General features: G+C 41.2%; 1 pseudogene; it reads left to right on the top strand.

Annotated features, from left to right (window-relative positions):
* The first annotated feature begins 29,545 nt into the window (after nucleotides 1–29,545).
* Nucleotides 29,546–57,674, top strand: LOC100440965 (bifunctional phosphoribosylaminoimidazole carboxylase/phosphoribosylaminoimidazole succinocarboxamide synthetase-like; annotated as a pseudogene).
* Nucleotides 57,675–72,089: the final 14,415 nt, after the last annotated feature.

Below are 72,089 nucleotides of genomic sequence, written 5' to 3'. Positions count from 1 at the left end.
GCAGTGGCTAATGCCTGCAAGCCCAGCACTTTGGGAGGCCGAGGCAGGAGATCACTTGAGCTTAGGTGTTCAAGACCAGCCTGGCCAAGATGGAGAAACCTGGTCTCTACTAAAAATACAAAAATTAGCTGAGTGTGGTGGCGCATGCTTGTAGTCCCAGCTACTCAGGAGGCTGAAGTGAGAGGATCACTTGAGCCCGGGAATCAGAGGTTGCAGTGACCTGAGTTGAGGAGTGTCACTGCACTCCAGCATGGGCAACAGAGCGAGATCCTGTCCAAAGAAAAAGAAAAAGACATATAAATGGCAATGAGTACATAAAAAGATACTCAACATCATGTGTCATCAGAGAATTGCAAATTTAAGCAACAATAATAAGCTACACACTTATTTAATAAGCTATGCACTTATTAAAGTAGCTGAAATCCAGATCAAATGCTGGTGAGGTTTGGAGCAACAGGAACTCTCATTGTTCGTGTTAGTGTAAAATGACTCAGCCACTTTGGAAGAAAATTTGGCAGTTTCTTACAAAACAAAACATACTCATACCACACAATCCAGCAGTCGTGTTCCTTGATATTTACCCAAATGAGTTGAAAACTTATTTATACACAAAAACTTGCACATGAGTGTTTATAGATGCTTTATTCATAATTGCCCAAACTGAGAAGCAACCAAGATGTCCTTTAATATGTCCTATTAAAGGTGGTACATCCATACAATGGTCTATTATCCAAAAATAGAAAGAAATGAGCTGTCAAGTCACAAAAAGCACGGAGGGACATGAAATGCATATTGTTAAGTGAAAAAATTTAATTTGAAGAGGGTACACACTGTGTGATTCCAACTGCGTGATAGTCTGGTAAAAGCAAGACCATGGAGGCAGTAAAAATTCTGATGGGAAAAGGAGGGAGAGATGAATGAGTGAAGCACAGAGGACTTTCAGGGCAATGAAACTCCTCTGAATGATACTATCATGGTAGACACATGTCATTATACATTTGTCAAAATCCAGACCAAGAATGAAAGTTAATGCCAACTATGGACTTTAGTTAATAATAATATATCAAGGTCGGTTCATCAATAGCAAAAAACATACCACACTAATGCAAGATGTTTATAATAAGAAAAATTATGCTGGGGGTTTAGAGGAACTCTCTGTACTTTCTGCTCAATTTTTCTTTAAACCTAAAACTGCTCTATAAAATAAAGCCTATTAATTTAGCATTTTTTGTGTGTGTCAGTTTTAAGGTCTGCTGTCAGTGCTGAGACAATGCCTGTGACCAGCTGCAGATGGTTCATGCTGATGGCATCCTTGCGTCTTGGAGCTTTCTCCAGCTGCCAGAAAATGCTCAAACTGTGGGCAGGGCAGGCTGAAAATACCATACAGTTAACACTCACAGGAGTGTCTCCACTGATAAGAAAAGAAAATCAGGAATCAATATCCCAGTTTCCTCATCCCCGGTGTCACTCTGCTGAAGTGTTTTCTGCACAGTTGCTCAAAGGGTCCCAGTGGGATTGAGCCCTATGACCCACAACAGTAACCCACTGAACAATGAGTCCTTCGATAACTTTCCTGTGTCCCCATCTCACTTTCCTATGTCCCCGCTGGGCTTCCTGCCATTACCACCCAAATTCATCTCAGGGTTGGCTGTGGGGGAAACCCAAACCAAGACAGGATCAGAACCAAGAAAAAAAGGCTCGCAGCTTCGCCTCAGGCTATCCACATTTCCAAATGCCCTTTCATTTTCTTTCTTGCTTGCTTGCTTGCTTGCTTTCTTGCTTTCCTTTTTCTTTTTTTTTTTTTGACAGAGTCTTGCTCTGTCACCCAGGCTGGAGTGCAGTGGTGTGATCTCAGCTCACTGCAGCCTCTGCTTCCTGGGTTTCAGTGATCCTCCTGCCTCAGCCTCATGGGTAGCTGGAATACAGACACTCACCACCGTGCTTGGCTAATTTTTGTATTTTTAATAAAGATGGGGTTTCACCATGTTGGCCAGGCTGGTCTGGAACTCCTGACCTCAGGTGACCCATCCACCTTGGCCTCCCAAAGTGCTGGGAATACAGGCATGAGCCGCCGTGCCTGGCCTCATTTCTTTTCTAATTGCATGTGATTTTCACAAGAACCAACCTCAGAAATAAGATAATTTTTTAAATTTTTTTTACTGTTTTCCTATTTGAATGATTGATATTGTTGCAGTTTTGTTTTCCACACTTTTCGTTGCAGATGCAGACTGTTTTAATTATACTATGTATTGAAAAGTTTCTCATGGACTGGCCTGAGACACAACCAACTTTAACATTGTTTCTATAGGAAAGTGAATTCCAAATGAAAATGAACAAACTTGGAAACCAAGTTTCAGAATGTGTAAATTGAGTGCCAAAAAGTTTAGGTGGAAGATATGAAGCAAACTGGCCCACCACTACATGTGACCATGTCTACCAACTTTATCTTAAGGTTTTGTTTAGTTTTTTTGTTTTTGTTTTTTGGTTTTTACTTCTTTTAAATTTTTTTGATTGCTTGATAATAGCCACATTTAGAAGCTTCTATCAGTTTCCCTACATCTGCCAGCAACTGGCATCATTCCATTTTGCTTGGATAATTCAGTAGCATAGCCTCCTGTGGAAATAGCTGCTTCTGGCAAAACTGTTTAGTTTATCATTTAATCAAAACATTTGCATAGTTCCACTCAGTTAGAACGCAAAAATGAGGCTGATCGTTTTTGCATAAAGACAAGTCATAAAGTCATAAAGCAAAGGAATGCTTTAAACCATGAAATGAAATTTAATTAAATATTGGAAAGACAAACACTTCACCATGAGCAGACATTCTTAAATAATGGTTAAATAATACACAAAAGAAATTACAGTTTTACATAAAAAGGGTATTTAGTGGTGACTTTATAAATGTTTCCAAAAAACCATTTATAAATGCTGGGCTGATGTGTCTTGCTGCACACAAGGCATTGCTCTCCTACCTTTCAGCACACAGTTGGCTGTACCTCATATGTGTTTGGCCCAGACGTGTTCTCATATGACAGTAGCAGTGTCCCCTGAAAAACACCTTGCAAACATTCATACGCTGCCTAGTCTGTGCGATCAGCAACTCATAGGGTCACCTAAAAACATACTGCCCCTCTCCAGGTTGAGGAGAAAGGCTTGGAGAAAATTGGAGAATCCAAGTGTCACCCAACACAGAGGGACTCAGAGGCACTGAAAGTCACTTGAGATGCGGAGGGCACTTGGAAGGCTGACTGGGTCCTGTGGACCAACAAGTTTAAGAAAGGATCTATCCTAAGGGAAAGGGCAATGTTTCTAAAGTCAGCATCCATCCCATCCTTTTCAAGTGGGAAAGAGCTGCATAGGAGGCCCTTTGGGATTCAGGAAACATCCAGCAAGGAAGCCAAACCGCTTTAGACAAAATCCACAAACTTGAGAATCTGATCAGGACTCTGGGACCTCTATAGTTTTCTTCTCAGCAGCCTCATTAAGATATAATTCAATATTATGTAGTTCATTCAATTAAAGCACACAACTTCATAATTTTTAATATGTTGTCAAGGTTGTGCAACCATCATCACAATCTAATCTAATTAGAATATTTTCAGTTTCCACCCTCAAAGACCAGGCACCCATTAGCACTCACTCCTCATAACCCTCCTAACCAGCCCTGCCATAATCAACGCCTAAACTACTTTCTGTCTCTATAAACTTGCTTATCCTGGACATCTCATATATACAGAATCACAAAATATGCAGGCTTGTGTGACTGGCTTCTTTCACTTAGCATAATGTTTCAAGTTCATCATATTGTAGCATGCGTAAGTACTTCATTTCTTTTCATGCCAATAACGTTCCCTTATAAGAATATACTACATGTTATTTATCCATTCGTCAGTTGATGGAGAATTGGATTGTTTCCACTTTTTCACTGTTATAAATAATGCTGCTGTGAACATTCATGTCAAGTTCTTGTATATGTGTATGTTTTTTTAATTCCCTTGGGTATAAATACCTGAAAGTAGAATTACTGGAACATGTAGTTTAACATTTTGAGTACCTACTAAACTGTTTTCTACAGCGTTCCCATCAGAAATAGAGGAGGATTCCAATTCACCGATCTTGTTAACACTGTTATTGTCTGTCTTTTTTATTGTAGCCGTCTAGTGGGTAAGAAATGGTATCTCATTGTTATTTTGATTTGCGTTTCCCTGAGGACTAAAAATGTTGAGCAATTTTTCATGTGTTTATCGGTCATTTGTGTATTTCTTTGGAGAAATATCTGCTGAAGTCATTTGTACTTTTGAACATCGGGTTGTCTTTTTATTATTGAGTTGTAAGAGTTCTTCATATATTCTGGATACAAGTCCCTTATAAGATGTATGGTTTGCAAATGTCTTTTCCCGTTCTGTGGGTTCTATTTTTGCTTTCTCAATAGCATCATTTGCAGTGCAAAAGTTTTTAGTTTTGATATAGAGCAATACTCTTTTATTTTCTTTCATTGCTTGTGCTTTTGGTGTCATATGTAAGATGTCCTTGCTTAATCTAAAGTCATGAAGATTTATTCCTATATTTTCTGCTAGGAGTTTTATAGTTTTAACATTTCCATTTGGGTCTGTGATCCATTTTTAGTTAATGTGTGTGTATGATGTAACATAGGGGTCCTTGTCATTCTTTTGTGTGTGGCGATCCAGTTGTTCCTGCATCTTTTGTTGAAAAGAATTTTCTTTCTTTATTGAATTATCTTGGCACCCTTGTTGAAAAACAGTTGACTATAAATCTAAGAGTTTATTACTGGACGCTCAATTCTGTTCCCTTGACCTGTATGTTTATCCTTATGCCAGTACAACACTATCTGTTGTAGTGTGTGCAACTACAAACACTACCTTTATAGTAAGTTTTGCAGTCAAGAGCAATGACTCCTCCAACTTTTTTTTTCAAGATTATTTTTACTATTCTAGGTCCTTTGCATTTCCATATAAATTTTAAGACTAGTTTGTCAATGTCTGAAAAAAGCTACCTGGGATTTTGCTAGGAATTATGTTGACTCTATAGATCAATCTGGAGAGTATCGCCATTTTAACAGCAACAAATCCAAAACAATGGGATGTCTTTCCATTTATTTAGATTGTCTTTAATTTCTTTTAACAATATTTTTTAGTTTTCATTATACAAATCTTTGTACTTCTTTTGATAAATTTATATCTAAATATTTTATTCTTTTTGATGCTCTTTTAAATGGAACTGTTTTCTTAATTTTATTTTTAGAATGTTCATTGCAAAAGAATAAAAATAGAATTGACTTTTGTACATTGATCTTTCATCCTGCAATATTACTCAACTCATCTCTTATTTCTAGTTGTTTTTAGTAGATTTTATTAGGATTTTGTGTCTATAAAGTCATACCATCTGATAATTTACTTCTTCCTTTTTAATCTGGATTTTTTTCTCTCTACTTCTTTCTTTTGTTCTTTTTTCCGTAGAAGTGGTGAGAGCAGACATCCTTATCTTGTTTCTGATCTTAGAAGGAAAGCATTCCTTCTTTCACCCTTAAATATGATGTTAGCTGCAGGCTTTTTGTAGCATTCCTGTCTAGAACATTGAGTAAGTTTTCCCCTATTGCTCACCAGCATTCTTCTGTTTTCTGAAGCTGAGCGTGCTCGTAGTGTGTTAGTAAATGTATAACAACTGGTTCTTCAAAACATTTTTTGTTGCATTTGGGGATTTCTGTGGTGTAAACACGCCCACCGTGGTTTAATCAAGCTACAAACCTGACATCACTGAGTACAGAGTTGGGAAGAGATACTCAGTATCACATCAGTATATAGTATTTCCACTACGCAGATACAATAAACATACATAATTTTAAGAACATAAATGGACTGGGTTCCCCTCTATTTCTAGTTTGTTGAAAAGTTTTTATCATGAAAGGGTATTGGATTTCTGTGAAAACCTTTTTATATCTATTATGCTTTATTCTACCAATATAGTTCATTGTATTAATTGAGCCCTCACAATGGCTTTGTGCTCCTACCTTTGCTACTACATGAGTGTGCTTATTTGTAGAAACCCCTGTATAATAGTATATTTTGCTAAGGAATCGAAGAGGGAAGTTAGAGGCTGAACTTTAGTTGTAAAGTGTGTCCCAGCCGGGTGCCGTGGCTCATGCCTGTAATCCTAGCACTTTGGGAAGCTGTGGTGGGCAGATCATCTGATGTCAGGAGTTCGAGACCATCCTGGCCAACATGGTGAAACCCTGTCTCTACTAAAAATACAAAAATTAGCCAGGCGTGGTGATACACGTCTGTAGTCCCAGCTACTCGGGAGGCTGAGGCAGAAGAATGGCTTGAACCTGGGAGATGGAGGTTGCAGTGAGCCAAGATTGTGCCACTGCACTCCAGCCTGGGCAACAGAGTGAGGCCATGCCTCAAAAAATAAAATAAAATAAAATAAATGTGTTTTGGGGGGGAAAGAGAGAAAGCAGAAACAGGAAACTGATGATGGCCACTTCAACGATGAAGGGAAAGTAATTGGAATCTGTACAGAAAAGAGCCAGAGGCATGGTCAAGGGGGTACATAGGCTTTAATTAAGAGGCATTTTTCACAAAGTCATCATTGTTAAAGTCATTAAAAATAAACTCTGAAATTACAATCAACTAAGTATTTTATCAATAATGATAATAAGTACTCAAAACTCATCACTGCCTAATTAGTTTGCTACATTTTACTGCTACTTATGCTCTTAAAATTATTTATGCTCATTGTATCTGTGTAGTGGAAATACTGTATACTGATGTGATATTTAATATTTCTTCCCAACTCTGTACTCAGTGATGTCAGGTTTGTATTTTGATTAAGTTATGGTGGGAGTATTTACATCATAGAAATCAGCAAATGCAACAAAAAAATTTTCTGAAGAGCCAACTGTTACATGTTTACTAGTGCACCACCACTAGCACACTCAGATTAAGAAAACAGAAGTGGGATGGGTGCTGTGGCTCACCCTGTAATCCCATCACTTTGGTAGGCTGAGGTAGGTGGATCACTTGAGGTCAGGAGTTCCAGACCAGCCTGGCCAACAGGGTGAAACCCCGTCTCTACAAAAAATACAAAAATTAGTAAATCGTGGTGGTATGCACCTGTAATCCCAGCTACTTGGGAGGCTGAGGCAGGAGAATTTCTTGAACCCGGGAGATGGAGGTTGCAGTGAGCCAAGATTGCATCATTGCACTCCAGCCTGGGCAATAGAGGGAGACTCAGTCTCGAAAGAAAGAAAAGAAAGAAAGAAGGAAAGAAAGAAGGAAAGAAAGAAAGAAAGAAAGAAAGAAAGAAAGAAAGAAAGAAAGAAAGAAAGAAAGAAAGAAAGAAAGAAAGAAAGAAAAGAAAGAAAGAAAGAAAGAAAAAGAAAGAAAGAAAGAAAGAAAGAAAGAAAGAAAGAAAGAAAGAAAGAAAGAGAGAAAGAAAGAAAGAAAGAAAGAAAGAAAGAAAGAAAGAGAGAAAGAAAGGGGAAAATAGAAGAGGGATGCAGGTGAGCAATAGGAAAACATTTATATAATTTTCTAGACAGGAATGTTAAAGAGAAGTATATAGCTCTTTCCTACTGTTTTTCCCTGGGAAGGATTAAGAATAAGATAAATTCAATTCACAAAAGGTTTACTGAAGGCAACTTCCTGTGTGTTCAGCACTGTGGTAGAAATCCAGCATAAATGCTTAGAATGATTTATGCAAAGGGTGCCTCTTTGTGGAGACGGAATTAAATGATCCACAGAAGTTTCTTTTATTTCAAAGAATCTATTCATCAATAAAGTAATGCATAATACAAGGCCTAGTAGCCAAGATAATTGTTTTTCTCCAGACTGTTGAATTGCAACATCATTTTCTTCTATTTACATTTAAAGCATTCAGGTCATTCAACGTTTGAGCTCCTTCTAAGATTTATATAAACAGATTTTTGAAATGTAGATAATTGTTATTTGATGTAGCTCTTCCTTATTGCTTTAAAAATGACTTAGAGAACTCAAATAAATTAATCTGGAGTAATCTTCTTCTTGGTGATCCAAAGCAATTGTCTTTCAATAAACCCTGTGCTTATAAGAGCTGCATAATCCAGTCAGTGTTCCTGTCTCCTCTTGCTTTTGCCTGAGCTACTGATGTGTATAGCAGGACACAGGAAGAGAATCACAGTCATCCTAAAAAAAATTATTCCCTTCATTTTAATCTGTCATCTTTGCTGAACAATATCATTTTAAGAGCTTAATCTTGAAAACAGAGCCGCATTTAATTTTTATTTTATTAGAAAAATTCTTTCTGTCTACACAACCACAAATAGTGTTTAGAGATCCCAAATTAAATCTGCTGTTGATGTGAAGTGGCCAAGCACGTGGTGGTGTTGATAGGCACTCAATAGCACTGGGGCATCCATAAAAATATTCATGGGGCTTCCTCTTCCATCCATATGAAGCCAGAATGGACATGAAACTTCTTCCCATTTCAAATGTGGGAATGCTGAATCTAGTAGACAAAAAAATAAATTTTAAAAAATAAGCATGGATGGGTGCAGTCATTCACATCTGTAATCCTAGCACTTTGGGAGACCTAGGCAGGTGGATTGCTTGAGGCTAGGAGTTCAAGACCAGCCTGAGCAACATAGCAAGACTCTGTCTCTACAAAAAATTTTAAAATGTGCCTGTAGTTCCAAGTACCCGGGAGGCTGAGATGGGAGAAATTCTGGAGCCCAGGAATTTGAGGCTGCAGCGAGCTATAATTGCACTAGTGCACTTCCAGCTGGGTAACAGAGTGAGAGAAGAAAGAAAAGAAAGGAAAGAAAGAAAGAAAGAAAGAAAGAAAGAAAGAAAGAAAGAAAGAAAGAAAGAAAGAAAGAAAGAAAGAAAGAAAGAAAGAAAGAAAGAAAAAGAAAGAAAGAGAAAGGAGGGAGGGAGGGAGGGAGGGAGGGAGGGAAGGAGGGAGGAAGGAAGGAAGGAAGGATGGAAGGAAGGAAGGGAGAGAAGGAAGGAAGGAAGGAAGGGATAGAGGGAGGGAGGGAGGAAGGAAGGAAAAGAAAGAAGAAGAGAAAGAAAGGAAGGGAGAAAAGTTTGACTGTGCAGTTTATCTCACAAGAAAGAAAATGCCAGACACAAGGAACAAACGGAGAGTGGGAGTGTCAACCATGCACAATCTTGCTATAGCATCCTGGGGAATGAGAATGGTATTAGATGAAGTTACAGGTCAAACAGCCAGACTTGCATGTTAACACCCACAGAAAGACAAGATATGAGGCTGTGGGTCCAAGTGTTAAGACCTTCGTATAAATTGGGGGTTCCTAAAGGTTATAATGTCAGTTAAGAGGTGATAAAAAGTTCCTCCCACCAGCCAGGGTAACGGCAAAGATGCTTCTTCCATCAAAGCATCTGGAAAGAAAACAAAATATCTTTCATTAGGAATAAAAATGCCAAGCCAGAGCCACATGTAAGTCTGGAATTTATACTGTCCTCATGCTGTAAGATGTTCAAGGCAAGAAATTCACAAAACTGTAATAGATTAAGAACTACCCCAGAAGAAATAAGCACGCAGCTCCTTTGGAGAAACAGCTTCACAATGCATGAAATGTGGAGTTGCCACAGAAAAAACAATCTCCAACAAAGAAAGGATTTTTTTTAAGCAAAAAAAAAAAAAAAAAAAAAAAAAAAAAGCACAGACCATGAATTGAAATACTTTTTAAAATCCACTACGTAAAAATTAACACTGTGAAAGACATTATGGAGTAAAAGGAAAAGGGAGATCTTTCACTGAGAGAAGATATTTTCATGTGCTTAGCTTGTAGTGTATTAAAATCTGAATATGTAAAGAAACACCACAGATAAAGAAGAAAAATACAAAAACCCAATTAGAAAAACAGACAAAGGTTATTGTAGGGGCCATGGTAAGTTGCATACCTAATGTCCTTTCTCTCGTCTTCCCTGCAACTTTGAATCAGATTTGATTATGGTAACAGTGAATCTACTCCTGGATAAGAGTCTTGCTTTTCCAGTCTTTCTTAGGTCCGAGGGTAGCCATGTGGCATGGCATAGGTCTGGCTAATGAGACACAAAGAAAGAATCTGCTGAGGGGGCTTATAGGAAAATCATTTCTCTCTGGATAGAAAGGGGGGGTGGATCTTACTAGAGCCATGCCTCCTTCTGCCTTGAATGCTAATGTGATATCTAAAATGATCATGTAGACACAGGCAAGAGAGAAAGGCCCAGAGATGGCCAGAGGCAGAGGGTCTGCCATCAATGAGCTATTGACACAGAAGTGCTAAATGGATTTAACATTTGAAAATCAATCAGCGTAATCCACCATATTAACATATTGAAAAAGAAAAACAATACAAACATGTCAACAAATGCAGAAAAACCATTTGATGATAAAAAAAGAATTAATAAACAGGTTTATTAACTGGTCAGTCAGACTCATGGAAGGTGGAAAAACTCAAACTGTTTTTCCTCTGCTCACACCACAACAATCAACCAGAAGACTTCCGTGACTGAAGGGCCATGGAGTTTCCCACACACACAAAGCAAGCAATCAGTTCTGCAGCAGACACCAACTGGCTGTCCTCCAATTCAATTCTGACTCTATCTACTTGCAGATAGCATCAGATCCTGCAGGCTGAGGGCTCAGTCTGCCACACTACCCCGTCTTCAGACACCACTCACAAGTCTGGGCCTCCAGAACTTCTAACTGGTCAGCTTCAAGTTGGGCTTCCTACAACCCCTTCTTCAGGTTTGATAATTTACCAGAGTGGCTCACAGAACTCAGGGAAACACTTATGTTTACTGGTTTATTATAAACGATATTAAGGCCGGTCACATGCCTGTAATCCCAGCACTTTGGGAGGCCAAGGCGGGCAGATCACCTGAGGTCAGGAGTTCAAGACCAGCCTGGACAATGTGGTGAAACCCCATCTCTACTAAAAATACAAAATTAACCGGATGTGGTGGCGCACGCCTGTTATCCCAGCTACTCGGGAGGCTGAGACAGGAGAATTGCTTGAACCTGGGAGGCAGAGGTTGCAGTGAGCCGAGATCACGCAATTGCACTCCAGCCTGGGGCACAAGAGTGAAACTCCATCTCTAAATAAATAATATTACAAGGTAACAGATAAAGAGATACATACGGTGAGGTATGTGGGATAGGTGCAGAGCTCCCATCCCCTCCCCAAGCATGGCACCCTCCAGGAACCTCCATGTGTTCAGCTATCCAGAAGTTCTTCAAATCCTATTCTCTTGGGTTTTTATGGATGCTTCATTTTGTAGGCATGATTGATTAAATCATTGGCCATGCTTCTCTGCCTTACCCGGAGTTTGAGGAGTAGGGCTGGAAGTCCCAACCCTGTAATCCTGCCTTAGAGGTCATAGGCCCAATTGTTTCTCATATATATGTCTTTGCAGTGACCAGGCCCCATTTTGAAGCTGCCTAAGGGCTGCCAACCATCAGTCAACTCATTGGGATACAAACAGACATCACCTTAGCGAGTCTAAGGATTTTAGGAGTTCTATGCCAGGAAACGGGGATTGAAGACTAAATATATATTTTATCTGGCCTGTTGCTCAGGCTGGTCTCAAACTCCTGGCCTCGAGCGGTCCTCCTGTCTCAGCCCCCCAAAGTGCTGGGACTACAGGTGTGAGCCACCACTCCCACTCACCCTTTATCTTTTAATATGGTATTTTACATTAACTGATTTTCAGATGTTAAACAACGTTGCATTGCTGGTAGATACTCCCACTTGATCATAGTGTATAATGCTTATTATTTGTTGCTGGATTAAGTGCGTTAATATTTTTAAAGACTTTTTATGTGTATGTTCATAAGTGATATTGATCTGTGGCTTTCTATACTTGCAATATTTTTCTTTTGGCTTTGTTATTACGGTAATACTGGCCTCATGAAATGAGTTGGGATGTGTTCCTTGCTCCTTGACTGTGGCAGAAGAACAGGCAAGTTTCTAAACTGTTTGGATGCAGAGCCTTTGACTCTGAAGGTAGGAGGTAGGATTTTATCACAATGCACGCGCTACTTTCCCAACTGAGCCTGGCCTCAGGACTTGGACCTTAGGTTAGGGGTTCTATGCTTGACACATACTAGTAGTGATTGATAAGGACAGGATGTTTATGTTCTGAAGTTTTTGTATAATCCTTTTTTTTTTCCCTCCTTAAATATTTGAAGATCCTCACTAGTAAATCCATCTGAGCCTGGGTTTTTCTTTTCTTTTCTTTTCTTTTCTTTTTTATTTTTTATTTTTTTTGAGGTTGAGTTTTGCTCTTGTTTCCCAGGCTAGAGTGCAATGACACAATCTCAGCTCACTGCAACCTCCGCCTCCTGGGTTCAAGCAATTCTCCTGTCTCAGCCTCCTGGGTAGATGGGATTACAGGTGCTTGCCACCAGGCCCAGCTAATTTTTGTATTTTTAGTAGAGATGGAGTTTCACCATTTTGGCCAGGCTGGTCTCGAACTCCTGACCTTAGGTGATCCTCCCACCTTGGCCTCCCAAAGTGCTGGAATTACAGGCGTGAGCCACTGTGCTCGGCCAGGTTTTTATTTATGGGGCAATTTAATCACCAATTAAATCTCCTTACCTGATTTTCTATTTCTTCTTGAAACAGTTTCAGTTATGTCTTTCTAGGAATTTGTCCATTCCATTCTGGTTCTTGGGTTTGTTTGCATGCATTTGTTTATAATATCTTTCTAATCCATTCAATTTCTTTAGTCTGAGTGATGTTCCCTATTCTGTTTCTAATTTCGGAATTGGTGTCTTCTCTTTTCTTCTTAATCAGTCTACCTAGTGGTTTATCAATTCTTTTGATCTTTCCAAAGAATGAATTTTTTATTTCATTGACGTTTCTGTATTGGTCTTTTTAAAAATTGACCTTTTTCTGTTCTGATTTTCATTATTGCCTTTTTTCTTTTTCTACTTACTCTTGCTTTAATTCACTCCTTTTTCTAGGGTTTTGGTTTTTTATGTTTTGTTTTGGTCTGGACACTACAATGAAGCAGGATATTTCCCTGACCTCTTTGTGGGTGGGAACTGGAGTGCACGGGCACTGGAACTAGCCAGCTACTTCAGCGCTGGCAGGGCAAACTCCACTTGCTTGAACCTGCTGCGTTCCACCCCTCGTGGGAGGGGGAGTTCAGGTGAGCAGGTGCAAGAGCCAGGACAAGAACTTTTGGGCTCTGGCAGGAGAAAAACTCTATGCGGGCCCACCTCAACATCTGCAAGGGGTACCCATGACCCCTGAAGCCCCAGAGGGAGTGTTAACAGTATTCTTTTAGCTCTGCTGTCCACAGGCAGCCTAAGTGTTAACAGCTCAGTCAACCTTCTGCCTTTTCACGTGAGGCAGCTGCCTCCTGCCAGCAAGGGCAAAGGGTCAGTGTGACAGCCTTTTACATCCACGCTCGTGACACCCAAGCTCTTGTCCAGTGTCCAGGAAAAATAAGGTCGCATGAACAAATTGAAGGATGGTAAATGTCACGGATTTATTGCCAATGGAAGTGGCTCTCAGCAGGAAGGGGATCTGAAAAAGGGACAGAGTGGGAAGGTAATCTTCGCCTGATGTCCAGCCTTCTCCAGCCAGATTCTTCCCCAAAGTTACACTATCAAGCTGTCCCTCTGAAGCCAACCTGCTTCTCTCTGATGTTCGGCCATAGTCTCTGATATCCAGTGGCTTCTCCTCTCTCTGCTGGCTGAGCCTGGGGTTTTTATAGACACAGGATGGGATGGGGTGGGGGTATGTGTGGTTTCGGAAAAGGGAACATTTGATGGGGAAAACAGGGATGTAAGTTCTCACTTTGGGCAGTGGTTTCAGGCTTTTTGGCTTGAGGGTGGGACCCTTGCTGAGCACTCACCCTCTTCTGCCCAGAATTTCCCTGCATCCTGTCCCTATCAATCACTACTAGTATGTGTCAAGCATAGAACCCCTAACTTATGGTCCAAGTCCTGAGGCCAGGCTCAGTTGGGAAGGTAGCATGTGCATTGTGATAAAATCCTACCTCCTGCCTTCAGAGTCAAAGGCTCTGCATCCAAACAGTTTAGAACCTTGCCTGTTCTTCTGCCACAGTCAAAAGAGGATCCACAGCCCTGTGTGGCCCTCTCCCTTCTGTGCTCACAACCCTTCAAGGCACCCTGCTGCGGAGTTAAGCACAACTTTTCTTTCTGACCTTGGGGAGCTGGCAGCTCCCCACCCCATGCCCTCACAGAAGCCTAGGGGCTCCCTCTCCAGGATCAGGCATTCCTTCCATCCCCCACCCTCCTAAATTTAGGACAGGGATGCTTTAGTGCCACTGTCTCTCTTCCAGGACTGACCACACTTCATTCCAAATAGGAAAAGATAGAGGGGAAAAGATGGAGGGGCGGGAGACCTGGATGCTGGAGAGTTACCCCCCACAAGCTGCCCTCAGGGACCAGGTGCCCAATGCCCCACGGACTGCAGTGAACCCAGAGGGAGCCTTCAGCCCCCAGAGGGAGCCCTCAGACCCCCGCTTTGCTTGCCCCCTGGGCTCCATGCCCTTGATTCTCAGGCTAGAGAGGAAAGGGTCCCTTCCCTCTCACTCTGGCAGCTGGTGGAGGGTAGGATGCAGCGCTGAGCCCTTTTTCTAGCTTCTTGATGAGGAAGCTTGTTATTCTTTTTTAAAACTTTCTTTTTTCAAATATAGGAGTTTAAACCTATAAATTTATCCCTAAGCACTGATGGCATCCTATAAATTTTGAAATGTGGTACTTTCATTTTCATTCAATTTGAGATATTTTTAATTTTGTTTGTGATTCCTTCTTTGATCCATGAATACTTGGAAACTGGTAGTTTAGTTTCCAAATGTGTAACCGTTTTCCATATTTATTTCTCTTGTTGATTGCTAATTTAATTTTTAGTCACAGAACATTTGCATTATTGTAAGCCCTTTAAATTTTTTGAAACTTGCGTGATAAGCTTAAAAAAAAGATCCCCCCAAAGGTATTCATTTCCTAATCCCTGAAACCTGTGAATGTGACACTATATGGAAATAGGGTCTTTGTAGGTGTGATTAAATTAAGGATCTCAAGATGCACAAGCCAAGGAATGCTGCCAGCCTCCAGAAGCCAGAATTTGCCAGGAATGGATCATCCTCTAGAGCCTCTGCAGGAAGTGCAGCCCTGCTGACTTCTGGATTTCAGCCCACTAATACTGATTTCAGACTGGAAGTTTGGAATTCTGGAGTCCAGACTTGGAAGAGGATACATTTCTGTTGTTTTAGGCCACCACATCTGTGTCGACTTGTTACAACAGCCACAGGAAACTAATGCAACTCGTTTCATGGCTTAGAATAGGGTCTAGGGTCTATTCTGTAGCACAGCGGCCCCCAACTTTTTTGGCACCAGGGACCAGTTTCATGGAAGACAATTTTCCCACAAACGGGTGGAGTGGGTGTTGTGGGGTAGAGGTGGTGGATGGTTTCAGGATGAAACTATTCCACCTCAGATCATCAGATGTTAGGTTCTCATAAGGAACACACAACCTAGATCCCTCACATATGCAGTTCACAATAGGGTTCATGCTCCCACGAGAATCTAATGCCACCACTGATCTGACAGGAGGTGGAGCTCAGGCAGTAATGCGCACTCGCCGCTTACCTCCTGCGGTGCAGCCTGGTTCCTAACAGGCCACAGACCAGGACTGGTTCCTGCCAGGGGTTGGAAACCACTGCTGTAGGATGTTCCTTGAAGTCCAGGAAAGAATGTGCATTCTATTTTGGGGTAGCGTGTTCCATATATGTCCCTTAGGTCAAGTTGGTTGATAGTGTTGTTCAAGTCTTCTATACCCTTCTTGACTTTATGAATTGTTGTTCTATCAATATTTGAGAGACTATAATTAAAATCTCCGACTTTAAGTGTTGTTTATTTCTCCTCTCAATTCTATCAGTCCTTGCTTCATGTATTTTGAGACCCAGTGTTAGGTGCACTTACATTTATAATTGCTATATCTTTCTGATATGTTTACCCTCTTATAATTGTGAAATGCCTTCTCTTCTCTTGTGATTTTTCTCCTTTCAAAATCAGTTTCATCTGATATTAGTATAGATAATCCAGCTCTCTTTGCCTACTGTCTGCCTAGTGTATATTGTGTCATCCTTTTATTATCTACCTACTTGTTTCTATGAATCTAAAATGTGTCTCTTATAGATAGCCTATAGTTGGATGGTTTCAGGGTGAAACTATTCCACCTCAGATGGAAGTCTGTGACATCTGCAAAAGATGTCCTAGGAAAGAAAGTGGGAGAGAGAGAGAGGGCACAGACTCAATTGTTTCTCATACAGACATTTCTGTAATTTCCACAATTACTGCCCTACCCTGCAATTCAGTTGGTTTCCCGACATCCAGCAGTTCTCCTGCTTAGCTTCTCCAGTGAATAATACTCATCTCATCTGTAGGGGCAGTGGTTGGAGGACCTGGAGGAGTGACTTTCCTGAGTGTGGAGGGTGAAGCTGATCTAGAGTCTGACTGTTCCACAGTCTCCAACCAGCCCTCATTAATCCAGCTGACCACTGTATGTACTGCCTCAAATTCCTGAGCATTTCACAAGTTCTGCAAGGCAGAACACTCTCTTCCCATTAGCCTCAATCTCTACAGGCACCATGGATTGTAAATTTCTTCCCCCTTCTAAACCAGTTGTATCATCTGATTTTTCTCTCCCAAAAATCTGTTGAAATTCCTTTTTTTCCCCATCATCTTCTGCACATTGCTTCCACCTCATGATCAAAACGACTGCTCAAATTCTGGCTACTACATCTGCATTTCATTCAGCAGGAAAGAGAAGGAAATAAGAAGGACATTCCCTCCTCTTAAAGACTCTTCCTGGAAGTTACTCGCAACATTCTGCTCCCTTCTCCTTGACCAAGTCCTACCCACATGGCCACACTAAACGCAGTGGAGGCTGAGAAATGTGGTCTTCATTCAAGACAGCATGTATCTAACTAAAAGTTGCGAGTCTATAGCCAAAGGAAAAGAGAAGACAGAGATTGGTGGACGTTTCTGTCACACTCAAGACAATACAATGTTTCAAAAAAAAATTAAACAAGCTCATAAAAAGAATGGCTGTTCATTGAAATTACCCACATTAGGCCATCTCAGGTGAGTAGCAACTAAATAGTGCCTATTAAGTGTCTAATAAATATTTGTCAGGTATTTATTTGTCAGAATGGATGAACCTGAATAAACCATCAGCCTGAGAGAGGGGTGGCTTTCTGTTTACTATGACCCACAACAGGTGACAACATCCACTTTTTTCTTTTACTGTGTTTATCAACAAACAGAAAACCTCAACCTGCTTCTGACATCATATGCCAGCTTTGCATCTTGCTACTATATTATACCTGGTCTTAAACCTCCAGGCACACTAACTGGTGCCAAGTAGAAAGACTGGAGAGAACAAAGAGAAAAATCAGGAAACAGCAAGAAGTCTTTGACTCACATGTACCAACAAAGGCTCTCCCAACACAGAGAAATGGTGATAACGTAATCACAGGCATACTAGCCATTGTTCCGGTGGACTTGAAGCCAAAGCCGGGATTAAATAAATGGCTGGCATTTTTCAAAGAACCAGAGGCAGCACTGTTTAAAAGAGCTGACAGCTGTGAGATAGAGTATTCTTATTACAGAGGCTTAGCGGGGAGACTTAAAGTAAACCTTTCCACCAGCACAGCACTCTCAAATGGGAGAAAAAGTAGAAAAGCTCCTTCTATGAGAGCAGAAAAATGCACGAGGGTATAGGCATGGTTCTGGGGCTGTCATAAAGATGTGAGAAGACCTTAGTAAAATATGTTCAATGTTATTAAAGCCTTACTCTTTAGAGGTAAGAGGAAATATAGGGGGCAAAAATAAAGACAGAACAAAAAGGAACAGTGTTTTGTTTAACCCATGGAGATGCAAGTTAAAATTTGGATGAGTCTATGTAGCTTTTCTTTATACTTCCCATAAAGATCAAAATAAAGGTTCTTTGTTCATCCTAAAAATATGCACTGAACAGGAATATTGATAGGACCCTACATTCTAGTGGTGGCAAGAAAGGTAACTAGGAAGTGAGCACACAGACTGTTTCAGTAGTAATGGCAGCTAGAAAAAGACACCAATTGGGCAGTAGGAGACAGAGGGGTGATTAGTGGGGTGAGCTGCTTTAGACAGTGGGGCCAAGACAAGAACATCTGGGGAAATGCCTTTCAGGCAGACACTTGAAGTCTGAGAAGAAGCTAGTCTCATGGCCAGGAAGTATGAATGGGGTGGAGTGAGGACAGAGTGAATTTCAGGCCGCAGGGTGAGCGAGGCACAGGGGGTGGGGCTGGGAGAGCTTGCTGCTGTTTGTTGATGAGCTGAGGCCCCAGTGCTGTGGCATGTGTGTGGCCCATGTGAGACAGGAGAAGGAGGAAGAAGGCACATCCAGGACAGATGTGCTGGCCATGGGAAGGAATCCCATGCTGGGAGCGTTGGAAGCCATCGGAGGGAATGAGGTCAGGTAGAGTCATTAACATTTACATTGCACACAGGTCACTGTGGCTACTGGGTGGAGGATGAGCAGAGGAGGCAGATCAGGGAGATGAGCTCAAGGGCTGTTGCAGTAGCTGAGGTCAGAGGGAGTATGGCTTTGCTGAGTAGTTGTAAAATGGAAAGATGGAGAAAGAAATGAGAGACATTAGTGGAAGTACAAAAGGACTTAGAGATTGATATGGTTTGGCTCTGCGTCCCCACCAAAATCTCATCTTGTAGCTCCCATAATTCCCACATGTTGTGGGACGGACCCAGTGGGAGATAACTGAACCATGGGGGCAGGTCTTTCCTGTGCTGTTCTCGTGATAGTGAATAAGTATCATGAGATCTGATGGTTTTAAAAATGGGAGTTTCCCTACACAAGCTCTCTCTCTTTGCCTGCCACCATCTACGTAAGATGTGACTTGCTCCTCCTTGCCTTCTGCCATTGTGAGGCCTCCCCAGCCATGCGGAACTGTGAGTCCATTAAACCTCTTTCTTTTATAAATTGCCCAGTCTCCGGTATGTCTTTATCAGCAGGATGAAAACAGACTAATGTAATGGTGGAGATGAAAACTTTGCTATACAGCTACCATTTAAAATATTAGATTTAAGGTCAGGCACGGTGGCTCATGCCTGTAATCCCAGCACTTTGGGAAGCCAAGACACATGGATTGCTTGAGCTCAGGAGTTTGAGACCAGCCTGGGCAACACAGTGAAATCCCATCTTCACTTTAAAAAAATACAAAAATTAGCCAACATGGTGGTGCATGACTGTAGTCCCAGTTACTCAGTGGGGCTGAGGCAGGAGGATCACCTGAGCCTTGGGAGGTCAAGGCTGCAGTGAGCCATGATTGTGCCACTGTACTCCAGCCTGGGCAACAGAGTGAGATCCTGTCTCAAAAAACAAAACAAAACAAATAAAACCTAGATTTATTATCCTGTTTGAGACCTGAAAACTCCTGTGTGAAACCACAATAAAAAAAAAAAAAAGTCCCACAGTCAATAACCTCCTATGTTAGTAGGGAACTGGCATCAGCATTTTAGAGTCAGGTCCCATACTTAACCAAATGAGGAAAAATTAAAATTTAATAAGTATGATTTATCATGATTTGGTAGACCTGTTACAGAAAATAACAACCATAAGTGAGAAGTGTTATTACCAGGCACAGGAGCCCAGGTGTTCGTGTGTGTGTGTGTGTGTGTGTCTGTGTCTGTCTGAGTGTATGTCTGAGAGACTTAGGATTCTCTAGAATATGAGGCCTACAACAGGGGTCCTTCCTGTCTGGATCTAAAGGCAATACTATTTATAGATGCCCCCTAAAAGAGATGGGAGGCAGATAGAGCCTCCTGGTTTTCTGATGTTTTTGCCCCTCAAGTGGCAAAAAGAAAAGTATAACAAAGATTATCTTCCTTGACCAAATTTGTCAGTTTCGTCAAGCCTGACCAGGCCCTGTTCTTGGCCATGTATGCCCAATTTTAGCAAGAATCCTTCTAAATTAGTTTAACCAGAACCTCCAAACTTCAAGAACTGATGGCCATCTGTTCTCATCCTCTACCACCCCAGGTGATGTCTGGTCGTCCTGAGTTGCCTTTAGCAAGAATCATGTTTGGTTGGTTTAGCCAGAATCCCCGTCACCCCTGATGTTTCTTCTTAGGAACTTTTCACTCACTGACCCCCATCTTTTTTCTTGGCTATAAATTCTCACTTTTCCTTATTTATGTTCTGAATTAAGGTCTCTTTTCCCCTATTGCAATAGTTCCTGATTAAAATCTGTTTTCACTCTTTTAACTACTGTCAGGCTCTGGGTTTTGGGTTTGTTCGTTTTCTGGTTTTGGGGTTTGTTTGTTTGTTTGTTTTGACACAGGGTCTCACTATATTGCCCAGGCTGGCCTCGAATTCCTGGGCTTAAGTGATCCTACCAGCTTGGCCTTCCAAGCAACTGAGAGTACAGACACGTACCACCACACTGAACAGGCTCTGGGTGATTTTTTGTTTTTTTGGACAAATGTGTACAATGGGTCCTGCAAAAAAAATGAGAACAACAAATCACAAACATGCATTGAACACCTACTATTTATTTACCACTGTCCTTGGATGAGGGGAACATAATACAAGCAATTTTGTGATGTAACTGGAGACAAAGGATGAGTCTTTTTTTTTTTTTTTTTTTGAGACCGAGTTTCACTCTTGTTGCCCAGGCTGGAGTACAATGGTGTGCAATCTCGGCTTACCGTAAGCTCCGCCTCCCGGGTTCAAGCGATTCTCCTGCCTCAGCCTCCCGCGTAGCTGGGATTACAGGCATGTGCCAACACACCCGGCTAATTTTGTATTTTTAGTAGAGACGGGGTTTCTCCATGTTGGTCAGGCTGGTCTCGAACTCCTGACCTCAGGTGATCCATCTGCCTCGGCCTCCCAAACTGCTGGGATTACAGGCGTGAGCCACAGTGCCTGGCGAGGATGAGTCTTAAAGTGAGGGACTACTTCCTAGCTCCATGTCACCATCAGACTCTATGCAATAATTGCACCTACTCTGTACCCAAAAGAAAACTGGCAACCAAGAAAGTGCTAAGTTGTGCGGAATAGAGAAAAAGCCAATTATGTGATTCAAACACTGCATGCAAAGGCTTAAAGAAAGGAAGAATTCCACAGGCTGTAGGAGTTCCTTGGCTGCCTTCAAGGAAAAAGATGTAGAAAAGGATGCTGAGTTGGATGAGATGCGGCTAACCATGAAAGGACATGGGAAGGGGTCATTTTTTCAAAGAAAAAATGTTATTAATAGAAATGAAATGTATGAAAATAAACACTAAGGAGACTGCTTAGCCATGTTATCCTTACAATCATAAATTTCCACCCGGGTACTTCCCATTTAAATCCACATCTCCCCACAGAAGGTGGAATTCTGATTCTTTTGTTATTCCAAAAGCTGTGTTTATCAAGCGTGGACTGCAGGGATTCTCATCCTGCAGACTGACTTTGCATCCCATAAGGTAACTGCTATGTGTACCCCTCAAATTAATATGCTGTGGCCCCCTACAAATTTATATGTTGAAGTCCTACCCTCCAGTACCTAAGAATGAGACCTTACTTGGAAAGAGGTCTTTACAAAGTTATTTATAAGCTTAACTGGAGTTACTAGGTTGGCCCTAATCCAGTGTGACTGGTGTCCTTGTAAGAGGAGGAAATCAGGACACACACATGCAGAAGGACAATCGTGTGAGGATGAAGAAGGCGGCTGTTTACAAGGCAAGGAAAGAGGCCTGGAACAGATTCTCCCTCAAGGCCTCAGCAGGAACCAACTGGGATGACAGCTTGACCCCCAACTTCAGACCTCCAGAAGTGTGACACGTAATCCATTTCTGTCATTTAAGATGCCTAGTCTGTGGTACTTCGTTATACAAGCCCTAGGAGACCAACATAGAAACCAACGCTTCCAATCTGATTTTTATTTATTTTATTTATTTATGTTAGAGACAGAGTCTTGCTTTGTTGCCCAGGCCGGAGTGCAGTGGTGTGATCACAGCTCACTGCAGCTTCCAACTCCTGGGCTCAAGTAATCTTCCCGCCTCAGCCCCCTGAGTAGTTGGGACTACAGGCACATGACATCACCTCTGTAATTTTCGCTTTTTTTTTTTTTTTTTTTTTTTTTGAGGAGAGAGGGTCTCACTATGTTGCCCAGGTTGGTCTTAAACTCCGGGCCTCAAGTGATCCTTCCACCTTGGCCTCCAAAATGCTCAGATTACAGGCGTGAGCCATCTTGCCCAGCCCAGTCCTGAAGACCATTCTGTCTGCAGTGGAAAAGGGTCAGGACTAGTAGAACTTTGCTATCTATTATTTCTCATATTTATCAAAACTGCCCTCCAACTATAGAATTAAGAACAGATTTTCTCCAGAGGACCACTGGAAATGTTTCAGAAACCCATAGTTTACTCTTTTTTTGTGAAATACATTGCAAGATAATGAAATCCTTTCCTGGACACCCAGCTGGCTTGTGCATGAAGTGATTATGTGTGCCCTTCACCTCATCTTTTCCTCACCAAAGGTGAGAAAAAGGGTGGATGGGGAAGAGAGAAACAACAAAGTCACTTTTAATGAAATGCTTGAAATAGGCCCATTCTGAATAAGGCTGTTCAAATGTAGACACTATATTCTGTAGTTATATTTCACATTGTCCTGAGTTCCCTGATGGCACTTCTTGTTCAAAGTCCAAGACTTGGCCCTCATATGTGAGCCTGTTGAGCCTGGGCTTCACAAACAGTCAAATTTGAGCAGAGTGTTAAAATATTGTAATTATCCAGAAAATAATTCTTGGTGGAAAACATTCTCTCTTTTAAAATGGGAGGGCTCTGGACTGCTGAATAGGACATTCTGCATCTCAGTGGTGTGAAATTAACTGGCTTGGGGCTGCCCCTTACCTTGAGTCCCTGCAGAATGAATGCACCCTGGCTGAGGAGTGCTATCTCTGCAACATCCAGCCAGTCTCAGCCAGTCTCCGGCAGCTGACTAATTAAACTACACCCAAATAAGGCAAATGCTGAGCATAGCCAATCCAGCTACTTCTGTGCCTCACTTTTCTTTCTCTGAACCTCTGCTGGTGCTCAGGCCTGCCCAGTTTGCCAGTCTTCTTTGCTCAGATAAACTCTGTTAACTTGAATTTGTCTAAAGTGTTTATTTTAACAATGGTGAAGGAGGGCTAGATGTTAGCTCTCTGCCTTCCCTGTAGATAACAAGCAGATGGCTTCACAATTTGGGATGTGTGCCTAATGAGAGACAATAGGGCCTGGGAAGACAGTTTGGTCCCACGAGGAATCTTTTCACCAAAATTGCAGGAGTTCATGCCAGGCACCCGGGAGTTCATGCCAGTTATTAGGGTGGCCCTAATCCAGTGTGACTGGTGTCCTTATAAGAAGAGGAAATTAGGACACACACAGGGATAACGACATGAAATACACGACTTGAATGCTATTACTGTGTTTATTCTCATAAAGAAAAAAAAGTAAGTTCTATTCCTTGCTGCCACCAGAACGTAAGCATTATACCTTTCAGGGAGAAAGGGATGGGGGAAAATCAGGAGCTAGGATGCAAAACAGTTAAAGAACTGCCTGTGGCAACCTTTTCCCCAAGCAAGAGGACCCACTGTGCCTCTGCAGGCCAGAACAAAGCTCTGCAAAGCACAAAAGCAGGAGTCAGGGTGGACGCAAACACCCTCCTTGGCAGCGTGGCTGGAAAATTCACCACCATCATCCCCTTGACTAGCTGCACGAGAGCTCCAAATCTTGGGGGCAAGTTCCAACACTCACTTGTCATCTAGGAGACGTCAGAGACCTACTTTGCCCGAAATCGCTCATTGGGCAATTAATGGTGCTCCTAAGGATTCATTTATGAACTCATGATTCCTGGCAGTGCTTGTTTGGCAAAAGCTGCTTCTTCCCAGGAGCCAGAGACAGCTCTCAGTAGCCAGGGCTGATTCAAAATTGTATCCTGGGAAGTTCCCATTCATAAATGGGGTTCCCCAGAGAACAGACCAAAGGAAGCCTGGAACTCCCACGGGGTGGAGAGTTCTCTGGAATCCTCAGGTTGCCTTTATATGTCTTTCTGGCTTTGCTCCATCAGGGTAAGGAAAAGCTGATGGGATACTCCCAGCAAGCAAGGGGCTGGGAGACAGAGCGTGGCAGAGCCCTGGGGGTCCTCCTCCTGTACAGACCCTGGGCAGTATGCTCAGAAGGGGCCAGGACATCAGGAAAGCTGAATTTATTTTATTCTAATCTGTATGATACTACATGGTGATTGCATCAATATACATTTGTCAAAACCCATAGAATCTACAACACCAAGGGTGAACTCTCATGTAAACTGCGGACTTTGGGTGATAATAACGTGTCAGTGTAGGTTCATCAATTTTATAAGTGTGCTGCTCTGGTATGGGGTGTCCGTAGTCAGGGAGGTTGTGCATCTGTGAAAATAGCAGGATATATGGGAACTCTCTGGACTTTCCACTCAATATTCCTGTGAACCTAAATCTACTCTAGAAATAAAGTTTATTGATTTAAAAAGCTCATATGCTAATTTCCACTCTGGGCTTTATATGACTTTTTCTGTCTAATTTCTTTACAATGCTTTATTCTTTTTTTACAAACCTTAATTTGAACTAATATATATTTTCAATCTTAGTTTAGTAGTGCATTTCAAGTTTATAAATATTCTCTTTATGTAACACTTTAGCTGCAAGGCACACATTTTTATTTTTGGTATCTTCTTCTTGTTATAAATACTTGAGAATCTCTATTGTTATTTTCTCTTTAGTATGTAACTTATATTTAGGTTTACATTTTTAATTCTTATTATTTTCCCTCTAGTTATATTGAAGTTGGAGCACATGGTTTCTATGACACATACTCTGAATTTGGTTTTTTAGGGGGAAATAGCATATGATTGGTTTTTATAAATATTCTACATAACCTTAAAAGGAATATAGATTCTCTAGCTACTGAGTGCAACAGTCTATCCTGAGTCTATCTACCCAGGAGGCTGATGCAGGAGGATCACTTGAGCCAGGAAGTTGGAAGCTGCAGTGAGCTGTGATCACACACACTGCTTGGGTGTTTGTATCGAATCAAGCTTATTAATTGTATAGCCCAAATCTTCTACTGCCTGACTAATCATGTATCTGATATGGCAGTTTGTGATATAATTTTACCAAAATATCCCACTTTTCCCTTTCTTCTTGTAATTATGTCAATTTTTTACTTCATATATTTCAAAGCTATGTTGATGAGTGCATATAAATTCATGACTGTTATTACTTCTTGGTATATTATTCCTTTTTTCATAATGTATTATCTATTTTAATCCCTATTTATGCTCTCTGCCAAATTCTATTTTGCCTGTTAGAAATATTGCTGCATAAGCTTTCTTTTAATTGCGACTTGTCTGGTATATCTGGAAACCTGAATTTAAATCCTGGCTCTGATTTTAACTCATTATGCGTTAGGTGGAAGGCTGAGACAAGCCACTCAATCGCAATTTCCTTATTGGTGAGATTAAAATGCTGGGCTGGACAGATCCCAACACCTCCAGCTCTGACATCCTGTTTGCAGCCTGTTCAGCAGTCACCACAGGGGCTGGTTAGCACCTCCTCCCTGGCCCTTCTCAGCCCTGCAGCACCAACCTCCTACCAGAGATGTCTGCATGGGGTGGTGTAGTCATATATTCTTTTCTTTGTAAGGTTAAACTCCTCTGAAATAGAACTTGGGGAAACTGTCTTCTACAGCAGGCTCAGGGATCTCCTCCTTGACATTATCTAGTCCTCAGTTTCAACATATTTTATTTTCTGACTAATCTTGTCTTGATATGGGGGGAAATCAAATTTACCATTAAGCTCCCCAATTTCTGTTAGCTCAGTTTGAACCCCTCCTTTAGGTTTTACTAGGCTCTTCAAGGCACACACTGAGTCTTCTGCAGACACTCTAGCTATCAGAGATGCTCCTGTCTTCTGAGCAGCTGGCTCACCCATTTCTCTGTCCCAAATGGCATCTAGGTGCAGGAAGGCACATCCCAGCCTCAAGGCATTGGAGGAGACTTATGCTCCGGATTAGCTGCCCACTGCCCAGCTGTCTCACCCTGGTCTCTGGCTCCACTTACTCTGCAGCTGCCTGTACTCCCCGATGCTGCACAAATGGGGCTCAGAGGTTGCTCCTGGGAGGTCCCCATCTCAGCCCCTGGGGGCACAAATCCTTCAGGGTCTGTGTGCAACTCCCACTGGGTCCCACCCTCAGCTCCTACTCTGGGGTCCCTGTACACCTTGTTCTGGTGCCCTTCAAAGCTCCAACCAGCAATCTCAGGCACAGTCCCTGTCCTGTGGCTTCCACAGAGAAAGGGCCCCAGGCTAGGCGATCATGTGAAGCTTCACTCTTAGCCATTGTTGCTTGGCCATGGCTGTCTTGGGAAGTTCCAAATAGGAGCAGGGATAAGCCCACACTACATTGCACTCCACCTCACTCCATTTGGGGTCTATACCTTCTCACGGAGGGCTGATAACATCCTCACCTTGGCCCTGTCCTTCCCTACAAACCTCCCTCTCCAATCTATCCCCCTGCCCACCTGGAGGCATGAGACCCCTCCTCGGCCTCCCTGTTGAGGGATTCCTCTGTGCAGAGCCTCAGGTCTCTCTGCCTGGGCTAAGAGGGCATGTATGGTCAGAACTGCTCATCTTCATTCTTTATATATGATGGCAAGTTTGGGAATTCCAAACTCTCTCTCTCTCCACAAAGCTGGGCTTGCTTTCTCACCAAGTGCTTCAAGAGTTTATCTTAGAAGTTAAAAGCTAGACATTGCCTCTTTCTCTTTGTTTTCATCCATAAAATGTCTAATCTTCCCCAGATAACATAAGGCCCTGGCTGAAGAAGAAGATCACATTGAAGAAGGTAGAAAGAACAGGTGCATCAATATTTTTTCAAACATTTGCTATCCTGCCATCTAGAAAAGGGAGATTTACTTTTTTTTTTTTTTTGACAGAGTCTCACACTGTCACCAGGCTGGAGTGCAGTGGCACAATCTCGGCCCACCACAACCTCCGCCTCTCTGGTTCAAGCAATTCTCCTGCCTCAGCCTCCCAAGTAGCTGGGACTACAGGTGCGTGCCACCACATTCGGCTAATTTTTGTATTCTTAGTAGAGATGGGGTTTCACCATGTTGGCCAGGATGGTCTTGATCTCTCGAGCTCATAATCTGCCTGCCTCGGCCTTCCACAGTGCTGAGATTACAGGCGTGAGCCACCACGCTCGGCCGCTTTTACTTCTTTAAGGGGTTCAAAAGCCTCATTCTGTTGATTGGCAGAGAGGGACATTGAGGTGTTCTGGGAAAAACCCCTTCCCTCATGCCTTATTTCACGGGTTTAGACACATGGAGAAGAGACTATATTATAGGACATCATCTGTGGTCCCTAAATAGGTGTGTTCTTTCAGGGAAGAACACCTTTGTGGAAATATTTTTACCATTTTGGCACTTTATATCATGCTATATTGCCAAATACTTTCTACTCCTACAGTAATTATGATTATCCACACACTAAGGGGAACCAGAGCTAGTTTTCAATAGCCGATAAAGGATAATGTGCATTAACGGCGCTGGCTTGGAAAAAAGCCTGGCTGTGCTTGGATCCTAAGGGTCCCAGTGAGACCTTCTTCTCCCCTTTATTTCAGACAGCTGGGGCTCCCCCACTCTTATGCCCCTGAAGCTGGGCTTGTGGGTTACCCAACTGGCTTGCTTTTCAAGACTGTGCACTAGGAAATCGGTAGAATTTCTCTGTGCCCTGGTCTCAGTCCAATAAGACATCATGAGTGTAAAATATCCAGCACTTATTAGAGGTGGGTAAATATGAAAACACTGACATTTGCCCTGTGAATTTTGCAAAGCAGGAAAGTTTATTCTCCTGACCCACGGAAACTGTACGATAATAAATGCTTATTGTTTTAAGCTGCTATGTTTGTGGTCGTTTTTTCGGCAACAGAAAGCGAATCCACTGGAAATTGGAATTCTAGTGCTTTTTGAACTCTTTATCCCCCCGCCTCCCATTTTTTAATGGATAGGAAAGGTGGAAACACTCATCACGTGTATCTTGTGTACGCACTAGGGAAAGTTTAACAGTTGCTATGAGAACTTGCTTGGACCCCTGCCTTTCCAGCCTTCCTCTATGTAGTTATCAGAGTATAATAGACAGGACCTGGACAGACCCAGTAAGGGAGACCTTTACTGCTTTCATGGAGAGGCAAGAGATGGGAGTCACCCGAGGCATGGGGAATATTTCCTTGGCTCGAATGACTCAGCATTGTCCTCCCATTTGAGGTCCAAGAAGAGGAATTATATATTTTTTAATATTTTTCTTTCATCACTAGTACTATACTGAATGATAAAAAGAATGAGATGGATGAATAGATGGATGCATGGAAGGATGACTGGGTGAATAGATGGGTGGATGACTGGGTGGATGGATGGAGGATGGATGGATGAGTGGATGAGTGGGTGGAGGTTGGATGGACGGATGGATGGGTGGATGGGTGGAGGATGGATGGATGAATGGATGAGTGGGTGGAGGCTGGATGGATGGATGGATGGGTGGATGGGTGGGTGGATGGATAGGTAGGTGGATGCATGGGTGGATGAGTGGATGAATGGGTGAATGGATGGAGGATGAATGCTGGGTGGATGAGTGAATTGAGTAGATGGGTGGATGGTTGAATAGACGGATGGGTGCGTGAATGGATAGATGGATGGATAATGAATGATGAATGGATTTATGGAGGTCAAGCATGCTGTTAGTCTCTTGTGAGCTTGGGCCTATTCTAGGACCTGGACTTACATTTTGTTTCTGTAATGGAAATGTGTCCCTGCCCTTGCCCTTGCCAGCCTCCCCACCTATACCCCTAAAGGTGCAAGGCTGCCAGGCAGCCTGTCTTGATTACTGCATCTTCCCTATTCCTGGATCCTGGATCCCAACCTGAGCTGAACAGCCATGTCTTGGAGCCTTGGCTGCCATTAACTGTGGTCTTACAAATTTCCTCCAGGGATGGCCTTGGGGTTAAACCTAGTTTCTGCTTCCCCTCCATCCTCATGGCTCTGCAGTTCTCAGGAATCCCTTTCCCCTGACCTGGCTTGTCTAACTGTTGCCCACCCACTCCCCTCCCTGACAGGTGCTGTAAAACGTAGTCTCAGCAGGCATGCACCACGCCATATGGGATATTGTAGAATAGTGTGGTTACTATTTTGGGGAATACGCTCACATACTATTTTGGGGAATACACTTGCAGAAACATGATGATGGCAGCCACCTCCGGGTGGCTTGCATGGAAGCAGGAAAAAGTGTTTCCAGCTCCTACGCTTGGCTCCTACGTGCTCCATTGCATAGGCAAGGTCGGGGGACTGTGAGCTCACCAGGGAAACTGCTGTAGAATGGGATTAGCCCCTCAGGTTTTATTGAGGTGGTATGCTGAGCTACCTGACTTGCTCTTTTGGCAAAGTTAAGGTCTCATGGGGCCATCTTGGACAGCTGTCTGGGCAGCTGTGGAAGTGGACAGTGCCCTGGTCTCAGGGGAGGAGGGTGTCGTGAGCTGCTTCAGCCCAGGGCTCCCCCTCACAGCCACCTGGCAAGGTGGGAGCGCTAAGCAGGCCCTCAGGAGCACACACTAAAGCCAAGCAAAAGCACCTGGGTTCATCAAAGCCACATGAAAATCAAAGAGGCTGGAGTTGGGTTTCCTCCCCAATCCGACGTGAAGCACGATGTTGGAAAAGTCATTGTGAGGAGCTTTATAGTCTTTTTTAAAAAATTCATGAAGATTACATAATTTTCAGTTAAAATATCATTTTCAGCCCGAGATTAATGTGCTTCTCAGGACAGGGCCACTTCTTAAAGGCCTAACACTAAAAAATGCCTCCATTTTTGTCTATCAGATTCTGCTTTAGATGCATTTTTTGAACTGTCCCTAATAACAGTTCTGTGGGTGGGTTATTAATATTACTCCCATTTACCAGTGAAAACAAATGAGCGAGGCCACACAGCTAGTTAACAGCAGAACCAGGGCTCAAAGTGTGCCCGGACAGCTCCACAGGGCAAGATGCTGCAGTGCGACACCCTGCAGGTCGAACTGAGGAGGCAAGAGGCTCATTGGGACCTGGTGACTTCACATGGAAGTCGCTGCTGGGAAGAGCTTTCTTGCTTGTTTCAGTCCAATTCTCAGCCCCATATCCTGGCCGGGGTGGTGCCAGAGGCCCCCAGGTTTGGGTGTTCTCAGAGCCAGCACCCAATGCCATCTGGCATTTGGCTCTGTGAATGTGTGGGTGCTATTTGACCTCTCTAACCTCTGCTTCTCACGTGTAACATGGGAAAGCTAGCAGTACCCACATCTCATACCGTGGTTGTGAAGAAGACACGTTTATAAAGTACCTAAGCCAGTGCCTGACACAAAATAAGCACTAAATAATTGTTAGCTGTGGTTATTAATCATGCAACAGATGTTGGTTTTATTGAAGAAAAGGTGTCCTTGATGGTTAGTCCCTACAGGAAAAAGCCCTGGACACCTGATCTGAACAGGAACTTGTTATGATTGATGTTCCAGGGCTGAGCACAGGGTTGGAGACAGATCACGTGGGTGCTGTCGATGCCGTGGATGATGGTGATGATGCAGAAAATGCTGTGTTGCCTCAACAGACTTGGGGCTTGAGATACTACTCAGCAGCCCTCTCAGAGAGGTCAGTGAGCACATCAGTCTTCTTTTTTTTTTTTAAAGACAGGATCTCATCGTTGCCCAGGCTGGAGTGTAATGGTGAGGTCATAACTCACTGCAGCCTTGAACTTCTGGGCTCAAGCGGTCCTCCCACCTCAGCCTCTCAAGTAGGTGACATTACAGGCATGTGCCACTACACCTGACTTATTTATTTATTTATTTTTTAAATTTTTATTTTTATTTTTATTTTTTGAGATGGAGTCTCCCTCTGTCGCCCAGGCTGGAGTGCAGTGGTGCGATCTCGGCTCACTGCAACCTCTGCCTCCCGGGTTCAAGCAATTCTCCTGCCTCAGCCTCCCGAGTAGCTGAAATTACAGGCGTCTGCCACCACAGCTGGATACTTTTTCTATTTTAAGTAGTGACAGGGTTTCACCATATTGGCCAGGCTGGCCTCAAACTCCTGACCTCAAGTGATCCGCCTGCCTCAGCCTCCCAAAGTGATGGGATTACAGGTGTGAGCCACCAGGCTTAGCCTAATTTTTAAAAATTTTTGTACAGATGGGGTCTCGTTATGTTGCCCAGGCTGATCTTGAACTCCTGGCCTCAAATAATCCTCCCTCCTCACCTCTCAAAGTGCTGGGATTATAGGCGTGAGCCACCATGTCTGACCCAAATAAGTCTTCCTGATGACAAACCTTGAATGTATCAGCCCAAAACAACTTTCTGCTAGATGGGGGCACTCTTTACTACAATATCCGTCAGGATGAAATGTGCATGGCCATTTCCCCAGCCAATGCAGAAGCGCTCACAGCTTGTTTTCTGTATGTGAATGTTAATGGTGTCTATGCTGGATGAAACACAGGTTGCAGAGTGTGTAAAGCAAGCCCCTGCAGAACCTGGAGGGACTACTCAACACCGGGTGGTGCTTTACAAAGAGCGCTTTGATGTGGTCAGCCACAGTCAGAGCTGCCCAGCAGCCTCTCCTGCAGCGTCTCCAGTGGCATCGCACACACCCAAGCCCAACATGCCGTTCTCATCTTTGGAGCAAATCCTAGCTTATAGAATGCTCTGGAAATGTTGCCAGAGAATGATGAAAGGTGTTAATTTGACTATTAAAACTCAACAAAAGGGCCTCCTTGTTAATAAAGGACAATTTCAGACAGGAAAGAAACTAAAACAACATCGAAACTGCTACTGAAGTCATCCAAATCTACAGAGTGTCTTAGAGGGAATTGCATTTCTTATACAGAATCAATACTAAAAATAGCAACAAAAACAAGTTGGTGCCTTCTTCAAACTACACACAGTAACTTGAGGATACCGGTTCTTTGGGTCTGAGAGTCCCAACCAAACACTAGGGCAAGGCTATAAGTCAGTGCCTTGTTCACTCAGTATCCCATAAAATACTGCTTCATCCACACTTTTGGTTTTTCTCCCCTCATGCTCCCACTTAGACTAGTGGTGAACATTGGGCAGAGGAGGGCTCTGGCCAAATCTCCCCTTTACTCTACCCCAGCTTGTGGGGCTGAGCAATTTATCCATGCCCCTGAGTCCCAGCTCCCTGTGTAACAGGGAACAATAGTACTAGAGTTGCTGGGATGACTCAGTAAGACGAAGGGGAGAACCAGCATCTATGTAAAATGCTTAGTACAGTGCTTGGCAAGTTCTGTCTTTGACGAACGTTAGTTGCTGTTATATTGTTGTTGTTATTGCTGTCATTGTTATTATTATTATTATTGTTAGTAGTAGTAGTAGTCAATTCTTCCAGACAATCATCCCACCTTTCTGGCCAGCTCGACTCTGGTGAGGGACTTTGTGAACATTCAGAGGTGACCGCTCTATGCTGCACTCAGGTCAGGCCCAGTAGGATTCTGACCATTTCCATCTGTTCATTGAGATGTTTATCAAGAATCAAACATGGCATGGAATTGACACACCAGTGTTTTAGAAGAGACTCTCTAATAGTATAAATTGAATATTCAAAAAACGACAGCCTGTTTTCTCACTGGAGACCTTAATTAAAGAAGTGTCTTACTGACTGTTTCATAAATGAATCTAGCTTCTCATGTGAAAGCCCTGGATAATAGGTGCGTAGCACCGGGATGGAGAAATCTCTCTTAGGCCTCGTCAACCAAATGTTCCTGGAATAACTGATGGGCTCTAAAGTGCAGTACTGACAACACAGGGAAATTTGGGGCTGTGACTTCTTAGTTGGGTGGAAAGGAGAAAGAAAAAAACATTCCTCTTCATTTCTGAATGCCTCAACCTAAACCAAACAGTTCAGTTTTAGAAGGCTGTACAGTCAGGCTTAATGAAGTCTACAAATGACAAACGTGTAGAATGCTGAGAAAAATTCTCGAAGAGTTTTTTAAAATGCAGTTATGATATTATTTAAGTATTTGAGTTTTAAAACAAGCAATAAAATATCCATTTTTGGCTGGCTACAGTGGCTCACACCTGTAATCCTAGCACTCTGGGAGGCCAAGGCGGGTGGATCACCTGAGGTCAGGAGTTCAAGGCCAGCCTGGCCAACATGATGGAACCCTGTCTCCACTAAAAATACAAAAATTAGCCGGGTACGGTGGCGCATGCCTGTAATCCCGACTACCTGGGAGGCTGAGGCAGGAGAATCGCTTGAACCTGGGAGATGGAGGTTGCAGTGAGCTGAGATCACACCACTGCACTCCAGCCTGGGTGACAGAGCCAGACTCTGTCTCCAAAATATATCTATATCTATATCTATCTATATCTATATCTATATCTATATCTATATCTATATCTATATCTATATTTTGGATATATATAATATATATCCCGGATGTCTCCTGTCTCCTACCTGCCCATGTTGATGTGAGACTCAACAGGAATAAAATGCAACAGAGGTCTCTTTGCACTTTCTGTAATTTAATCCTCTGAGGATCTATTGTATATTTTTATATATATATATATATATTTTTTTTTTTTTTTTCATTTTTGACCTGGCCTTCCTTTCTTCTTATTTTCCTTCATTCGTTGTATCGTTTTTCCCTCCCACAGGTTTTTCATTAACTAGCCCAGCAGTTCTTAACTTTTGTTTTTAACTCTCTTTAGGCCACAGACTATTATTTTGAATTCCATGAAAGGAATGGAGTTTCTCCCCAGAAAAGTGAACAAACGCACAATGCGGACCTCCTGGAACCTCTGAGCACTCAGATAGATAGACAGATGGTAGGTAGGTAGATATATAGATAGGTAGAGGACAGGTAAGTAAGTGGAGAGACTGATAGTGGGTAGGTAGATAGAAGACAGATAGGTAGAGGATAGGTAGATAGGTAGGTAGATGATAGATAGATATGCATATGATAGGTAGGTAGACAGATTCATAGGTAGATAGATGATAGGTAGACAAAGAGATAGACAGATGATAGGTAGATAGGTAGATTTATTTCAAGGAATGGCTCATGCAGTTACAGAAGCTGGTAACCCCAAAATCTGGGAGTGGGCCAGCAGGCAAGAGACTCGGGGAAGAGTCAATGGTGAAGTTCACGTCCAAAGGCTCTTACAGAGACACCCTGAATAATGTGTGACCACTCATTCAGGCACTGTGGTTCAGACAGGTCCACACATAACATGAACCATCATAAAGGGCCAGGGCCTGGGATCAGAGGACCAGGAATCAGTCCAGCCAGGTCCAGCATCCTTGATAGTTCTTTTCCGCCCCTGGGCTCCTCAGCCCTCACTCACTGTATTAACTGGCTTCCCCTTGCCGTTCTCTCCCCGACGTGAGTGGGAGGCTTGCCAAGAGAAAGTCCCTGACACAGGGGTTTCCCGAAACATGATGAAGCCATCTTCAGGAAAGCAGGTCAGGCACTAGCATGAGTTTTATTTGTTATTTGTGAATTGTTTTTGGCAAACGACAGCGCAGGCCAATCCTGGGTGTAGAATTGGCACAACTCCACATCCCCCACCCTCACCATCATGGCAGTAGCCCAGGTCCCCACACCAGAGGGAGCACAGAGTTCTGACGGGGCTCCCTGAAGCCTGCTTTGGAGGAGGCAGCTTCCCCGGGGCTGATTTCTAAGCAGCACATCGCCCATTCCAGCAAGAACCGGGAGTGCTGGGGGGACACTGGACCTCAAATGATGTATGTGTGAGTGGCAAGAGGGTGTTGTCGTGGCCTCGAGGAGATGACAGATTCCTGGAGGGGACAGCCATTCCTGCGGCTGCCGGGTCAGGAGGAGACCCTCACAACTGCTTGGCGCTGTGGAGGGAGCAGGGGACAGTGCCAGATCGTTCCACCCATGTGGTTGTGGGGACTTGTCCCTAATGGATGTTTGAGTGGGTAGGGGTCTTCCTGCCTCCACCCATCAGTGTCTGTGACCACAGGCCCTTTCTGTGGCCAGACACTCATTGCAGCCCTGGCAAAGGACAGCTGAGTCAGGGCATTGGTTCATATCAAACAGATGCCGTCATGGACTCTGTTCACTCTCAGTATTTTCAGGTGTCCCCAAGGGCCCACCCCAGCCTCTTGGTGAAGAAGGACCCAACCTGAGCCCAGTCCCCAGAGCTCCTGGACATCTCCTGGCTCCTGCCTGCCCATGTCAACATAAGACTCCACAGGGATAAAATGCAACAGAGGTCTCATTGCATTTTCTGTAATTTAATCCTCTGCAGATCTTTGGGGGCAGTTGTTAAATGGAAATGGAAATCAAAACAAAATAAAACAAAAAATGCCCCACATTTCCTAACAGACAACGTTGCCAGGGTACACCTACTTGGGAAATAAGATTCTTTTTTTTTTTTTAATCCTTCTTTTTCACTTGGACACTGTGTCCCTCAAGCCTATGGCAGATCTCCCAACTTCCTGAGAGAAAATGTTGAGCTCTGTGATGGTTCCACAATGATGAATTATGCAGAGATTCAGAAGCATGAGGGGAAGAAATGCAATGCACTCAGGTATCTCAGTGAAAGCTACAAGGGTTAGGAACTCTGTCCCCTCCACATCAGAGTGCTCTGAGATGTCAGCCCAGAGCATCACCGCATAGTCACAGAAGGGAACGTCAGGCAGAGCCCCCTCCCCAGCCATGTTGGACTCACAATCCCCACCAGCCCATGCCTGTGAAGGGGATAGACACTGTCCAATATATATGTGCCCAGTATCACCAGGCCCTGTCCTTTTTCTTACCCTCTCCCGACCCTGCAAAAATGGTGAAGGAGAGGCATAGATGTGTCTTGACTCTCAGCGATGATGGGACATTCTACAGCCCCATCAATTCCTAAGCCTCAGGGGACTGTGGACACAGCCTAATCCTGCCTGCGTCTTCCCACGGCTCCAGGCCTGCTCCAGGTGTGCTTCCAGAGCAGCAGTTTTTTGTTTTTTGTTTTTTTGACAGGATCTTGCTCTAACGCCCAGGCTGGAGTGCAATGACACAATCATAGCTTACTGCAGCCTCGACCTTCTGGGCTCAAGTGATCCTCCCACCTCATCCTCCCAAGTAGCTGGGAATACAGGTGCGCACCACCATGCCCAGCTAATATATATAGAGATGGGGCTTTGCCATGTTGCCCAGTCTGGTCTCGAACTCCTGGACTCAAGTGATCCACCAGCCTCAGCCTCAGAACAGCAGCTTTGACATTCGGAGAGCCAGGGCTCTCAAGATGTATATGCCCTGGCCCAGCAGCTTCGACATCCCAGGGGGCACAGGTTAGAAAAGCATGCTGTGGGGCCCTCCCCAGGCTCACTAAGTCAGGACCTCCAGGTGGACCAGCCTCTGTGCTCCCACAAGCCCCCTCACCCACTACCCCCACTCGCAGAGCATTCTGCTGCTGCTCAAGCCAGAGCCTGCCTTAGGGGTGAGCTTCAGGGATTCCTGACAGGGAGCTTTGGCTGCAGGACCCTCCCCTCAGGATGACCTTAGAAAGGGCTGCCCACACCAGCCAGCTATTGGTTTAATTTTTTTCTTAAGGAGAGAGACGACTGCACAAGGCCTAGGTCTCCCCAACAGGCCTGCTTCATTCCCTAGACGGCAAGTTGAATCCTGGCCCAGGCAGCCCCCTTGAGCACCACCTGAGTCTATACCTGAGCCAGCTCCACTCTGTCTCACTCAGCCTGCTCTTGAGGTTTGTCGGCTTTAGGATGCAAGGAGTTTGCAGAGCACACCCTCTGACTTGGGGGTTCCCAAAGGGAACTCTTTGGCAGAAGAGGCACAGAAACCCAATCCCCACACCATGAGGATTCCTCCCTCCTTCCCTTCTTATTCTTCCCTTCTCCCTTTCTTCCTTCCTTCCCTCTCTCCTTTCTTCCTTCCTTCCCTTTCTCCTTCCTTCTCTCCTTCCTTCCTTTGTTCTCTCCTTCTTTCCTTCTTTCCTTCCTTCTCTCCTTTCTTCCTTCATTCTCTCCTTTCTTCCTTCCTTCCTTCTCTCTTTCCTTCATTTCTTCCTTCCTTCTTTCCCTCTCTCCTTCTTTCCTTCTTTCCTCCCTTCCTTCCTTTCTTCCTTCCTTCCTTCGTTTTTTGACAGAGAATAAATCAAGCAAAAAATACAGTGACACAGCTCCTGCACACTGCTGAGAGCACATTAACCTGCTGCGGTTGCTTCTGCTTCTTACATAGAGCTTCATAAGCAGGGCTGAAAATCCCACACCACATGCCTGGCCTCCATGGAGCCCTTCTCCTGAAGTTTGTGTGGATTTATCAGATCCATGTTTTTATACTTTCCCTCACTATTATGTATCCAAAGCCAAGGTATAGCATTCTGTTGTGTGTTTTACATTTTTACACAGGTGTGCATTCCCTTGCAATGATTTACTTTTCTTTCTTTTCTTTTCTTTCCTTTTCTTTTCTTTCTTTCTTTTTTTTTTTTTTGAGACAGAATCTTGCTCTTTTGCCCAGGCTGGAGTGCAGTGGTGAAATCTTGGCTCACTGCAACCTCTGCCCCCGGGGTTCAAGCAGTTCTTGTGCCTCAGCCTCCCAAGTAACTGGGAGGACTGTCACTCTGTTGAGTCATTTTGCAATGTTTAGGGAGAGACTCAGCAGCAAATTCGGTACAGGAGTACTGAATTTTCTGTGCCAACTGGGACACGCGCCACCACACCTGGCTAATCTTTGTATTTTTAGTAGGGACGAGGCTTCGCCATATTGCCCAGGCTGGTCTCGAATTCCTGGCCTCAAGTGATCCGCTTGCCTCGGCCTCCCAAAGTGCTGGGATTACAGTTGTGAGCCACCTCAGCCAGCCTACTTTTTTATTTAACAACTTTTTTCAAGATTGGTTTATGTTGTTACATTCATTTTCACTGATTAACATTATTTTATTGTATGAATATACAACAATTTATCTGTCCAAGTCCCTATAGATGGACAACAAATCGGCTTTCAGATTTTTGCTGTTACAAATACAATCATGCACCACATAACGTTTTGGTCAACGATGGACTGCATGTATGACAGTGGTCCTATAAGATTATAATACCTTTTCTATGTTTAGATACACAAATACTTACCATTGTGTTACAGCTGCTTACAGTGTTTAGTACAGGAACATGCTGTATAGGTCTGTATCCCAGGAGCAATAGGCTCTACCACATAGCCTAGGTATGCAGTAGGTTCTACTAGTTAGGTTTGTGTTAATGTGCTCTGTGATGGTTGCACAATGATGAAATTACCTAACAAGGCTGGGCGCGGTGGCTCATGCCTATAAGCCCAGCACTTTGGGAGGCCGAGGCAAGCCGATCATGAGGTCAAGAGATCCAGACCATCCTGGCCAATATGGTGAAACCCCATCTCTACTAAAAATACATGCTGGGCATGGTGGCACGCACCTGTAGTCCCAGCTACTTGGGAGGCTGAGTCAGGAGAATCGCTTGAACCGGGGAGGCAGAGGTTGCAGTGAGTTGAGATCATGCCACTGCACTCCAGCCTGGTGACAAGAGAGACTCAGTCTCGAAAAAAAAAAAAAAAAACTTACCTAACAACACATTTCTCTTAATGTATCCTTGTCCTTAAGTAATGTCTGTTATTTTCCATCATATATTGTCATTAGGTCTCTGACAATTACCGAACACAATTAATATTGTCATGTTTAAGAGAAATCATTTACCGATTTCTCTAAAATACTCCTAGTACTGAATTTGCTGAGTCTCTCCCTAAACATTGCAAAATGACTCTACCGAGTGACAGTCCTCACTATCCCATATCTTACCAGCTCTGAGAATTATCACACCTAATGATTTTCTTCAATCAGATGGGTGTGAACTATTTCATTTATTATTTGCATTTCCTGATTTTTGTGAAGCTAAACCTCTGGCTCACATTTATTAACCAATCAGATTTTTTGGTGAATTATCCCTTCTTTTGCCCATATTGCACTTTTTCTTTTTGATTTGCCTAAAAGTTCTTATATTATGAAAACACCAATCTTCTGTTAGTCTGTGTCTGTCTCTATTTTCTCTTCCATTTCCTGTATTGGCAATACTATCATCTGCAAATGATAATTTTGTCTTGTTCTTTTCTGCAACCATTACTTCCATCTTTTCCATCTCATCTCATTGTCCTGGTTGGGACTTTCACGACAATGCCGACTGGACACTGTGGTAGTCCCAGTCTCACCACATATCTGCTTTTAAAGGGACTGTTTCTAATCTTTGCCTGTTAAATGTTAATATTTGCTGTAGGTTTCCAGCAGATAGTATTTACCTGGCATAGGAGTCCCATTCTAATATTACATTAGTTTGCTAATGTCTCTTTCTTTCTTTCTTTCTTTCCTTCTTTTTCTTTCTTTTTTTTTTTTTTTTTTTTTTTTGTTGTTGTTGTTGTTGTTTTTAGACAGTCTTATTCTGTCACCCAGGCTGGAGTGCAGTGGTGCGATATCAGCTCACTGCAACTTCCGCCTCCTGGGTTCAAGTGATTCTTGTGCCTCAACCTCCCAAGGAGCTGGGATTACAGGTGTGCATCACCATGCATAGCTAATTTTTGTATTTTTAGTAGAGACAGGGTTTTGCCATGTTGGCCAGGCTGGTCTCTAACTCCTGACCTCAGGTGATCCACCTGCCTCGGACTCCCAAAGTTCTGGGATTACAGGTGTGAGCCACCACACTCAGCCTGCTAATGTATTTCTTAATGAGTAAATGTAGAATGTCATCAAATGCTTTTTTCCCTGCACCTTTTGAAGATAGCATGCTTTTTCTTCTTTAACCTGTAACTCAATGAATTATATTAATATATTTCCTAAGGTTAATAATCTTGCAATCCTCAGGTGAGGTGTGCTGATGTGTGATATACACAGAAGCATTTCATTTGTAAATTTTTAAAGGATGTTTGTGTTTATGTTCACAAGTGAGATTTTCTTCTCTCCCCCTGTTTTGTCTGGTTCTCTCATGCCGTTCTGTGGAACAGTCTTAAGATAAGAAGTTATCTTTTCTTGGGAAATTTGATAAATTTCACTTATAAAATCATCTAAGCTTGGTCAGGCGCGGTGGCTCACGCCTGTAATCCCAGCACTTACGGAGGCCGAGGCAGGCGGATCACGAGGTCAGGAGATCAAGACCATCCTGGCTAACACGGTGAAACCCTGTCTCTACTAAAAATACAAACAATTAGCCTCGTGTGGTGGTGGGCGCCTATAGTCCCGGCTACTCGGGAGGCTGAGGCAGGAGAATGGCATGAACCCGGGAGGCGGAGCTGGCAATGAGCCGAGATCGCACCACTGCACTCTAGCCTGGGCAACAGAGCGAGACTCCATCTCAAAAAAAAAAAAAAAACCATCTAAGCTTGGTGCTTTTTGGTTTATTGATTTTTGACTACTGATTTAATTTCTCTTATGGTCGTTTTTAAGCCTATAACTTTTATGGCTATGGTTATATAGTTAAAGGTCTATTCAGGTTTTAAATCTGTACTTGAATCAGTTTTGACAGGACACCCTTTTCTAGAAAAATAACCATTTTGTCTAGGTTTTCAGATTTATTGGAGTAAAGTTGTCCGTTGTATTTGGTTATGAGTTTTAATCTTTGGGACAGCTGCATTGAAATCTCTTTTTTCTTCCTTCTTTGTTTTCTTTCCTTCTTTAACGTTTTCTCTTTTTTCCCTAATCAAACCTTCCAGAGATTGTAGACTTTACTTTTTTCCCCAAAATTAGCTTCTGCTTTTGTTAATTCTCACAGATATTTTTGATTGTCTAATTTGCCAGTATCTCCTCGTTTCTTTCTTATTTCCTTACTTGATTTTGGTTTAACTCTTTTTTCCAAAAATAACCTCTTGAGTTGAACACTTATGAGCTTTTAATCTTTTTTCTTTTCTAATATATTTATCTAATGCTATAATTTTCTGTAGCCTGTGTTTTTACATGTTTTTGTATGTAGTGTTCTTGTCATTCAATTCTATATATTTTATGATTTTTATAAAGGCAATTTTTTTTCTAACTTTTTCAAGTTTAGGGGTACGTGTGCAGGATGTGCAGGTTTCTTACACAGGTAAACGTGTGCCATGATGGTTTGCTGCACAGATCTGCTCGTCCCCCCAGTATTAAGCCCAGCATCCACTAGCTATTCTTCCTGATGCTCTCCATCTCCCCACAGCCTGTCCTCCAACAGGACCCAGGGTGTTTTGTTCCCCACCATGTGTCCATGTGTTCTCAGCATTTAGCTTCCCCACTTATAAGTGAGAACACGTGGAGGTTGGTTTTCTGTTCCTGTGTTAGTTTGCTAGGGATAATGGCTTCCAGCTTTAACCATGTCCCTGCAAAGGACATGATCTCATTCTAAAGGCTATTTTTTGAACCCAAAGTATCTAGGATTGTTTTTGAAGGCAAAACATGATTACTAATTATAACTATTTTACATTTTGATCAGAGGATATCATCTATAGCACAAGCCAGTAAATATTTTTCTGTAAAGGGCCATTATTGTAAATATTTTAGGCTTTGCAGGTTTCACTGAATCTCTGCTACAACTACAGCAAAGCTGAAAAGTGATAGAAACGTTTGACTGACATACTCAGGGGTGCGACCTGACCTTAAGCCAGGTGAAAAAGTGCCTGCTAGAAGATTCTTGAGACAGAGCTAGAAATTACACCAAGAGTAGACGTCTTTTCTTTTTGATTTGTACCTAGCAGAATGGTGTGGCAATAATTTCTCAAGCATTCCATTCATTTCATGTCCTAGGTAGAAATAACCTAGAAAGAGAAAAACAGCAAAGAAAATCAGGTGTCCGTGCCTACATGAAACAGAAAAAGAAAATTGTTCAAGTATCTGTAACCAGGCCTAGGCAAATAAAGGCAGCTTACAAAAATACAAACACTATTAAGGTGTTTTATTTTGTTTTTTAAAGAAAACTGGGAAGGGAGAATAAATAGCAGGGACATCAGGGGCAAGATCAGTTGCACCTGCAGAGTTCTGCAGCTTGTTAGAAGGCAGGCAGCAGCTTGAGTTAGCTTTCAGCAGCCAACCCCCAGAGCTACGTGCAATCATCAACCAGTGTCCACAAGGAACAAACAAGCAAGGGGCTCCAGTAGAAGAAAGGGAAGGTGCTGGTTGGTGTTGCAGGTCCTCTTAGGAGGACCAAGTTCATATCCACGAAACTCGTGGGCTGCTCCTGCACCCCCAGAGTCCAGTTGCAAGGCCATGGGCACCAAGACATGCTCTTCATCTTTTCCAGATCCAACCTAGACAGTCTTCTCTTTTTATGGAATACTCTTCTGAGAAATATCCCAAGTGAATTACTGAATGATGCTTTGATGAGATCCTTGAGGACCGTCAAAAGAAACAGCCCTCTGAAGACAACCAGATCTAGTGGTGTGCACCTGAGTCTCAGCAGTTCCTCATCCTTTTCTAAAGGAGGTGCAGAACCTGAGACCGAGCGTGAGGTCTGAGTTCCAGTTCCATTACCTAACTCGCTGCAGGACTCTGGGCAAGTCACTGACCCTCCCTGGGCTTGCTTTCTTCATCTGTGAAATGGGATGCTACTCGAACTTCCCTCATACGGTTCTTGTTAAGGATGAGTGAGCTCCTTTATAAAACTATCAGACAGTGCTCAGAGCACAGTAACTACTGCACCCTATCTTCTCAAATAGACTTTTTTTTTTACAGCAGTTTTAGATTCACAGAAAAATTGGTCAGAAGGCACAGAGGTTTCCTGTATGCTCCCTGCTCCCACACAAGCATAGTCTCCCCAACTATCGATATCCACCCCCCTCACAGTGGTGCATCTGTTCCAATCGATAAACCCACACTGATACCTTATTACCACCCGAAGTCTACAACCAATTTTTATTAGAATTTTTTTTTTCATGGGGCAGTACAAACATATCTTGGCACAAACTTATTCTCAAGCTTGTACACTCTATTTTCTTGGGATAAAGGTGGTTCAAGGTGTAGAATTTTGGTTTTTAATAAGACCCATTGAGGAATGTTATTATCTGAATGTGTGTGTTTCCTCAAAATTTATGTTGAAATCCTAGCCTCCAAGGTGATGGTATAAGAAGTGTGGCCTTCGGGAAGTGATGAGGCCATGATAGAGCCCTCATGGGTGGGATTGAGAGGCAACAGAGAGACCCTTGCCCCTTCCCCTATGTGAGGTCACAGCAAGAACTGCGCAGTCTGCAACCATCCCCAGGTGACCCTCACCAGAACCCAACCATGCTGGCACCCTCATCTTGGACTCCCAGCCACCAGAACAGGGAGAAATAAATTTCTATTGTTTACCAGCCACCTGGCCTATGATATTTTTTATAGCAGCCTTAATGGACTAAGACAGTAAGGGAGTCAATTAGCAGAGGAAATAGTAGACATTGGAGATAGAGGACCTGGGTTTGGCTCCAAGTTCTACTTCTAGTATCTCTGAGACCCCAGTTCTCCGAAGCTCAAGGGTAAATAATTGCAGTCATCCTCCCCAAGGACAGTGGCCAGGCTAAAGTGGAGTTCACAACTTATTATTATTTATTTATTTTTTTTTTTTTGACAGAGTTTCACTCTGTCGCCCAGGCTGGATTGCAGTGGCACAATCTCTGCTCACTGCAAGCTCTGCCTCCCGAGTTCACGCCATTCTCCTGCCTTAGCCTCCCGAGTAGCAGGCGCCTGCCACCACGCCTGGGATTACAGGCGCCTGCCACCACTCCCGGCTAATTTTTTGTATTTTTAGTAGAGATGGGTTTCACCGTGTTAGCCAGGATGGTCTCGATCTCCTGACCTCGTGATCCGCCTGCCTCAGCCTCCCAAAGTGCTGGGATTACAGGCGTGAGCCACCACACCTGGCCACAACAACTATTAATATCCTGATGGTGCATGGCTGGGTGGAGCATAGTAACCTCACATTTATCCTTTTCCATGTCTTCCCCCAGCATCTCTTTCCCATCTTAAAAGAAAAGGTGCATCATTTATAATTTTGGATGGTTTGGTGCAGGGAACATAATCAGGGTAGGTAGCAATTTAGTTGAGGACTATCGACACGTTAGCAAACACTCTTTCCTTTGCTGCAATACTGTGAAAGTCCATAATACAACGGGATATTTTTTTCTTGTAGTCAAAAGCAGTTGTACATTATTTTTGCTTGTCTCTGATGGTGTTAAGTCTAAATCACAGCCATCAGCTGACTCCTGATGCGTGGGTAGAAAAGGTCCTAACAAGCCCCATCTTTTCCTGCCCAAGAATGGTAAACATGTTGCTCCCTCTAGCATCAATACACTCTCTGAAGGTGGCTTCCTAAGACTGTGTGTACCACAACAGGCTATTTCTTTGTGCAAATGACTGCACTTTAACTTTTTTATTATTAAAAATGAGAACGAGTGGGCCGAGCACGGTGGCTCACACCTGTAATCCCAGCACTTTGGGAGGCCGAAGCAGGTGGATCACGAGGTCAGGAGATCGAGATCATCCTGGCTAACACGGTGAAACCCCGTCTCTATTAAAAATACAAAAAAAATTAGCCAGGCGTGGTGGCGGGCACCTGTAGTCCCAGCTACTCTGGAGGCTGAGGCAGGAGGATGGCATGAACCCGGGAGGTGGAGCTTGCAGTGAGCCGAGATCATACCACTGCACTCTAGCCTGGGCGACAGAGTGAGACTCCGTTTCAAAAAAAAAAAAAGAGAATGAGGTGTAAGAAAACAAGTCCTTTGTGTGTGTCCCAGATAATTTCATCTGATTGTAAAGTTGAGATACATTGGGTTATGTCATTAACCTTTGGTAGCTTCTTAAGAAAATAGTTTCTCTAGAGTATCTATACTGTGAAATGTATTTGTATTTTCCAAGTAGAACATGCCTCTGGGATTTTGAGAAAAAATAAAAACATACATAAGTTCAGTAACATGAATATTGACATTTGTTTTTGAAGAAAATAAAGCTCAGCTTTCAAAAATGATGTCGGGTTTTTGGAACTCACAATCTATAGACAATTCCATCTAATCTTTATTGAATGCCTGCTGTACACAGGCACCAGTATGTGAAACCTTTTTATGGGGTAGGCTTTACTTTATTTATTCTTTTATTTATTTTTTGAGACAGAGTCTCACTCTGTCACTCAGGCTGGAGTGCAGTGGCGCCATCTTGGCTCACTGCAACCTCTGCCTCCCAGATTCAAGCGATTCTCCTGCCTCAGCCTCCCGAGTAGCTGGGATTACAGGCGCGTGCCACTACACCTTGCTAATTTTTGTGTTTTTAGTAGAGACGGGGTTTCACCATGTTGGTCAGGCTGGTCTCGAACTCCTGACCTCATGATCTGCCTGCCTTGGCCTCCCAAAGTGCTAGGATTACAGGTGTGAGCCACTGCACCCGGCCCTATTTATTCTCCTTTTATAGATGAAGAAACTGAACACAGAGGGGGGAATTATTCACCAAGTTTGCATGGTTACTATGGGGCAAGGCAAGATTCAAACCGAGCATTGGTCATCTACAAAGCCCACACACTTCCCAGGTGGCTGCACTGCCCTTCTCAGGACCTAAGGGAGGCTCCAGACCTGTGCTAAGCAGTAGCCGCATGAGGCTATTGAGACTAACTATAATTACAATTAAATCAAATCAAAATTTTAATCCCTCAATTGCACCAGCCCCAGTTCAAGTGCTCAAAGTCTTATGGTGGCCAGTGCTTTCCCCTACACAGCATGTCCTGTAGAACCCTTTATAGCAGAAGGCTGCCTTAGACATGGCCGCTTGGTTGCTCTCCACCTCTCAGCCCCTCGGCTTCTGCTGGAAAATCATCAGGTGCCTCTGTGGAAAAACGACACCCAAAGCTGAGTTTCCTGTTCCTGGCTTACCTTCTCTCTGGGCTCTGTGACCCCAAGTCCTTGCTCTTTTGCTAGCTTTCTGGTTCCTTCCTACAGTTTTGTCCATGTTTTCTAGCTCTCGGTAGGAGCACTGGCCTGAAACAAGTCAGGTCACTTTCTCCAGCATTTCATTTTCCCTGTGCATCTGTCCACATGCCTTTCCTTTGCTCTAATCCACAGAGTCTTCTGTTGTCTGGTGGAGAGTACACCTAACCATGCATAAAATTTAAAATGTATTGTTTATAAACCTCATCTAGTGATTGTCTCAATGGAAGATAGCCCCATGTCATGCATCCAGAAAACCCCATTATATCCAAATGCCACCAGCCTCATGGGCATCTACACACACATGACCCCACATGAACAGCACCAAGGTCAGGTCCTCTCTTGGCACTTGCGTATAATTCCCCCTTAGCCAACTCTTTCAGGGCTTCCCAAAAACGTGCCTTGCTTGCCCATCCAGGGCATCAACAACCGTCCCCACTCAGCTTCACCTGCTCACCCCTGCAGCTCCAATCTACCTATCAATCAATACACCCATAGTCCTGAAGACCACTGCCTACAGGACTTGCCGTGAGGATACTATTATTTATGCCTCTTGAGGCTGGCTGAGTTTCCAGATTCCAAGAAGCCAGAGCAAACGTGTATTCTAATGTAATTACATTTATTTTATTTTTATTTTTGTTTATTACAATGTAATAAGCATGTAATACAATGTGGGAAGAACAGTTTCCCAACTCTTTGCTGCAGCTTGTTACCTGGTTCCGAAGTGCCACTGCTTGTTCCCAGAGTGTTCCAGGAAAGCAGCCTCTCTCTCTCTTTTTTCTCCTTCCTTCCTTCCTTCTTTCCTTCCTTCCTTCTTTCCTTCCTTCTTGTCTTTTGTTTCTCTCTCTCTCCCTATCTCCTTCCTTCCTTCCCTCCCTCCCTCCTTCCTTCCTCTCTCTTCTTTCCTTTCTTTCTTTTTTTCTTGCTTGTTTGCTTGCTTGCTTGCTTGCTTGCTTGCTTGCTTTCAACAGAGTCTCACTCTGTTGTCCAGGCTGAGGTGCAGTGGCATGATCACAGCTCACTACAGCCTCAACCTCATGGGCTCAAACAATTCTCCCACCACAGCCTCCCAAGTAGCTGGGATCACAGGTGTGCACCACCATGCCCAGCTAATTTTTGTATTTTTTGTAGAAATGAGTTTTACCATATTGCCCAGGCTGGTTGCAAACTCCTGGGCCCAAGCAATCTGTCTGCCTCAGCTTCCCAAAGTGCTGGGATTACAGGCCTCAGCCACCGCACCTGGCCACAACTTTATTTTTTAAAGCATGTTTAGGTTCACAGCAAAATTCAGAGGCAGGCATAAGTTTTCCCATATACCTCCTACCTCCACATATGCATAACCTCCCACATTATCAACATCACCCACCAGAGTGATACCCTGGTTACAACTGATGAACTTACACCGACACATCATTGTCACCCAAAATTCATAGTTTACTCTGGGGTTCACTCTTAGTGTTGTAAATCCTGAGTTTAAACAAATGTATAATGACACATATCCGTCATTATAGTATCACACAGAGTATCTTCACTGCCTTAAAACTCCTCGGTGCTCTGTTTCTTTCCCTATTCCCAACCCCTTGCAACCACAGATCTTGCAACCACAGATCTTGCAACCACTATAAGAGTGTCTTATAGTTAGAATCATACAGTATGCAGGCTTTTCAGATTGGCTCCTTTTGTTTAGTAATGTGCATTTAAAGTTCCTCCATAACTTTTCACAGATTGCTAGCTCATTTCTTTTTAGTGCTGAATAATATTCCATTGTCTGGATGTACCATGGTTTATCCATCCGTTTACTTACTGAAGGACATCTTTGTTGCTTCCAAGTTTTGGCAAGTATGAGCAAAGTTGCTATAAAGCTGCTATCTCTGTGTAGGTTTTTGTGTGTATGTGTATGAACACGTTCTCAACTCTTTGGGTAGATAGTAAGGAGCATGATTGCCAGATCCTATGGTAGACTGTGCTTAGTTTTGTAAGAAACCACCAAACTGTCCTTCAAAGTGGCTGTACCATTTTGCATACCCACCGGCAATGTTCTTGTTGTCCCATATCCTCACCAGCATTTGGTGTTGTCAGTGTTACAGATTTGGCGATTCTAAAAGATGTGTAGTAGTGTCCCATTGCTGCTTTAATTTGCACTCCCTGATGATATGTGATACAGAACATTTTTTTCTCTTTTTTTTTTTGCCATCCATATATCATCTTCAATGTGTTTGTTAAGGTCTTTGGGCCACTTTTTAATCAGATTGTTTTCTTACCGCTGAGTTTTAAGAGTTCTCTGTGTGTGTGTGTGTGTGTGTGTATGTGTATGCCCTTTCTGTGAATATATATATATATATGCGCTTTCTGTGAATATATATATATATATATATATGTTTCTTTCTTTTTCAAATTTTATATTAGATCCAGAAGGTACCTGTGCAGGTTCGTTACCTGGGTATATTACACGATGCTGAGGTTTGGGGTATGAATGATCCCACCACTCAGGTTCTAAGCATAGTACCCAACAGTTTTTCAAGAAGGTGTTTTTTCTGTGCTCAGTAGGCAAACCTAAAGAAATTGTGTTCAGCCTGGCCAGTCACCCTTTCTCACTCAGAAGGACTTTCCATGCTTTACCCAGATATATATAGGAAACTGTCTTTTAGCCAGTTTCAAAGATTTTTATTTTACCTTTAATTCTGACAGCAACTGGTATATTGCAGTTCAATTCTGCCACTAACCACCTGGAGTTAGCACGGACCTCACAGGTGAAGAGCACAGTCAGTCCCGAGTGTATGTTTATGAATGTTCACATAGACAGCCCCCTCCAGACAGCAGCCACAAGTTCAGTGGGTCCCAGGCCACTCACACTTTTGACCAACTGGCTAGTAATTCAAGGGTTTCCACAATCCTGTCATGTTTGATCATTGGCTATAACAATGCACAGAACTCAAGAAAGTGCTACACTTTTGATTATACCTTTATGAAAAAGAGAAGAGCTCAGGGCCACCCAGATGAAGAGACACAGAGGGAAGGCCTGGGAGGATCCCCGACACAGAGCTTCCTTGCCCTCTCTGTGAAAATAGGGTGCACCTCTCTTCTGGCACACCCATGTGTTCATCAACAAAATCACCCCTGATGCTCAGGGTGTGGAGTTTTGACGGGTTCATTATGTAGGTATGATTGGCCACCGGGCTGAACTCAGTCTCCAGCTTCTCCTACCTTCTCTGGGTCAAAGTCCCAACCTAGTATCTCATGGATGGTCTTTCTTGTGTCCAGCCCCTATTCCTGAAGCTGTCTAAGGGCTCACTGGGAGTCACCTCATTAGCATAAACTCAAGAGTGAGCCAAGAGGCTCATGAATAACAAACACAGTTCTACCACTCAGAAAAATCCAAGAGCTTTAGAAGCCCTGTGCCAGGAACTCAGAACAAACACCAGACAAATCTCTTATTATAGAAAACCTTTATAGCTTATTCACAGGTATATGATGAGACTCGTATTCACGAACAGAAGGATGTCAGAATCTTATTTTCCTACTCAAGAATAAATCAAATACCGTCTACTCCTTTGTATGACTTCCTCAAAATCTGTCCAAGAGAACAATTTAAATTGCAAGATGGCAATGGATCATATTTTTTCACTTGGAAAAGATAATATTGCTACTGCTACCTCTACTACCATAATGACTGATAGCAACTGTTGATCTTGCTTTTGGAGCCTGTACTGTACTCTACTTAAAAGGCAATGAGTCAGGTAAAGGCAACAAATATAAGAGAATTAGGCTTCAGAAAATTGTTGTAAAAGTTTGCCTCTTGACGCTGATTTCCACCAAAAGCAGACAACTTATAAACGCTATACATGTACGTCAGCCTGAATCATGCGCACAGAGACGTGAGGAAGGTTGGAACTCCAGGTTTGCAAAACCCTTAGGGTCAGGCTTGAGTGAAAATGCAAGCCTCAGAGTCAAAACCAATTTACAATATAAGATGCAGTTGGTTGGCATAAAGAATGCAGTAAGGCTTTAAAAAAAGTTTAATTAAGAAAAGTTTGGGAGAAAAAAAGATAAATGTTGCCTGGAGCTTTCATTTAAATTGGAGACGTCCTAAAAAGCCCCTGGCCAGTTCTTGCCCCTCACAGCTGAAGGACCTGGCAAAACCCCAGCCTTCAGTAATAATTAACGCTCATAAAGTTAAAATGAAGTTATCAAGGGGCCATTTTGGCCATGCTTAAAAGACTAACCACATCTGCCAAAACAGTGTCATTTCCAAACTCTTAATTTTTGCAACATGTATATATGTGTTCTCAGTTTTCAGTGTATGCATTACTGAGAGGAAAACAGCCAGAGAGAAAGAAAAGTGCTTTTTCATTAATCAAAAGGAGACTAGACTGCTGTTTCTGCGTACTATGCACAGCAAGATTCAGAGTTTAACATTGTCATTCAAAGAGTTGATGTTGAACAAAAAATAACAGTTGAACTTATTCCTGCTTGACACCAAAAAGTATTATTAATTTTTAATTTCCTGGGCATACAGTATGCATCAGTATTTTCTGAATTAGATTCTGAGAGAGTAATTTTGACTATGGGACCACTAGTAAAATATCAGCTCACAATCTACAGTTATCAACATTCAGACAAACAAGCTAGTGTTAGGGAATGCCAGCAGAAACTAAAACAGTCAAGAAATTTTGATTCTGAAATAGAATATAAAGTAACAATGTGTGAAATATTTGAAGAAATAAAATGAAAGGTCAATGAGACAGATTATTTTTGAAGTGGTTTTTTTTAAAAAAAAAAACTTTGTGTGTGTGTGTGTGTGTGTGTGTGTATGTCTGTCCAAAGTCTTGCAAGTTTCATGAGATAAAAGAGGTAGAATGGGAGCACATTCAACTTCGTTCAGTGGATAAATGGATAAACTCTGGGTTGGGAGACAAAGTCAAAAGTTGACCTTGCCCAGATGTTTTGAATCCAGGGCTGCTGAGTTAAGGAACAAGATAATGGGGTTCCATTACTAACTAAAAACCCCTGATGCAAAGGCCCAGGCCTTCCCCACGCCCTGGTTTTCCTCAGCCATCTCTCTTCTTGTATCTCATATATTTTCCTAGGAGAAACCATGTACTTTGCAAGGATTCTAATACAGTACTTCTGAGTTGTAACTTTCTTTTATTTACTCAATAAATATCTAATGAGTGACTACTAGGTGCCAGAACTTCTTAGCACTGGGATTCAGCAGAATTTGTCCTCTTGGAATTATATCCTAGAAAAGAGGAAAAATAAACAGAGAAAATGTAAAAGCAATTATGATCATTTTAAATGGTGATAAATGCTTTGAAGGAAACAGGTAATCCAGAGTGATGAGGGTGGCTGCGTTAGGTGGAATGGCTCTGAGAAGCCAGGCTGAAGCATGGTTACTGCTGAGATCCTACTGACGAGGATCCTGGCATGCCAAGACTGGCCAAAGAGAGGACGGATGTTTGAGGGAAACAGGCAGAATTTCAAACAGAGGGTCTATAACTGTGCGATGGGAACTTCTGTCTGTGGAAAGAATCTAGAAAATGTCCTTCAGGATCATGCGTGCAGCGGTAGGAAACAGAGTCCAAGAAACAGGCATGAACCAGATTCCGCAGGCCTGAGATGCCAAGATAAGGTATTTGGATTTTGTTCTCAGTGTGTTGAGAGGTGCATTTGAGAGTTTGCAACCAGGGAGGCGTGTAATGTGATTTATGTTTTCTTAAAAAGTCTCTTTGGCTGTTGTGTATCTACATGTGTCTACAACCACATTTAGATACTTATGAGAGGTATCAAGGGCTTCTGACATTACAGGGCTTGAGGTACCCTGAAGGGCTCTCTCACTACAATATACATGGTAGGATCCCAGGAAAGCGATGGGAAATTTTCAAGAAGGAGTGAGGAGAAAGGCTGAGCTGAAACCTGAACAGAGCAGGTGTGCAAACACAAACTTTGAAGGCAAATTCTTAGAATTGCACTGCAAAGAAGTCAAACTTTGGACCCACTGCAGGATTGGAGATCTGAACTCAAGCTCCTAAAGAAGCAGTGTGGTTGTAGTCTGGTAGTATCCTTGAGCTCCCAGCAGAAGCAACAAAAATGCTCTATATTGCAAAGTAACCTATTTTAATCCCAAGGATTTTCTCAGATTAAGTTCAAAAAAATATGAGCTCACAATCTACAGTTATCAACATCCAGACAAACAAGCTAACATTAGGGAATGCCAGCAGAAACTAAAACAAAACACTCAAGAAATTGTAATTATAAAATAGTATATAAAGTAACAATGTGTGAAATGTTTGAAGAAATAAAAGGCGGATCTTAAAAATCATTATGGAGGCTGGGTCTAGTGGCTCACGCCTGTAATCCCAGCACTTTGGGAGGCCAAGGCGGGTGGATCACCTGAGGTCAGGAGGTCGAGACCAGCCTGGCCAACATGGCGATACCTCGTCTCTACTAAAAATACAGAAATTAGCTGGGTGTGGTGGTGAACACCTGTAATCCCAGCTACTTGGGGGGCTGAGGCAGGAGAATCACTCGTAACCGGGAGGCAGAGGTTGCAGTGAGCTGAGATCAAGACACTGCGCTCCAGCCTGAGTGACAGAGCGAGATTCCATCTCAAAAAAAAAAAAAAAATTATGGAGTAAAATACTGTAAAAAATTACAAGACATATTTGAAAATTATCAAATGACACAATGAATAAAAATGTAATTATTAAAATTAAAATGTTAATGATAAGTTAACTCGTGGATTAAGCAGAGATTGAGGAATTGGTGAACTGAAATATGGGCCTAGAGAAATTGAACAAAGCCTAATACAGGGATAAGGAGATAGGAAATATAAAAGAGAATAAAGACACAGAGGATAGAATACAATATTTGTTACATCTATCAAAGTCCCAGAAGGAGAGAACAGAGAGACAAGAAAAGAGGTGATTTTTAGGAATTTCCAGAGTTAGTTGATTTCATGGTGCACAGATGCAGGAAACATAACAAATACCCAACGAAATAAATAAAAAGCAATATATATGCAGAGAGATTTTGCGATATGGTTGCAGAATCTCAAGTCAAAGAGAAGATCTTGAAAGCAACCAAAGAGAAAAATAGAGCAACTACAAACAAGCAATCATTATCCTGACAGAGGCTTCTCAACAGTGAGCATGGAAACCAGAAGACAATGAAGTCACATCTGACCACAAAATTATTGCCAACTTAGAATTGTAAAGCTATAAAAAGTATCTTTCAAAAAAGGTATCTTTCAAAAAGAAAGGCAGCATAAATACATTTTCATTTGAATAAAAACGGAGTTACTTTTAGACATCTTCTGATCTAAAATATTCTGAAAGATGTATTTCATTAAGGAAATTCTAAAATATGTATTTGTTTCAGTAGGAAGTTCAGAAAACATATCCAGAATAAAAGCCTGGGATACTTAAAGGAATTATGACCAAAAGAACATTGAAGTAAATAAAAACAAATATTAGCCGTGTTAAATAAAAATGTCTCACGTGGGGGTTAAAAAAAAAAGAAAGAAGAGAGCTAGAGTAGTAGACATCAATGGCATGTGAACGAGGGGGGAGGAGATGATAGGAATTTTTTTGTTTGTTCTGTTTTGTTTTGCTTTGTTTTGAGACAGAGCCTCGCTTTGGAGTGCAGTGCCATGATCTCAGCTCACTGCAACCTCCGCCTCTCGGGATCAAGGGATTCTTCTGCCTCAGCCTCCGGAGTAGCTGGGATTACAGGCACGTGCCACCATGCCCGGCTAATTTTTGTATTTTTAGTAGACACAGGGTTTCACCATGTTGGCCAGGCTGGTCTCAAACTCCTGACCTCAAGTAATCCACCTGCCTCGGCCTCCCAAAGTTCTGGGATTACAGGCATGAGCCACCGTGCCTGGCCTATAGATAGGAGTTTTGTGCTCTAAGGTTCATGTACAGATAAAGAGATAATTAAGGTATTTATCAACTTTAGATTCTGTTAAATCATCACAGTGACATTTCAAAGGTAGTTGCTCAAAGAGGAAAATAGATCAATACTTCCAAATTATTATACAGGGAAAGTATGGAATAAGACAAAATTAAAAATATACCAAACTCAACGTACTCCCCTTTCAAAGAAAGCAAGACAAAAGAAGGATAAAAGGAGCAAGAAAAAAATTAAGTTAGATAATTGAAATAAATCTAAAAACATCAGTAATAACAATTACTCTAAAGTGACTTACCTTGCTCTTCAAAAAAGCCAGATTGAATATTTTTAAAAGCAATAAAATACTTTTTACAAGCAACATGCCTAAAACAAAAGAATGACTGGAAGATTGAGAGAAAATGGTTGAAAAAATATAAACCAGGCAAATAATCAATAAAAGGCTGGTTATTACATCAAATAGAAGAATCAAGTCTTGAAGCATTATTAGAGTAAACCCAGTAATCAAAAAAGAATAAAAGAATCAATTCACCAGAAAGCAAAATAATGTATAACTTATATGCGTCTAATGAAATAAGCTAAAAACATATAAAGCAAAACTTGATAGAACTATAGGAAGAAACAGCACGTCTATAATTGCAGTGGGAAATGTTAACACACTTCTCTCAATTATCAATGCATGAAACAATCTGAACAACTGTAAAATGGTAAATACAAGCAGTTATTCAAATAGCTACTAACAAGTTTGAACTCATAAAAATATATGGAATCCAGCCAGGAACAGCGGCTCTCGCCTGTAATCCCACCACTTTGGAAGGCCAAGGAGGGAGGATCGCTTGACCTCAGGAATTCAAGACCAGCCTCAGCATGGTGAAACCTGGTGTTACTAAAAAATACAAAAATTAGCTGGGCAAGGTGGCATGTATCTGTAGTCCCAGCTACTTGGGAAGCTGAGGTGGAAGAATAGATTGAGCCCAGGAGGTCAAGGCTGCAGTGAGCTATAACTGTACCACTGCACTTCAGCCTGGGCAACAGAACGAGACCCTGTCTCGAAAAAATACACACACAACGTATGTGCGTGTGTGTATATACACATAAATACACACACGTATATATATACACATATATACACACACACATATACACACACGTGTGTGTGTATATATACACGTATATAGAAATATACATAGATGTGTGTACATATGTGTGTACATATATATGCATATAGAATCCTGTACATCTCAAAGAATATACATTATTAGAATAAACAGAAGATTTGATAACCACATACTATAAAATAATGCTCCATACATTTTTTTAAAATGTAGGGGGTTATAACCAAAATTTTTCTCTAAAATAAACCAGACTGGAAAAGAATAGAAAATATCAGAGCACATCATACTGAAGAAGAAATTTATCATTTCAAGAAAATTGCTTTAGATATAAACATCCTAATATATGTATATTTGTGTATGTGATGAGTCTCAATATAAATGTATTTCTTATATAGTCACAGTCAAAAATGTTTCAAAACCACTACCTAAGAAACTTTTGTACATAGGCCTCTGGAGAAATGTACAAATATATTCACAGCAAGATTATCCATATCGGAAACCAATAAGTTGTTCTCTCTTCCTGGGATGGAGCATGGACAGCACTGCAGAGCAGTAAGAATGAACCATAGATCTATGCCCAGCAACATAGATGAGCCATAAAACTAATGTTGAATTGTTAAAAAGCAAGACAGTATATATGAACCTCAAAAACAAAGTTAAATGACATTTTTTAATGATATACAACATATAAATATGTGTTAAAAATATTTAAGTATCAGGAAAATGATAAGTTAATTTCAGGTTGGAAGACAGCTATTGCTGGGGAAAAGGCAGGATAACAGGATCGGGGAAAACACACAAGTATGAGATGAAATCATATGAAATTGCCTCTATTCAAAAATTTTTTAATCTTCAAAAATGGCATTTCACATGGTTCAACCTAATAGCTCCAAGTGTACTGGTAACATCCTGTCACTTAAGATGAGTTGTGAGTTTACAAATATTAGGTTTACGATTATGATGCCTAACTTGAATTTGTTTATGTATTACGTTACATGTATAAAGTATTACAACATTTAAAAAAAAAAAACCTTTCTTAAAAGAGTGCAACAAGGTCCCTGGGGTCCATGTGAGAGACAGTTGGACAAGGTTGGAAACCAGAAAAAGGAGAGACGTTAAAGGGTGGAGGATTTATTATAGTTAGTTGAAGGCAAGCTCAGTAAGGCTCTCTGATGTGCTGGTTACTGGGAATGAGGGAAAGGACAGCAAATCTGTGTCAATTTCCTCTGAGCTAAATGAAACAATATAAGATGATGCTTTCACTTGGGGACGAGGAGTTAGGGTTTGATATGGGTTTGTTTTATGGTATAAAATATACCACCATGAAAGTTACAGATGTTCAGGACAGAAATTTTAGGAAATGTAAAAAAATATAAAAAATAAAATAGGTTACCACCCCCAGCCCACTCAGGCTAATAGAAACAGCTAAGGTACTGAACACTGGTTAAAAAAAGAAAAAATACATGAGAAAAAAAAAGTCTATGAATTGTTAGGTAGTTCACAGAAAGCCCTCTTGTAGTCCAAGGACCATATTATAGCAGGAAATGCAGCTAGAATCGCCTGGAAGGAAAAGCTGCAATCACAAATAAAATCATTAGTTGTATAATATTTTTCAGTCATTACAGGAAGCAAGTATCAAAGCTGCTTTCACCAAAAAATGTGGGGATATGGTTTTCATTGTGCCCCAGTGTGAAATTATTCCAGTTAAAGGGGTTTGCAGAATAGCAACTAGCTGTTTTCTTAAAAGAAATCCTGGTGTCATCGACATATGTGAGTTTTACTCACCTAACATGGAGATGTTTTCAAGGGTGCTGCCAGTAATGAGAAACAGTGAATTGCTGTGAAATTTTGCTGTGCTGGACTTGGTAAAGGCCAAAGTGAAGTGGCTAGCGTGAGTCATGCTGCACAGGTTATTTTTAAAATACTGGAGAAATCCTGGTTGCCACAGAACAGTGTACAAGTTGACACGATTGAATTTGGTGTTGATGTAACCACCAGAGAAGTTGTTGTTGCTGCTGATGTTACTGATAATGATACCCGGAGACTCTGGCCATCAAGAGATCAAAGCAAACAGAAAGACAAACGGTCTTATTGTGACCTCAAAGAAGCAACTCTGGAAGGGCTCCAGATGGTAAAGAAAAACTTTGAGTGGGTTGCAGAGATTGTAGAATTGCTTTGGAAATCAGAAAGTCAGTGCAGGGGTGTAATATGCATAAGCTCAATGTCTGATCTAGATCACCGTGAAAAAATCAAGAGGGCCTGCGGAAATTTTGGGTTTGGGTAACATCTGCCCATAAAGGACTAGATGAAACTCTGAGGATTAAAGCTGAGTCTGAAGGGGATGGCATTCCTTCTGTATTTGTGGCAGTGGCAGGCAGAGGCCATGGCTGGGGACCAGTGATGCCTGGGAACACTGCATAACCAGGTAGTTATCAGCTATCCTCCCCTCACACCAGACAGTGACCTCAGGATGTGTGAGCTTCCCTTTGACAGGGGTCTCAGGTAGTGGACCGTACTTTCTGCAGAAGACTCAGCTCAGTATGATGCCCAGATATTTGGATTAAGCAATCATTTGGCAGGAGGCAAACTGTGAACAAGCATATTGAACACATGGATTTCATTGAAAAGAAAATCAGAGATATAATTTATAAGAAAAAATGCCATTCACAAGGCAAGGATGCCCTCTCTCACCACTCCTATTCAACATAGTGTTGGAAGTTCTGGCCAGGGCAATCACGCAAGAGAAGAAATACAAGGTATTCAATTAGGAAAAGAGGAAGTCAAATAGTCCCTGTTTGCAGATGGCATGATTGTATATTTAGAAAACCACATTGTCTCAACCCAAAATCTCATTAAGCTAATAAGCAACTTCAGCAAAGTCTCAGGATACAAAATCAATGTGCAAAAATCACAAGCATTCCTATACACCAATAACAGAAAAACACAGAGCCAAATCATGAGTGAACTCCCATTCACAATTGCTTCAAAGAGAATAAAATACCTAGGAATCCAACTTACAAGGGATGTGAAGGACCTCTTCAAGGAGAACTACAAACCACTGCTCAATGAAATAAAAGAGGACACAAACAAATGGAAGAACATTCCATGCTCATGGATAGGAAGAATCAATATCATGAAAACGGCCATACTGCCCAAGGTAATTTATAGATTCAATGCCATCCCCATCAAGCTACCAATGACTTTCTTCACAGAATTGGAAAAAACTACTTTAAAGTTCATATGGAACCAAAAAACAGCCCGCATTGTCAAGACAATCCTAAGCCAAAAGAACAAAGCTGGAGGCATCACATTATCTGACTTCAAACTATACTACGCGGCTACAGTAACCAAAACGCATGGTACTGGTACCAAAACAGAGATATAGACCAATGGAACAGAATAGAGCCCCCGGAAATAATACCACACATCTACAACCATCTGATCTTTGACAAACCTGACAAAAACAAGCAATGGGGAAAGATTCCCTATTTAATAAATGGTGCTGGGAAAACTGGATAGCCATATGTAGAAAGCTGAAACTGGATCCCTTCCTTACACCTTATACAAAAATTAATTCAAGATGGATTAAAGACTTAAATGTTAGACCTAAAACCATAAAAACCCTAGAAGAAAACCTAGGCAATACCATTCAGGCCACAGGAATGGGCAAGGACTTCATGACTAAAACACCAAAAGCAACAGCAACAAAGCCAAAATTGACAAATAGGATCTAATTAAACTAAAGAACTTCTGCACAGCAAAAGAAATTACCATCAGAGTGAACAGGCAACCTACAGAATGGGAGAAAATTTTTACAATCTACCCATCTGACAAAGGGCTAATATCCAGAATCTACAAAGAGCTTAAAAAAATTTACCAGAAAAAATCAAACAACCCCCTCAGAAAGTGGGCAAAGGATATGAACAGACACTTCTCAAAAGAAGACATTTATGCAGCCAAAAGACACATGAAAAAATGCTCATCATCACTGGCCATCAGAGAAATGCAAATCAAAACCACAATGAGATACCATCTCACACCATTTAGAATGGTGATCATTAAAAAGTCAGGAAACAACAGGTGCTGGAGGGGATGTGGATAAATAGGAACACTTTTACACTGTTGGTGGGACTGTAAACTAGTTCAACCATTGTGGAAGACAGTGTGGCGATTCCTCAAGGATCTAGAACTAGAAATACCATTTGACCCAGCCATCCCATTACTGGGCATATACCCAAAGGATTATAAATCATGCTGCTATAAAGACTCATGCACATGTATGTTTATTGCAGCACTATTCACAATAGCAAAGATGTGGAACCAACCCAAATGTCCATCAATTATAGACTGGATTAAGAAAATGTGGCACATATACACCATGGAATACTATGCAGCCATAAAAAATGATGAGTTCATGTCCTTTGTAGGGACATGGATGAAGCTGGAAACCATCATTCTCAGCAAACTATCGCAAGGACGGAAAACACCACACGTTTTCACTCATAGGCGGGAATTGAAAAATGAGAACACTTGGACACAGGGTGGGGAACATCACACACTGGGGCCTGTCATGGGGTGGGGGGAGGGGGGAGGGATAGCATTAGGAGATATACCTAATGTAAATGACGAGTTAACATGTGCAGCACACTGACATGGCATATGTATACCTATGTAACAAACCTGCATGTTGTGCACATGTACCCTAGAACTTCAAGTATAATTAAAGAAAAAAAAAAAAAACTCAAGCTTCTACCAGGCTCTCAAAAAAAAAAAGAAAAAAAGAATGCCATTGCATTTTTTAAGGAAAACACTTCAAATTTCTAATTTAGCTGCAGGAACAAAAGCAAAATAAAAAGATGATTTTATTTATGTATTTATTGAAATGGAGTCTCACTTTGTCACCCAGGCTGGAGTACAGGGGCACAATCTCGGCTCACTGCAACCTCCACCCACTGGGTTCAAGTGATTCTCCTGGCTCAGCCTCCAGAGTAGCTGGGACTACAGGTGTGTACAGGGGCACAATCTCGGCTCACTGCAACCTCCACCCACTGGGTTCAAGTGATTCTCCTGGCTCAGCCTCCAGAGTAGCTGGGACTACAGGTGTGCACCACCATGTCTGGTTAATTTTTGTATTTTTAGTAGAGACGGGCTTTCACCATGTTGGCCAGGCTGGTCTCAAACTCCTGACCTCAAGTGATCTGCTCTCCTCAGCCTTCCAAAGTGCTAGGATTACAGGTGTAAGCCACCACACCCAGCCAAAAAGATGATTTTAAATCAGAGAAGACAAATTAAAGGTATTGGTAAAAACAAAAAAAAAAAAAGAAAGAAAAAAAAACGGAAACCAAAAATAAAATAAATTGAAAATCACTTATAATTTTACCATACAGAAACTGTCTTTTAAATGACATTCCAATAGCAATGAGCACATCTAGCAACCCATCTTGGTTTCTAAATACCTTTCTCCACTAAAAAGAACCGGAGGCCAGGCGCAATGGCTCACGCCTGTAATCCCAGCACTTTGTGAGGCCAAGGCGAGCAGATCACCTGAGGTCAGGAGTTCAAGACCAGCCTGGCCAACATGGTGAAACCCCGTCTCTACAAAAATACAAAAATTAGCCCGGCATGATGGCAAGTGCCCATAATCCCAGCTACTCAGGAGGCTGAGACAGGAGAATCACTTGAACCCGGGAGGCAGAGTTTGCAGTGAGTTGAGATTGCACCACTGCACTCCAGCCTGGACAACAGAGTGAGACTCCATCTCAAAAAAAAGAAAAAGAACTAGGGCTTTTGGGAGAAATAGTTGATTCTATGGCTAGGGCAGAAAAAAGAAGATGAAGCTGGAACATTTAGTTACAGAGTGTAAGAAAATGGTCAAGAGTGATGGAGAGTTGACAAAAGGGCATGAAAAAGAGATTTGAAAAGGCTTCTGCCAGCTAAATCTGGAATAATTTGAATATCAAAGTAAATAATGATGGTAAAGGATTATAAACCTTTGAATAAAACAGGGAACCATCAGTTCATACAGATATAAACACAAAAACAAATACAAGTCGAGAGAAAAGGAAGTTTTCCTTATAATATAATGCTAATAATAAATGTATAAGTGAAAATGCCAAACAACATGGTAACAATAAATCCAGCCAAGAAACATCAATAGGCACTAAATCTGGTAGGTTAATGAGTACAAGTTTGATGAGAAACTGGATAATCATACAATTTCCACATAACTTTCCACAAAATACCACTTAGAAAGAGAACAAGAATAGCATGACCGTGAAGAAGCTGGATGACCTTAACCCAGTGACCCAACTTAACATCACCTGTAATGGGACAAGCTGACATCACAGGCCACCTCACAGAAGGCAGTGAGACCTCAGCATTATTTCTGTAATTGCCTGCCAAAAATGCATCACCTCTGCCCATTATGAGGAATTATCAGACAGAAACAAACAAATGAGCATGCTACAAAATGTGTGACAGAAAGTCAGGGGCTTAACTGTTCTAGAATGAAGGAGATTAAAGAAACATAACAACTAAATGCAAAGTGGGGTCCTAGGTTGGATTTTTTGGCTATAAAGGATATTACTGGTGAAACTCAAAGGGGGTCTGAGGATCGGATGGTAGTATTACATCAGTGTTAACGGTTATACAGAGACAACACAGAAGAAGGTCCTTCAGTATTTATATCACTATAAATACAGAAGTATTTGGGGGTGATGGGAATCCCAGCAACAACTTGCCCTCAAATAATTCAGTTAAAAAAAAAAAGCTCTTTGTACAGTACTTGCAACTTTTCTGGATGCTTGGATTTCATAATAAAATTACTTTGAAAAAAATATCTACTTGAGATAGTGCCATAAAGAAGCAAGAATAGAGAAATCTCTACTATTCTGTTATATGGCTTGGTGCCCCACCATTAATGATCCTTAACTTTAGATCTTCAAGCATATTTAACTCTCTAGGCCTTGGATGACCATGCAGGGGTTGTGCAGCGATAAGGTCAACCTTAGTAGCTAAGAGAGAGAGAAAGGCAGATCATACTAATCAAGTTAAGCAGTTTACACAAACCTATAATGTGAGTTGTCACTATTTCCATTTTTCAGGTGCAAAAATTGAAGCTCAGAAAGGGGAAGGAAGTTGGCCAAGATCACACAGTAAACATTCCAGCTAGAATTAAAGACCCCAAGGTCTGTGCACTCAACAGCCCTTTAGCAGGGTTTATCTTTCTTGTGGTAAATTAAAAGCCAAAGGGCTACTTACAGGTAGTTGTCTGGTGAGGAAAGCCAAGGGGAGTATGCCCAGGATAAATACCATCACCAATTGCCCTGTTCTGCAGCGGCAATCGAAGATCCACACCCCTTGCTGCCATCCAGTGCTTCCTGAAGACCCCAGGGAAGTCCTCAGTTGACAGAATCTTCCTTATCCTGCTCTCCACCCTTCACTTCTGACGTGGGCTCTTCCAAGGCCTTCCTTTGGCACAGCCAAAGAAATACTCAGTGACAGATCAACACAAAATGATGTCCTCAGAATGCTCTGGGCCTCTCTGGGAATGTCATCTTAATTAGAAAACCTTTCATGACTTTTAATTTGTATTGGTCATTTAAGAAGGCATTGAATTAGCTGAGGATTCAGCAACATTGAATACTGACTCTTAAGAACCTCATTTAATTTACTTTGTTATTTACCAAGTACAGGTATTGGAATGTGAATGATGAGAGTTTATCTTTGCAAATGCATACAAGAGTTTTTAAACTTACAGTTTAAAAGAGTGTCTGAGCATGTACCGCCCAGACCAAAAAATATATATATCAAATGCTGTAAGATCTAATATTTGTTTCCTCCAAAGAAAAAGCAATCACTGCTTTTGAAATGGACATTAGCTCTTTTTTTAAGTACTTAATTCAGTGTTTATCACAAAGCAGATATGCAATAACTATTTATTATATGGATAAATTAGTGTTGGTACCAAGAGCCAAGAAAATTGCCATCATCACACAAATGGTCATGTATCGGCTTCATCAAAATGAAAGTTCTTTATAATTAAATTTAAAAGACAGCATTTTATTTAGGAAAGTTCCTAAATTAATCCTATAAGTGTCAATTTGCTAATCTTATTCAACAGTGATATTTAAATAATTTATTGATATTAAAAGCACTTTTCACTAAGAAAGGTATTTTGAAGTTGAAAGTGTAAAACTTTCTTCAACAACAAAGGAAAAGAATGCATGGAAAATTTTAGATCAAATTATAGCTTTCAATGTTATATTACTATTTTCAAAATTTTTAATTGTCTTTTTTAGAAATTTTTCTGGGTACATAGTAGGTGAGCATATTTATGGGGTACATGAGATGTTTTGATACAGGCATGCAATGTGAAATAAGCACATCATTAAGAATGAGGTATCCATCCCCTCAAGGGTAGATTTATCCATTGAGTTTCAAACAATCCAATTACAGTCTTTAAGTTATTTTAAAATGTACAGTTATTACTATCGTCACCTTGTTGTGCTATCAAATAGTAGATCTTATAGATCTTATTCATTATTTCTATTTTTTAATACTCATCTCCACCTCCCTCTCAGCCCCTCACTACCCTTCCCAGCCTCTGGTAACCATTCTTCTACTCTCTATGCCCATGAGTTCAATCATTTTGATTTTTAGCTCCCACAAATAAATGAGGACATGCGATGTTTGTCTTTCTATGCCTGTCCTATTTCACTTAACATAATGATCTCCAGTTCCATCCATGTTATTACAAATGACTGGATCTCATTCTTTTTTATGGCTGAGTAGTACTCCATTGTGTATATGTACCACATTTTCTTTATCCATTCATCTGTTAATAGGCACTTAGCCTGCTTCCAAATCATAGCTATTATAAACAGTGCTGCAACAAACATAGGAGTGCAGATATCTCTTCAATATACTGATTTCCTTTCTTGGGGCTATATACCTAGTGGGTGAGAATGCTGGATCATATTGTAGCTCAATTTTTAGTTTTCTGAGGAAACTCCAAACTGTTCTCCATGGTGGTTGTACTAATTGACATTCCTCCAACAGTGTACAAGTGTTCCCTTTACTCCATATTCCCACCAGCATTTGTTATTGCCTATCTTTTGGATAAAAGCCATTTAAACTGGGGTGAGATGATATCTCATTGTAGTTTTGATTTGCATTTCTTTGTTTGTTTATTTGTTTGTTTCTTTTTGTTTGTTTGAGACAAGGTCTCACTCAGTCACCCAGGCTGGAGTGCAGTGGCACCATCTTGGCTAACTGCAACCTCTGCCTCCCAGGTTCAAGAGATTCTCCTGCCTCAGCCTCTAGAGTAGCTGGGATCTTTATAACAGATATAAAAATAATGAAAAGATTTGAAGTATTGCAAGAATTATCAAACTGTGACACAGAGATACGAAGTAAACAGGTGGAGTTGGAAAAATGGCACTGATATACTTACCGGACATGGGTTTGCCACAAACTGCTTCAGTTTACAAAATGCAGTATCTGTGAAGCACAATAAAATGAGGTATGCCTGTATTTGTCTGTTTCTAGGGTGATTTCAGTCTGGAGGGTAAATCTGGTTCCTTTTCCTCCTTCTTCACTGGAAACATTTCAGATAGTAATGATGAGACTCTGTGCAGAGTTGGGTGGCTTGAGTTAAGGCAACCAACAAGAAATGCTCTCAGAGATTCACCCCAATCTGAACCTGAAGGAGCTGGGATTACAGGCACATGCCACCACACCTGGCTAATTTTTGTATTTTAAGTAGAGATGAGGTTTTGCCATATTGCCCAGGCTGGTCTTGAACTCCTAACCTCAAGCAATCCACCCACTTCGGCCTTCCAAAGTGCTGGGATTACAGTTCATATCAAATTTAGAAAATTTTAATTTTTTTCAAAGATATATTTGTGATCCCTATTCTCTCTTCTTAGTAAAATCCACTTACACTCATATTAGTCCACAGTTACAATAAGAATATCAAAGATCACTGATCTTTATAAAAAAGAGGCTGGGCGCAGTGGCTTATGCCTGTAATCCCAGCACTTTGGGAGGCTGAGGTGGGTGGATTATGAGGTCAGGAGTTCAAGACCAGCCTGGCCAACATAGTGAAACCCTGTCTCTGCTAAAAACACAAAAATTAGCCAGGCATGGTGGCACACGCCTGTAGTCCCAGCTACTCGGGAGACTGAGGCAGGAAAATTGCTTGAATCCTGGAGGCAGAGGTTGCAGTGAGTCAAGATCAAGTCACTGTACTCCAGCTTGGGCAACAGAGCAAGACTTCATCAAGAAAGAGAAAGAAAGAAAGGAAGAAAGAAAGAAAGAAAGGAAGGAAGGAAGGAAGGAAGGAAGGAAGGAATGGAAAGAGAGAGAGAAAGAAAGAAAGAAAGAGAGAGAGAGAAAGAAAGAAAGGAGGGAGGGAGGGAGGGAGGGAGGAAGGAAGGAAGGAAGGAAGGAAGGAAGGAAAGGGAGAAAGAAAGAAAGAGAGACGAAAGTAATAAAAGGCATCCAGACTGGAGAGGCAGAAGTAAAATTGTCTTTATTTATAGACAACATAATCATCTGTGTTGAAAACTTAATGGAATAAAAACAGAATCACCTGGCACAAAATAAGTGTTTATGAAGGTTGCAAAATAGAAAGTAAGTATACACAACCCCATTGTATTTCTATTTATTACCAGTGAACAACTGGATATTTGAATTTTTAACAACTTTATTGAGCCACATTTCAAAAACCATACAATTCACCTATTTAAAGTGTACAATTCAACAATATTTAGTATATTCACAGATACATACAACCATCACCATAGAACATTTTTATCATCTCAAAACAAAACCCTGTCTCCCTTAGCAATCAACCTACCCTCCCATCCGCCACCCCAAACCCCTAAGTAACCATTAATCTACTGTCTGTCTCAGTCAATTTTCTTGTTCTGGACATTTTATATGAATGGAATCATATAATATATGATCTTTTGTGACTGACTTCTTTCACTTAGTATAATGTCTTCAAGGTTCATCTATGTTGTAACATACATCATTCCTTTTTCTGGCTGAATAATATTTCATTGTATGGATTTAACACATTTTGTTTACCCAATCATCAGTTTATGTACATTTGGATTGTTTCCATCTTTTGCTTATTGTGAACAATGCTGCTATAAACATTAGTGTACGAATTTTTATATGGGTACATGCCATTTTTTCTCCTGGGCTTATATCTAGGAATAGAATTGCTGGTTACCATATGACACAACTATTTACCATATGAAAACTATGCTTAATAGAGTTATTATGTAAAGAATTGCCAGACTGTTTTCCAAAACAGCATCATCTTACATTCCTATCAGCAGTGTATGAAGGTTCAGTTTCTTCACATCCTTGCTATCTGATTTTTTTATTCTAGTCATCTTAGTGGGTATGAAGTCATATCACATTGTGGTTTTGGTTTGCCTTTCCCTGATGACTAATTATGGTGAGCATCTTTTTATGTTCTTATTATCTATTTGCATACCTTCCTTGAAAAAATGCCTACTCAGATCATTTGCCCATTTAAAATTGGTTTATCTCTTTATGATTGACTAGTAAGAGCTCATTATGTATTCTAGATATAAGTAATTAGATATATAATTTGCAAACATTTTCTATTATTATGTATATATCATATTATCTATCTTTTTACTTTTGTGCTGATGTACTTTGAAGCACAAAATTTTTTAATATTTTTTCTTCTGTTGCTTATGTTTGGTATTGTACCTAAGAATCCTTTGTTAAATCAAAAGTCATGAAGATCAATCCTTGTGTTTCCTTCTAAGAGTTTTATAGTTTTAGCTTTTACATTTCAGTTTTTTATTCATTTTGAGTTAGTGTTTTGTAACTTATGCCAGTACCACACTGTCTTGATTATTATTGCTTTGTAGTAAGTTTTAAAGTTGGGAAGTGCAAGTTCTCCTGCTTTGTTCTCTTTCATGATTGTTTTATTTTGCTTTGCTTTCAGATTGCTTGCATATCCACATGCATTTTAGAATCAACTTGTCAACCTCTACAAATAAATCTGCTTAGGATTCTGATAGGGATCGTGTTAAATTTATAGATCAGTATGAAGAGTATTGCCATCTTAATAATGTTAAGTATTCCAATCCATGAACATAGGATGTTTCTCTAATTATTTAGATCATCTTAATTTTTTAACAATATTTTACAGTTTGTAGAATATAAGTTTTATGCTTCATTATTGATTTAATGCTTGTGTCCCTACCACCCTCAAATTCATGTGTTTGAAGTCCTAATCACTAACATGATGGTATTTGAAGGTAGTGCCTTTGAAAGTTAATTATGGCCAGGTGCGGTGGCTCACGCCTATAATCCCAGCACTTTGGGAGGCCAAGGCGGGCAGATCACGAGGTCAGGAGTTCAAGATTAGCCTGGCCAACATGGTGAAACCCGTCTCTACTGAAAATACAAAAATTAGCTGGGCATGGCGGCACCACCTGTAATCCCAGCTACTCAGGAGGCTGAGGCAGGAGAATTGCTTGAATCTGGGAGGCAGAAGTTGCAGTGAGCTGAGATCACACCACTGCACTCTAGCCTGGGTGACAGAGCAAGACTCTGTCTCAAAAAAAAAAAAAAACAAAAAAAAGTTCATTACATTTTCATGAGGTCATGAGGGTGAGGCCCCCGTGATGGATATGCTTTTACAAAAAGAGAGACACTGGACTTTTCTCTCTCTCTCTCCATGCACACACTCCAAGGAAAGACCATGTGAAGATACAGCAAGAAGACAGCCTTCTGCAAATTAGGAAGAGGGCCCTCACCAGAACCTGAACATGCTGACCTCCTGATCTTGGACTTCACAGCCTCCATAACTGTGAGAAATATATGTCTATTGTCCAAACCACCCAGTCAATGATGCTAATCTTAAATACTTAAGATTAAATTTAACAAAAAAGTGCTAAGACACACTTCTGTTAAATTTAATCTTATGTATTTTATGCTTATCTTAATTTCATTTTCATATTGTTCATTGCCACAATATAGAAATACAATTGATTTTTGTACATAGATCTTGTACCCCACAACCTTGCTTAACGCATTTATTAGTTGTAATAACTTTTTAGTGGGTTTCTTAGAACTTTCTACATACAAGATCATGTCATCTACAAATACAGATAGTTCTACATCTTCCTTCCCAATTGGGATGCCTTTTACTTCTTTCCCTTGCCTAATTGCCCTGACTAGACTCTCCAGAACAGCGTTGAATAGAAGTTGCTGGAACAGACTTATCTTCATGATCTTAGGAGAAAAGCATTAAGTTTTTCACTATTAAGTATGATATTGTCAGTGGATTTTTTGTTGATGCATTTTATCAAGTTAAGGAAGTTCATTTGTATTCGTAATTTGTTGACAGGTTTTTTTTTTCTCATGGATGGGTGTTGGATTTTATCAAATGCTTTCCCTGTGTCTATTGAGATAGTCATATGAGTTTTGTTTTTATTCCATAGATACAATGTATTATGTTAACTGATTTTCAGATGTTAAGCCAACCTTCCGTTATAAATCACACTTAGTGTGATGTATAATTATTTTTATATGTTGCTGGATTTGGTTTACTACAATTTTGTTGAGGATTTTTGCATTTGTATTAATAAAAGATACTGGTTTATAGTTTTCCTGAGATGTTTGGGCTCATAAAATGAGTTTGGAACTTTTCCCAACTCTTCTATTTTTTGGAAGAGTTTGTGAGAAAATAGTATTAATTCTTCACTGAATGTTTGGTAGAGTTAGCAGTGAAGCCATCTGGGCCTGGATTTTCCTTTGTGAATAGATTTTTTACGATTATTAATTCAATCTCCTCCTTTGCTATAGTTCTCTTCAGATTGCCATTTCTTTTTTAGTCAGTTTTAGTAGCTTGTGTTTTCTAACCATTTGTTCACTTTATCTAAGTTATCTAATTTGTTGGCATACAATTGTTCACAGCATTCCTTTATAATCCTTTTTGTTTATGTTAGACTAGTAATAATGTCTCCTTTTTTGTTTCAGTAAGTTTTTGCTCCTTTTTTTTCTTGGCCAATCTAACTAAAGATTTATCAAACCTGTGATTTTTCCAAAGAACAAGTTTTATTGCTTTTTTATTTATGCTTTCACTAATTTCCTCTGTAATATTTTTTATTTCCTCTCTTTTTTTGCTTTAGATTTATTTTGCTTTTTTTCCCAGTGTCTTAGGTGGAAGGTTAGGTAATTCATTTGAGATCTTTCTTCTTTCGTAATATAGGCATTTATAGCTATAAATTTCTCTCTAAACACTGCTTTAGGTGCATCTCATACATTTTTGTATGTTATGTCTTTATATTCATTCATCTCTTAGTATTTTCCAATTTCCCTTTTGATTTATTGTTTGACCCATTGGCTATTTAGGAGTGTGTTTTTTATGTTATATTTATTTTTGAGTTTCCAAATTTTTTTGTTATTTATTTCAAATTGCATTTTACTGCAGTCAGAAACCATACTTTGTATTCTTTATATGTTTTCAAATTTATTGAAGTTTGCTTTACAGGTTAGTATATGGTCTATCATGGAGAATATTCAATGTGCTCCTGAGAGGAATATATATTGGGTTGTTGGGTGGAGTTCTATAGGTGTCTGTTAGTTCTAGTTGGTTTATAGTGGCATTCAAGTCTTCTATTTCCTTGTTGATCTGTCTAGTTATTCTTTTCAGTATTGAAAGTAGGGTACTGAAGTCTTCAGCTGCATTTCTTGATTTGTCTATTTCTTTTTTTATTTCTGTCAGTTTTGCTTCATGTATTTTAGTGCTCTGTTACTAGTGCTTATGTTTGTATAATTGTTATAACTTATTGATGTGTTAACCCCTTTATCTTTATAAAATATCCCTTTTTATCTCTAGTAACTTCTTTTGTTACAAAGTCTACTTTGATATAACTGTAAGATTCTCTAGCTTTCTTGGGATTTCTGTTTGCATAATGTATCTTTTTTATCTTTTACTTTCAACATATTTGTATATTTGAATCTAAAATGTGTCTCCTTTAGAAATCGTGCCATTGCACCCCAGCCTGGGCAACAGAGCAAGACTCCATCTCAAATAAATAAATAAATAAATAAAATGTGTCTCCTTTAGGTAACATATACTTGGATAATTTTTAGGTGCAGTCTGACAATCTCCACTTTGATGTGGACTGTTTGTGTGTTTAGTCATGTTTAAACTTATTGATATAGTTGAATTTATGTCTGCCATTTTATTTTTTCTTTTTTATATGTCATGTTATTTTTATTCAATTTCTTGTTTATTGCTTTATTTGAATTTGGTAAATATTTTTTAATGCTGCATATCAATTTATTTAATGCTTTTTTCACTATATTTTGAGGGACTTTTTAGTGGTTGCTCTAGGGATTGCTGTATACATCTCAAAATATACGAATCAGCTTCAGATTGATACCAGCTTATTTCCAGTGATACAGAGAAATGTTAGTCTATACAGCTGTATTCCTTTCCTTATTTTTGTGGTATTATTATGGCTATGCATATTATTTATCTTAATGTTATAAGCCCAACAACAAGTTATTATAATTAGTGCTTTAACATCTATAGTTATGTTTTTAGTTCAATTAACTTTGCTCCCAAACACCTCCTTTGTGCTGCTATTGGCAAGTATATGATGCATATGCTGTATTTCTGTCCAGGCCCAACAATACATCATATAAATATTATTTACACCATTGTTATTTAAATCAGTTAAGAGATGAAAGGACAAAAATTTGCATCTATGCTATTTTTTATAATTACATAATTACCTTTACTAGTGTTCTTTGTTTGCTCATGTGGGCTTGAATGACAGTCCTGAGGCACTTGCTTTCAATCTGAAAAATTTGCTTTAGAATTTCTTGTAAAGTGTAATCTGCTAGCAATAAATTCTTTTTGTTTATCTTGGAGAGTCTTCAGTTTTCCCCGATTTCTGAAAGACGCATTTCTGAATATAAGATTCTCGTTTGACAATTTTATTTTCCTTTAAGAACTGAATGTGTTATCCCACTGTCTTCTGACCTCTATTGCTTCTGCTGAGAAGTAAGCTGTTAGTCTTACTGGGGTTTCCTTCTAAGTGACCTGTTATTTCTCTCTCACTGCTTTCCAGATTTTCTTCTTGCCTTTGACTTTCAGCACTTTTACTATGATGTGTCTGTGGAACTGTTTGTAGATTTAACCTGTTGGAGTTCATTGAGCTTCCTGGATGTGTGGGTTATTGTTTTTCAGTAAATATGGAAAGTCTTCAGGGATTATTTCCTTAAATATATGTTCTGTTCTTTCTCTCTCTTTTCACTTTCAGGTAGTCCTATTATGCCTATCTTGCTGCATTTACTGCTGTCCCACAATTTTCTTAGGCTCTGTTCATTTTTCTTTATTCTTTGTTCTTTTGGCTTGCATAAATTTTATCAATCCGTCTTTAAGCTTGCTTATTCTTTCTTATGCTGGCTCAAATCTACTACTGAACCTGTCCAGTGAGTTTTTTATTTTGGTTATTGTACTTTTCAATTCCAAAATTTTTATTTGTTTATAATACCTATATCTTTACTGATATTTTCTATTTAATGCAAAATTGTCATCATACCTTCCTTTACTCCTTTAATTATGGTTTCATTTAGTTTTGTAAATATGTTTATAATGTCTATCTTGAAGTCTTTGTCTGATAAATATAATATCTGATCACTGTCATGGGTAATTTCTGCTGCCTGCTTTTGTTTCAATATATGACTCACATAGTCTTGGATCTGAACACCTTGTAATTTTTTACTGGATATGGGATATTTTGTATAATATATTGTAGCAACTTTGAATACTAGTGCCCTCCCCCCACCCCCAGGCTTATTCTAATTTCCTGGTTTGTTTGTTTAGTGATTGACTGTATTATTTTAATGAAGTCTATGCCACCACACACACCCACTTCTGATGTTGCTCCTCTGGGAGGTTCAGCTTTAGCTTTACAAACCTGAGATGACAGTGGTTTTGGTAAGGCTGTCTTCCCCTGACCACACCCAGTTGTTAAACCCCACT

Source organism: Pongo abelii, chromosome 13 (genome assembly GCF_028885655.2).
Source record: "Pongo abelii isolate AG06213 chromosome 13, NHGRI_mPonAbe1-v2.0_pri, whole genome shotgun sequence".
In the NCBI taxonomy this organism is placed as follows: Eukaryota; Metazoa; Chordata; class Mammalia; order Primates; family Hominidae; genus Pongo; species Pongo abelii.
This window is presented reverse-complemented; position numbering and strand designations above follow the sequence as displayed.